This window comes from Gymnoscopelus microlampas (assembly GCF_963454915.1).
Source record: "Gymnoscopelus microlampas genome assembly, contig: SCAFFOLD_70, whole genome shotgun sequence".
In the NCBI taxonomy this organism is placed as follows: Eukaryota; Metazoa; Chordata; class Actinopteri; order Myctophiformes; family Myctophidae; genus Gymnoscopelus; species Gymnoscopelus microlampas.
The window spans coordinates 6,499-67,446 of NW_028155780.1; the positions used below are offsets into that span (position 1 = coordinate 6,499).

General features: G+C 40.7%; 4 protein-coding genes across 10 annotated transcripts; all 4 read left to right on the forward strand.

Annotated features, from left to right (window-relative positions):
- The first annotated feature begins 3,857 nt into the window (after nucleotides 1-3,857).
- LOC311041269 (uncharacterized protein) lies at nucleotides 3,858-15,963 on the forward strand. 7 transcript variants are annotated; one of them, XM_084086175.1, is made up of 19 exons: nucleotides 3,858-3,949; nucleotides 4,966-5,013; nucleotides 5,754-6,531; nucleotides 6,849-6,964; nucleotides 7,302-7,431; nucleotides 7,587-7,634; nucleotides 8,247-8,347; nucleotides 9,248-9,416; nucleotides 9,532-9,722; nucleotides 10,171-10,261; nucleotides 10,718-10,883; nucleotides 11,027-11,197; nucleotides 12,393-12,501; nucleotides 13,437-13,583; nucleotides 13,681-13,820; nucleotides 13,961-14,326; nucleotides 14,469-14,615; nucleotides 14,713-14,852; nucleotides 14,987-15,963. In XM_084086175.1, the coding sequence occupies exons 12-16, from the start codon at nucleotides 11,124-11,126 to the stop codon at nucleotides 14,172-14,174; spliced, it is 684 nt and encodes a 227-aa protein (XP_083942301.1). In that variant the 5' UTR covers nucleotides 3,858-3,949; nucleotides 4,966-5,013; nucleotides 5,754-6,531; nucleotides 6,849-6,964; nucleotides 7,302-7,431; nucleotides 7,587-7,634; nucleotides 8,247-8,347; nucleotides 9,248-9,416; nucleotides 9,532-9,722; nucleotides 10,171-10,261; nucleotides 10,718-10,883; nucleotides 11,027-11,123; the 3' UTR covers nucleotides 14,175-14,326; nucleotides 14,469-14,615; nucleotides 14,713-14,852; nucleotides 14,987-15,963. The 7 variants fall into 7 exon arrangements, with proteins under 7 accessions (XP_083942301.1, XP_083942298.1, XP_083942299.1 ...); XM_084086172.1 differs by lacking the exon at nucleotides 7,587-7,634 and having other exon boundaries at nucleotides 5,754-5,964; nucleotides 6,404-6,531; XM_084086173.1 differs by lacking the exon at nucleotides 7,587-7,634 and having other exon boundaries at nucleotides 5,754-5,923; nucleotides 6,404-6,531.
- A 2,611-nt stretch (nucleotides 15,964-18,574) lies between these two features.
- LOC311041271 (uncharacterized protein) lies at nucleotides 18,575-24,294 on the forward strand. Its single transcript, XM_084086177.1, has 5 exons — nucleotides 18,575-18,736; nucleotides 19,694-19,897; nucleotides 20,242-20,470; nucleotides 20,737-20,827; nucleotides 21,758-24,294. Exons 2-5 carry the CDS (start codon nucleotides 19,705-19,707, stop codon nucleotides 22,076-22,078), a joined length of 834 nt encoding a protein of 277 aa, XP_083942303.1. The 5' UTR covers nucleotides 18,575-18,736; nucleotides 19,694-19,704; the 3' UTR covers nucleotides 22,079-24,294.
- A 5,784-nt stretch (nucleotides 24,295-30,078) lies between these two features.
- On the forward strand, nucleotides 30,079-36,124 carry LOC311041265 (uncharacterized protein; the record flags this gene model as incomplete). The annotated part of the gene is made up of 4 exons (XM_084086166.1): nucleotides 30,079-30,174; nucleotides 30,976-31,074; nucleotides 35,167-35,265; nucleotides 35,838-36,124. Exons 1-4 carry the CDS (start codon nucleotides 30,111-30,113, stop codon nucleotides 36,122-36,124), a joined length of 549 nt encoding a protein of 182 aa, XP_083942292.1. The 5' UTR covers nucleotides 30,079-30,110.
- A 4,487-nt stretch (nucleotides 36,125-40,611) lies between these two features.
- On the forward strand, nucleotides 40,612-44,560 carry LOC311041268 (uncharacterized protein). The gene is made up of 2 exons (XM_084086169.1): nucleotides 40,612-40,726; nucleotides 41,480-44,560. The coding sequence occupies exon 2, from the start codon at nucleotides 41,485-41,487 to the stop codon at nucleotides 43,753-43,755; it is 2,271 nt and encodes a 756-aa protein (XP_083942295.1). The 5' UTR covers nucleotides 40,612-40,726; nucleotides 41,480-41,484; the 3' UTR covers nucleotides 43,756-44,560.
- The last annotated feature ends 16,388 nt before the right edge of the window (nucleotides 44,561-60,948 follow it).

The window sequence follows — 60,948 nt, forward strand, 5'->3', positions numbered from 1 at the left end:
AGGCCAACCATTTTTCATAGCTTCAGGGTCCTATTTTGCCGTCAGTCTTATGTGATATCTTATAAGGCATTTTTCTCATTTGAAAAACATTTTAAAATAGTGAAAATAGCCGATCTACAAGCTCACATTGCTGAATTGATCTCCGTCTTTATGGGACAAGCAGGAAGACTAGCTAAGAGACGTCAAATGATGTGACAGTGCTTCAGGTGTGGTGAAGAATAACTCAGCCTATCTGCATCTGTAGAGGGCTGCCATAGCTCTGGCTTCTAAGCTTGAGCTCAATGCCCCCCCCGCCTTCCGCACACACACACACACACACACACACACACACACACACACACACACACACACACACACACACACACACACACACACACACACACACACACACACACACACACACACAATGCATGCATGCTCCATGAGCATTGTAGACTTCATGTTATGTCTTACCTTGTCTTTTGTATGTTTTACAGGACTGTACAGGTATGTGAGGTGGTGAATGGCGGACTGCAGATTGTGACTTCTGCACAGATAAGATTCTTTGAGGCCGAAGCAGAAGTGGCAATACTTTGCGAGAAAGTGAAGTCGGCCATAGGAGGCCTCAACAATTTCATCCTCACCGACTCGCAGGGGATTGAAATAAGGGACTCTGAAGGGTCAAAAGGTATTTTTTTCCCCTCTAATAGATGTATTTAAAATGCCATTTGTGCTCATATATGCATTACTGAATGTTGTAAATAAAATGATCTGAAATTTGTGTCATTAGTAAATGAGCACCTTCTTAAATGTGGTATCTTGACTCTGCATTACTCTCAATGTAGGGTCCAGCTACTGGATGCAAAATGCCAGAAAAGTGCAGGCAGTGGAGGAAACGGCCTTCAGGGAGTGGCGTGACAGACAGAGAGCCAGGTATTGTAAAAAAATATATCTTAAATTTGGGAATTAACAGTTCCTTTATCGAGAGTGAGAGCTACTGTGATAGTTTTTAGCTGTTGAATTAGAGTCACTCAATCAATAAGATAAATTAATCCTCTATGTCTAATATCAGGGCTATTTATTTTCCTTGCTTACAAACTGATGGCTGTGCAATTAGGGCTACAATGCAACTTAAACCATAATAAGGCATGCAGTAGGCCTAAGCTTGTATTTTCATTTTTTCACAGCAGCATTAAGTCTGTCAAGTGCTTAAGTATGCACTATAATCCTGCTTCACCTGTTCTCCACTCCAGAATGCTTGTTCTCAAAGCTTAAACTTGATCTGATAATGATTTGTGAAATGTTTCAGTTCCACAACTGAGCCGTCTGAACTACAGTCCCTGAGGCAGCATGTGGGAGACCTTGTTGATGGAGCTGAAGGTCTGCAGCAGCTCACTCTAAAAATAGCAGATGTAGTGTCTGCTACACAGGAGCTGGTGGAACCACAGGCACCACTGGTTGTCAAACAGGCATTTTCCTGTCTGCTCTGCACAGGTATTGTTTCCATTTTGCATCTGTAACACAGTAATAATCCAATATAGTATTTGAATTAGTGTTGTGACAATTGTCTTGAACGGTTACAATATATTGACTGTATATAACATTTTTACCTAAAAGAAGGAATGATGGATTGAGAAAGACAAGTAAAAACAATGTTAAAACTTTGCTTTTCAAGAAATAACACAAAGAGAATCAAAAATCATTCAAAAAATATGAATGGAGTCAGCTATCCATACTAGCATAGATAAATCTCTGATTTTCAAACCCAACTTTTTATCAAACAAAAATGTTATCTATTGATGACATCATGTCACAAGACGGACATTTGTCCACCTACACTAGTCCACACCAGTTATGGTGTGGACACTGAAAATGTGTGTATAATATCAATGATAAATCATAAAATGTGTGTTTTTCTTGGGTGTATTTTTTCTTTCTTTTTCTAAACAGAAACAATGACACAGCCCATGCTGTCCTCCTGCTGCAGACGCCTGGTCGGTTGCAGTGACTGCATTGCAGAAAATATGGCTTGCCCCCAGTGTGACGCTGCAGGTCCACAGTACACTGAGGTCCGTGGCCTGTCTCTGGCCCTGGACTTTTTCCGGTCTATTGAGTAGATCAGTGGTTCTCAAGGTGGGGTCCGGGGACCCGCAGTGGTCCTTGAGGGGGATCCAGAAAAGAAAAGAATGTGACTGATTTTGAATATTTTTGAAAGTATTGTATGTATGGGCTGTGGCCTATGGAGGGTCTCTCCCTGGCAATACATATTGTCAGATTGTGTGTGTGTGTGTGTGTGTGTGTGTGTGTGTGTGTGTGTGTGTGTGTGTGTGTGTGTGTGTGTGTGCGTGCGTGCGTGCGTGCGTGCGTGCGTGCGTGCGTGCGTGCGTGCGCATGCATGTGTGTGAGCCGCTGGTTCCAGGGGTGGGGGTGCTGGGCTACAGTGGGGGGGCCAGAGCATGACATCATAGCTGATCTAATTCACTGGCCGGAGCCTAGCCTGTCCCTCCCAGATGGCTGGCAGTCCCGCTTCAGAGGACTGATGAAGTCTTTAATGGAACGCTGCACAGAGAGTGAGAGAGAGAGAGAGAGAGAGAGAGAGAGTGAGTGAGTGTGTGAGAGAGAGAGATTGCCATTGTGTGCTCAACATAGTTTATATTTATTGGCTTGAACATCAAACCTCAGTCAAATATTGTTGGCCAAAATAGTGAAGATTTGTTTTAACCCATGTGGAGTACCACATTGGTGGGGTTTACCACCATAAGGCGTTTAGATTGTGTCAAATAAGTTCTACCAAACTAAACATTGCTCTACTCATTGTCTTTTCCTACTTTCCAACTTTATTGATTATTTGTAAACCATTTGACCTTAGTCTTACTGACATACTGAAAGTGAATCTACTACTTTTGCATATAGTATAGTAATTGTTGCAGAAGATTGTAAGAGGTGGATCTTTATACCTGTGCTTGTGTGTGATTCTTAGGCGAGGTGCCATGGGACAGACATTAACTCATTGCCAAAATGTTTCATCATGCCTGTGAAAGAGACCCCTCCCTTCGTTGTAGCACTCTAGTTATTTCAAATCTCTGCCAATATGGCTTCACTCTCTGTACTGCCTCATAATGGAGTCCAGCCGCTGGCTGTTTTTCTATTGTTATTTTGCCCATATTTATTTTATGTTCCAAATGATGCAAGTTGTTGCAGTCAACATTTCCACTGAAGAAGATGGTGTCTTTGCATCTAGTATTAGGAAGAATTGTCTTCCGTTCTTCTGTCATATTTGAAGGAAATGTCTTGCTGTCTGTTTGCTCACATTCAAAGTTTTCTCACATGGAGTTTTCTCACATTGAGCAGTATGCATAATAAAAGTACTGTTTGGATATTGTTTGTTTCAGTTGTGTATTTTAATGTGCATAATTGGTCAACTTGGATTAACAATTATGGTATGGGGAGGGTGGGGGGGGGGGGGGGGTGTCATTGCTTTTTCCTTATGCACAGTAGGTTTATGTGCATTTTCTTGTATCCATTATATGCAATAATTTGATTCTAACTTTGTACACAAAGGGTATAACATAAGACTTTTAAAGAATATATAAATGTGTGTGTATATTTTGCACAATTCTATTTATTCCCCAGACAGGAAAAGACAATAACTTTCCTTCTAAGGCCATGTGATGTCTAGAAATTAACCTGTTAACGTGGTGCAGTCATGCCACCTTTCTCAATTTGCATAAATTATATAGACATTTATACAGTCTGAGTTATCTGAACACATTTCAAACTTTAAGTGAGCAATCCTTTACTTATTTAATGAATATTAGTATATTATTTGTGCTCCAATAATTTGACAGCAGCGTCACGTACGTACTCACGTCACGTACGTCATCTGATCCCTGGCTCTCAGAATGAGTCGCCATTGTTTTTCTATCACCAGATCCACGTCGGAGGGGAGCGAAATGTCGTACCGAAACCGGTGTGTTATTATTTCATTTACAACCATATTTTGTCATTGTGTCAACTTTACTCATTAAATGCGTGTAGTGGTTCGGTTGTTGTTTCAGTGTTGGTTTATGCATTGCATTTGCCAAAGCGACGCTGCTGTTAGCTAGGTAGTTAGCTTAGCAATTGGCACGCTAGAGAAATGTTGCTAATGCTATCTTCAATCTGCAGACTGTATGTATTAAACAACTGGGCTGATGCGAACGTTCGTCTGTGGTAGCGAATTAGTTGCCAATTTTACATTTCGATGGAATATTCCCATGATCGTCATCATACCCCAGTTTCAGTAATCGTAATGGTAACATTATTGAACGTCGCGCCACCGGTGTTTTTGCGAGAGAAATAAGCAAACATCAGTGAAAACAAGCCCAAAAGAAGCAACTATAGGCCACTTCTAGCTGTAGTTTACAACCCTCGTAGACGTATTTACGATTCTGACGTCTTCAATCTACGAGGAGATTCCTACACAAGCTGGATTAAAATACTTCTTTATTGAAAGATATACCTCTACGGGGATAAGTACTATGCCGTAGGAGTCGTTAACGTTTGGGGCTTTGCTGTAAGCACCTATATTTTCAATTTGTACACGTTTGAAGTACTTTGCAGGGCATAGTGCAGAAAGTACAGCTGGCCATTGGGGGGTGAACCCTACAACTCTTGTAGATTGAAGACGTCAGAATCGTAAATACGTTTACGAGGGTTGTAAACTACAGCTAGGCCACTTCAAACGTCGGCTATTTAAAATTAGCTGATCTGCAAGCTCACAGCAGAATTTTCCGTAACTACCATTATTTTCAAGTAACTTCAATGGAAAAACAAGGCTAACGTGGCTTGTAATACGCAGACTGGCAACACTGCGCGCCACCAGACTACGATGGAAAGCCCTTCTATTTATGCCTTTATACTTAGAGCCCGACGTCCCTGAATCTTCTCTGATACTGTGTTGTAAAAAGATTGCAGCCTGTAGCTTTTATTCTCATCTCTCTTCAGTTTGGAACCAGACGAAACGAGCTGTAAAAGAAGACAACGGTCAATGTGGTATGTGTATAATATTGTCTTAGTCAGTCAATGGCTTAGAAGTTATTTGTATCATAGCAATATCTCCTCAGTCAGTCCATTGCACTGTCTCTACTATGACTGTGTGTGCACATTTCAGTCAATAAATGAAAAGTCATTTATCCTGGTTACATACCCAGAAAGTTGTTCAAAGTTACAATCAGCTATAAAGTGTCATTTGTCTGTGCAGTGTGTAAATTCACCCAACCTTTTAATGACACAACTCTCATTTAAGGACACATTGAGATGGTGGATTGTCCATTCCAAATTTGTAACTACCCTAGTAATGTGTATTCCTCCAATGCCCACAAAAGTATAGTGTGTATATATAAGTATATACATCGAAATTGTGAAGTCTCTGTGGGATCCACATAGAAACGACGTGGCTCCAATGTGGATCTGGATCTCTGATGTATGACTCAGGATTTGGGCAAGGTTTCAGCATAATCGCAGCCCTTAGACTTTAAATCCTTTTTCCCCCCCAAAGTAGAAAACGTATGGAAAATAGGTACTGGCAGTGTGCACACAAGGTTTGGCACTGATTGGTCCAGTGGTTAGCAACATTAGCTGAAATGCTGAATACCTTTTACTTACACTTCGAGTTCATTAATATGACTATTAAAAGTGCCACCTGTTCCCTGGGGAATAACAACAATGTACCAAATTTCAGTCCAAGATGTATACTCAATCTTTGTGTGCGTGCATGTGCGTTTGTTTGTCAGGCCTCTGGTCCAGTGCAGTGTGGAGGTGTATAAGACGATTGGGTCTCTGTACCCTGAGATGAGCGTTCATGGACGCTCCCTGGACTTCCTCATTGACCTGCTGCACAAAGACCAGCTGGATGAGACCGTTAACCTGAAGCCACAAACCAAGGCCATCAAATATTATGAGGGTACTCACTGTATATGTAGTCATACGCAAAGCACAGTTACTGTAAGTGTGTTTAACCCGTTAAGACCGGGAATGCATCTGTGTCATTTTACGGGTGTCTTTGGCTATTCAAAAATAGCAGATATACAAGCTCATAGTGCGACACCGAGTGCTGCGCTACGAGCTTGTACATCTGCTTCACACACACACACTTTTCTTTTTTACTCTAATCTTTGCTTCTGGGGGGGGGCTGCCCTGGAACAAAATATTTTGAGATGGGGACAAATACATATCATTTTGGGGCTCCTTGACATGAAAGAAGTTTGAGAAGCACTGCTATTATAGCAGCATAAGTTTCAAAGAAAAATAAGGTTAGGATTTAGAAGACATTTGTAGAATCCCCAGAAGCAAAGATTTAAGTTAAAAAAAGGTTTCTTTAAAAATAACCAAAAGTATAAAATAATGGTTATAGCAAAAACATCTAAAATGACACCATATGCAGATCTGGCTGTCCTGCTGAAGGACCTGGAGACTTCCCGTAGTGACATCAGACAGTTCTGTAAGAAGATCCGCCGTTAACAGACGTGCCCGGCATCACAGCAGAGGGAGAGTATGACTACTTAGAACCAAGTAATTTGAACAACATTTATGTATATTCACTATATATTCAACAGGGTACTATTGAGGTAGAAGCTGTTTAAAGTGGTAGTATTGAAAATGGAAGCCAGACATGGACAATGTTTTTTCTTTTACAGTATGTGTTAGGCATTTGTTAAGTCACTAATCCATGGTTACTACCTAATGTACACTTGTACTTGTTCTAACACACGCTGTGTTCAACATGGCTTCCCCTTCAGTTTTGCATCATGTAATTACTCTAACTGAAGCAGGGCCTGCCTTGTTTTTCAACACAGTTTTAGTTTGATGATGTTTTTTTCATTTCCCAGAACCCTACACCAGCGGAGCTGATCGCAGCAGCTCTGAGAGCAGAGATCAGTGATGCAGAGGGTCTTGGTATGAAGCTGGAGGACAGAGGAGCTTTAAGAAGTCACTTAAGATGAAGGTAGGGACAGTCTGTGGTTAAAAATTGTGTTTCAATGTGAATTTGTGTTTTAATTAGTTTAATCACCTGACCATTAGCTTAAGTTGTCAAGTGGGACTTGTATGGCACTCACTACACAATATATACAAGTGTTTTGTATGAGTGGACCCTCAGTCCACAGGAATTTGTAATCGGATAAGTGAAGTAACGTCCTGAAGTGTTCAGTCTGTCATAAAAGATAAAGTGTCATTGTGATCCCAACTATAGTGTCTGGATCCAATCCATACTAATACAGAACTTTAGAAGAGTGGTTTAAAAAGGAAGTGTAAATAAATAGAGGTGATATTGTGATTTCCAGTGAGAGGTGCCGAGCGAGGCCAGCGTGCACTTGAGAAGAAGCTGGACAGCTCATCGAAAGACGCAGATGAACGTGTGGAGAGATACAGACGTGACTAGATAAGACCCAGACACTGCTCAAAAAGAAAGAAGTAGGATTTTTTCTCAAAACATGCACTTGCATGTGAGCTGCAGTAATTGTAACACAATCACATATAGGCTCAAGGCCTATTGTCTCAATATACACACCACTCATAATTGACTGAAGGTAAATGTACGTAATTCTCAAATATTCATCCATATACAGTACAAGCCATGACTATAAGTAAATGCAACACTGGAATACACACTTAAAGTAAGTAATAGGTGCTCTGCTGCTGTAAAACCTTTTGAATAGAATAAACTTTCACAAATTGTGACATCTTTATTGCCACTGATGGAAGTGATTTTTAAGCATTTTGGAGATATCTTCTTCTCTGATGTTTAGTATCAGTCTGCTCCATAACATTTTTTTTGTTTGCCACATACAGTACAAAATTATACTTTAAAATACTTTAAACTTAGTTATGTGGTGAAAGATGAAGTCAGACCCAGGTGCTGATTAAACCCCTACGTGACCCTAACACCCGCTGATTCCATCTCTGTCGCCTCTTTGTGTGTGTCTATGTATCTTGTTTCCTTTCCGTCTCTGCACCTCCTTATAACTTACAGAAAAACAAAAAGATACCTGCACACTGAAATCATACTGGCTTCTGTCACTTCATGCTGTAGTTGTTGTCTATTCTTGTCTGTTTTGCTCTTGCATGCCAAAGATTATCAATACTTAATTCCTAGATGTACACTGGATTTCGTTGAACGAACTCATGTCAACACAATGTTTTTGCATAACCCAAAAAGCATTACTTCTATTTTTCAGTCTTTTTCCAGGTATTGTGCTGATATTAAATAATATCTCTTATCCCCACAGCAGGCATGGTGTCGGGTGCAGGTGTTGGACTCTCCACTGCTGACACTCTCTCTCAGAGACTCTGCGTCAAACAACTGAAGAATGAGAACTACAGGCTCAAGGTGGGTCAGTGTCTTTAACGTGTCTTCTTCATTAAACCAGGGTATAATTATATGTTAAATTTGTTCTTAATAAGCAGAAATGAGTGTTCCATAGACTTTGGCCGGTGGGGGGCATGACATTGGATTGAAATGATTATGGCTGTTAGTATAGAGTGAAATACTCACACTATAGAGCCTATGGTCTCCATATTCCCTCTTCCCATCGAATCAGGAGAAGCTCTCCCATAGCAACATGCCGGAGAAGGGTCAAAGATTTGATTGTCTAGTGGGAATTATGTTTTCATCACTGCCGATCGGCGCGAATAAATACTGTACCTACTAGTCATTATGTCCCAGGAGCTGATTGTAACCTTTACCAGTAAAGAGAAAAGCTAGATGTTAGTGGAGCTTTTGTACAGTTGGAAAGGGGTTTAAGTGTATTGAGGACAGAATGCTAGTTAACCAGAAACCACGGTATTTGTAAGCTGTATCTACTACAAGCTTTGATATGTCCTTTGTGGTACTCTGAGGGGAGCAGATTTCTTCCTGCAAAACCACATGACCTTCTTTTTGTAGGCGTTTAATACAAGGTTTAGTATTCTGAAGGCTTGTGACTTTAAAACAAAATGATTGTTGGGCCAACTGAGCACAGGACTGTGTCATTAGCATGGTTAAGAATTGCCTCGGAAGCACTAGCACTGGCTTTAGTTTCAACTTGCAGGTGTATATAACATGAATATTGCTAAATAGCCATTCCAATTTCATTTGTTTACGCATTAGGGCCTGGACATTTTTCCCAATTACTAATGGCTGTGGAAACATAATATGACACAGAATAAATTTGAAGTGTTGTAATGCAGATGCATATTCATGTAACAATAACATGATTTTTTTTGTTCTGTAATATTCTCTTCCCTGAAGGCTGAGAAAATGCGTGCCCAAATCAAATGGCCTTTCTGCCCCCCCTCCATGTGCCCAAGCTGACCTCCAAAGATGGAGGCCGACCGGAGGTGGTCTGACCAGCTGCTGGAGACGCTGCTGCACATGAGCGCTAATGTCAAAGTGGGGGACATCACCGGAAAAACTCCAGGTAGTGTACATGTGGTGGAATATGTTGGTGTTTTAGGAAGTACCGTACAGGAAAGTGTTGTATGGGAGAAATCAGAGGTGCATTCAGGTTGCTTTAGGTTCTGTTTGTTTTACAGTTCAATCCTTATCTCTGAAATTCAAAATGACAAGCTGAAACCCAACACCGTGGTCATGTTGAGACTAACCGAGGAGGAGACAGTTGTTCCTATTATCACCCAAAAGGTGAAGATTGCCCAAGGCAATCTTGATGACTATGTCATCACGGACGCACAGGGCAACCAGTTCGTCGACTGTGAGGGAACAACAGGTAAAAGTCTTTTTAAATTACAATTTAATTTGCGATAAATAAAATCTATGTTTACAGTTTAGGCATTTAGCAGACACTCTAAATCCAGAGCGACTTACAGTAATCAAGGACACAAGATAATACATCAAATACATATAAATAGTAATCTAATAATAAAGTAACACATAAGTAAACCAATAATATCATAATAACTATTACATACGTAAACCCAGAACCTATCATAGGCCTGCATTGAAACTATACACACTATACTAGGATGCCAGGTCAACAATGGCCTGGCACCTGTCTATATAACATGCTATGTAAGTAAGATTTTAGCCTTTGCAGAATCCTGCAAGGTCGTCATGTTGTAATGCAAATGGCTGAAAGTTGTGGCAGTATAACTATGAGCACCTTATTTTTTTAATTCATTTTTGTCTTGACTTGACTCTCCAATTCTCTCATGAAGGGTCCCTGTTCTGGAAGACAACCAGCCTGAAATTTCATGCTGTGGAGAGTACCAGCTTCAGGCAGTGGCACCAGAGGAGGGGCAGAACAAGGTATTGGATGACAAAACGTATCTTAAAATGTAGGCATTTAGCAGATGCTCTTATTCCGAGTGAGAGCAAATATGACAGTTTAGCTGGTGAATGATGTAATGTAATGATGATGTAAATATGACATTTCTGTTAGTTTTAGCCAACTATTTTTATACAGATGAATAGACACTATTCTAATGATTTATGCAAAATAATTGCAACTAGCTAAAATAGTTTCTATCAGGTGATTATACAATAATTGTGACAGGCCTAATACAGTACATAGCCCTGGGTAGGCCACCCAGCCTGCCGCATATATGTGCTCTGTGGTGCACCCCGTTCTAGATTATCCATGTGTAACTCAAAGAGTGTGCATATTTAACCATTCGGTCACCGTTATATTTAACTGATATTTGTTCCGTATTTCACTGTCCAGAGAAGAGCTTCAAGTTGAACATGTTAATACTCTCCTGTCAGATTTCCATTGGAATCCCTCTGTACCGTATCAAAGACATTAGGATGTTATATGGGGTCGGTCCAGCCCTGGGGTGATTGTCCCATTGACTTTGAAGGTCTGGTCACGGCCCCCTCCCCTCGCGGCCACGTCATTGCATCCCGTATCGCCAGCAAAAACCCTGATGAGGTATGTGCCACTGTCTCTCTCTCGACAACGGACGTAGAATTTATACACAGTAAAATCCTCAGTGCTACTGTAATTGTTTTAACTTAAAAAAAGTCCAAATTGAAGGGGCTCTGATTAAGTATTTGTTTGATGTGTTGTTGTAGGGTTTCTAGGCAAGCTCGGCAACGGTCCAAGTGCTGAACCTCCGCTGCAATAAGAACGTTTGGGGTTACTTCAGCGTGGCTGCGGCTGGAGGCCTGCATGAGTTTGGGCACTGCTTCTCCTGACACTGCTTATCCTGGGGAGAGAATCGCAAGCAAATCAGAGGACATTTCGTGAGTACACGCACCCTCACTGGATAATACAGTGTCAGTCAGTGAAAAATGATGGAAATGTCAATTCTGCCCTCTGTTCATGGGAGCGTCCTGTATTTGGGGCACTTGCACAATTTTTCCTACTTAAAGATGCTATCGATTACTACTTTTGAGAGGAGCTGCTACATGTTTCCTTAGCCATTCATGAGTTGAACTCAACTAGGTAATAAGCTCACCATTCAACATAGCTTCAAACTGCATGCAGTGACATTAATAAGTTGTTAATGAGTTTGTTTGACTCTTTAGTCTGGGTAAGTCAGAGAGTATAGTGCAATTCCCCAAAATCCAAACTATCCCTTAAACTCTGTAACCACTTAAACCCTATATGTTTTGTTGACCGGGGTCCTCCAGCGGTCTAATACTTGATCGCTTCTTTTTTTTCTTCCCTCTACACTACAAATATCTTCATCTGTAATAGTGACATACCCCACATAAGGACGCTAGGGTTGATGGGTTTCTGTTTTGTATGATGTGAACGGCACCCAGTGAGATTTTAACAGTTGTCTTTGTCTCTACATCCTGTAGTAACATGGTGGTGGCTGTGAATGAACTGTCTTATCAGGGGGGGACTTCAGGACCACTGTAGAGTACCACATAAAGCTCCTGGAGACTGAGAGCTTCCAGCATAACCGCATTGAGACTGGCTGGCTCGACCGGCTCTTCTCAGAGAAGACGCAGGTACAGCCATATTTCACATTTGGGGGCAAGCTATGAGGAACATGTAGCATGTAGGACCACATTTCTTATGGCAGCGGTGCTCAAACGTTTTATTTATAGACCCCCATATCTCTGAGTTACAGACCTGTTAAGGGTCCATTTGGAACCCCCCAAAGAACCCTTAGGGTCCCTGGACTTCACTTTGAGAACCACTGTCTTATGGCATTGAGAAATCACTGTAACCTCAAGTAATTGTTGTGTTATGTGATGATGATTGTACGACATGGATCTAAAAATGTTATTTTGCCATTATGTCCCCATGCTGTGTTCTAGTCAAACCGAGTGTACACAGTCAAGTGCGTGATTAGACTATGGTAGATGGAAGCTTGATCTGACTGGCATTGTTCTCATTGTTCTCAACACATTGAAATGGCCACTTTGTTTTAGTTTTATGATAAAAACGAAGACCGTTAGGATGAGTATAGTGCTGTGTGTGCAGGGCAGGCAGAGTGTCCGGACACCATGCTGGAGATCGTGTGCGGTGCTCTCCACGTAGCCGATGTCAACCTGAGGAACAGTGTGTCCAACTTCCTGCACTCACTGGAAAGGTACAAACGAAATAAACAAAATACTGTCTTAACCCATTTTGGGCGGGAAGCCCTTTTTGTAACTAGACCTTTCAGGACGGGGAACCCTTTTGGGGTTGTTGTTGCTATGTACAGTACATAGCAACATCAATTTTTTTTGTAATTATTGAAGAAATGTGTTTTTCTGAAACTTAGGTCAGGATTTAGAAGGCGTTTTTAGAAATGGCCTCAGGTCTAAATGGGTTAAAGCCACGCTGTTGACTAGAATATGAACCTGCCCCCAGTTCCACAAGCCTCAAAGCTAGAAGGTCCTCGGTTCGGGGACGCTGTGGGCATCAGTGCCCATACCCTAGGTGGGGTTGTTGAAAGGGCCTTTCTGTGTGGAGTTTGCATGTTCTCCCTGTGTCCCTTAGGGTAGGTAGGTACCCTCACAAAAACATGCAGTAATCCTGGTCTCTATACTGCCTCCCCCTGGTGATGGAGGGGAAAGGAACTGTTCGGAATAACGTGTTCCTTCCACACACTACGTCCAAACGGAAACGGGGAATATCCCCCCTGTCGGGTGATAACAAGCGGCTTGCTAGCTCCTCATGCATTGAAGGAGGCATGAGCTCAGTTCGGGGCTCTCCCTAGGCTGGGAGAGTAGCGGCCAGGATTACATAGGCAATTGGCACTGGTAGAAAAAATGGGTTACAAAATTGTGGGATTAAAAAAACGATAGAAAACACATCCACTGATCATCAGGGTGGCACAGCGGTGAAGTTCCTGCCCACCACTGCAGAGACTAGGGGTTTGAATCCAGCAGGTGCAGCAGGTATATTATATGGACTACGCCTGTTCTTGGGTCATTGCTGATCTACAAGCCTGTGAGGTTGTATGTTCACCTATTTTGGCATCCCCAGAATAGGGACGCTAGGGTTCATATGCTCCTCTAACTATGTGTTTTTGTCCCTAAGGCGGAGCTGCACACAGGGGCCCTGCCCACTATCCAGGCTGTAGCATTTAGAGGGGGGAAGCTACACAGAGTGTTCCACAGTACACTGGACCACCTGATCCACATCATGAATGGCTACTGCCTGCCCGAACCGTTCTTCTGCATCACGGTCCGAGTTCACACGTGCACAAGAAACAAACACCTACCTAGCTAATATCAACACAGTACAGTGGTTGATAAACATGCTGTTCTTTCTATCTCCCCAGCTTAGGGAGAGGGTGGAGAGGCTGATGAAGACCATGCGAGATCCCTCCTTGCCAGTGTTGGAGCTGCAGGACATCATGATCAGTGTGTCTGGTCGCATTCTCCCTGCTGTTGAGAAGGCTGTCAAGAAAGACATGACACAGTATGTCAGCCACACACACACACACACACACACACACACACACACACACACACACACACACACACACACAATGCATGCATGCTCCATGAGCATTGTAGACTTCATGTTATGTCTTACCTTGTCTTTTGTATGTTTTACAGGACTGTACAGGTATGTGAAGTGGTGAATGGCGGACTGCAGATTGTGACTTCTGTGCCGATACGCTTCTTTGAGGCCGAAGCAGTAGTGCCAATACTGTGTGAGAAAGTGAAGTCGGCCATAGGAGGCCTCAACAACTTCGTCCTCACCGACACACAAGGGATTGAAATAAGGGACTCTGAAGGGTCAACAGATATTAAGCCAATACTGTGTTAGAAAGTGAAGTCGGCCATAGGAGGCCTCAACAACTTCGTCCTCACCGACACACAAGGGATTGAAATAAGGGACTCTGAAGGGTCAGCAGAATTAAGCCAATACTGTGTGAGAAAGTGAAGTCGGCCATAGGAGGCCTCAACAACTTTCAGCAGGTATATTATATGGACTACGCCTGTTCTTGGGTCATTGCTGATCTACAAGCCTGTGAGCTTGTATGTTCACCTATTTTGGCATCCCCAGAATAGGGACGCTAGGGTTCATATGCTCCTCTAACTATGTGTTTTTGTCCCTAAGGCGGAGCTGCACACAGGGGCCCTGCCCACTATCCAGGCTGTAGCATTTAGAGGGGGGAAGCTACACAGAGTGTTCCACAGTACACTGGACCACCTGATCCACATCATGAATGGCTACTGCCTGCCCGAACCGTTCTTCTGCATCACGGTCCGAGTTCACACGTGCACAAGAAACAAACACCTACCTAGCTAATATCAACACAGTACAGTGGTTGATAAACATGCTGTTCTTTCTATCTCCCCAGCTTAGGGAGAGGGTGGAGAGGCTGATGAAGACCATGCGAGATCCCTCCTTGCCAGTGTTGGAGCTGCAGGACATCATGATCAGTGTGTCTGGTCGCATTCTCCCTGCTGTTGAGAAGGCTGTCAAGAAAGACATGACACAGTATGTCAGCCACACACACACACACACACACACACACACACACACACACACACACACACACACACACAATGCATGCTCCATGAGCATTGTAGACTTCATGTTATGTCTTACCTTGTCTTTTGTATGTTTTACAGGACTGTACAGGTATGTGAAGTGGTGAATGGCGGACTGCAGATTGTGACTTCTGTGCCGATACGCTTCTTTGAGGCCGAAGCAGTAGTGCCAATACTGTGTGAGAAAGTGAAGTCGGCCATAGGAGGCCTCAACAACTTCGTCCTCACCGACACACAAGGGATTGAAATAAGGGACTCTGAAGGGTCAACAGATATTAAGCCAATACTGTGTGAGAAAGTGAAGTCGGCCATAGGAGGCCTCAACAACTTCGTCCTCAACAACTTCGTCCCCACCGACACACAAGGGATTGAAATAAGGGACTCTGAAGGGTCAACAGAATTAAGCCAATACTGTGTGAGAAAGTGAAGTCGGCCATAGGAGGCCTCAACAACTTCGTCCTCACCGACACACAAGGGATTGAAATAAGGGACTCTGAAGGGTCAACAGATATTAAAATTAAGTTGATATTTAATTTTCAGAGAGACAAATTAGGAGAAAATCACCTTTTCATGATCTACTTTGTCTTTGTCCCAGTAACACTCTCGGGGGATCTGTAGGATTTGTGTACGATTTCGCCTATAGTGGCTACAATTGGGATGATGTATTTTCATAAATTAACCATCTTCGGTTTCCTGTCTAGCAGTGTTGCCATGTCTGCTTATAACCGAGTTTGGGCTTGCTGTTATGTAAAGTTGCTTGTAAATAAATAGTTGCTTATTTGGGTAATCTTGTGGTGTTTTTTTTTTTGGTTAAAAGGGTTAATGTTGCAATGCACGTGGATTGTAATGTCTTAACTATCAAAGTGAACAGCTGAACTAGCTAGAACTAGAACCCTGATTGAACTAGATGTTCTAGTTCAATCTAGTTCTAGATGAACTAGAACTAGATTTTCGATATTGGTTACTTTGTACTTTGTGTTTTGGTAGTTCATGGGAGTCTGGCGAAAGGACGCAATTGTAACTTTAATTAGAAATGTTAATAAAGATTCTTTATGTAACTGCTGTCCCTTCAGACTCAGTGATTACATTTCCCATAGAGTGTGAGGACGTAGTCTTCTTCGTTTTCCACCTTCTCGACGATGACAGGGAGTACTGCTTCAGTGCTTCTGCTTCGACAAAAGGACCCGCAGATTAACATGTATTTGTCCACAGACCCCCATCTGATAAGATTTGGTTTTGAATATACTTATTTTCAGGTTTGTGTTTGCTAACAATGTGTGTTAACATAATTTATACTCTAGTCTTGACTTTCTGTTCTGATTCAGATTACACAAACTAGGTATACCACCTGTTTGATGAATGTAACCGATATAGGGTGATGAGTTGAACAAAGGGGCTTTGAGGAATGTTCAGGATGACCTTATACAAGACCATAGATGTATATAGATGGATGATTACATGATATGATTAGATGGCGGACAAGTTTCAAATAACGATCATTGAGAGAGAAATCCTTTAAGGTGTGCATCTTTTTTGGAAGCATATATTCATTCTGTAGATTTATTATTCATTGTAACACCTAATACAAGGGCACAGAAATGTGGGAGTCATAGGGGTCTTAAACGTTTTCAGGCCAGGGACCCCCGTTGGGGGGTGGTACAGCATATATTGTATAATGCAGGGGTCTCCAACGTTTTCAGGCCAAGGACCCCCTAGCTGAGAGAGAGATGAAGCAGGGACCCTCTATATTGTATAGAATGGTGTTTCGGATAGACTTTTGCTGCTCTTTTCTCCCTCTACACCTATAACTCTTTGCCAAAAATAGCCGATCTACAAGCTCACAACGCCAGGCGTTGTGAGCTTGTAGATCGGCTATTTTTGGCTAAAGTTCTCCTCAGAAAAGGGATGCTAGGGTTCAAGTGGTTAATATAAAAAAAGAAAAATCATATCACACAAAGATTTGGCAGACCCCCTGTAGTAACTCTGAGGACCCCCTGTTGAAGATCCCTGGTATAATGTATAACATTGTGTTTCATATGTATAGACATACCATGTTGTGCATTCCAGCTATTCAAATAATAGATTGATATTCATTCATATCCACTGCCATTAGTAAACATACTTTACTAACTGAGAAGAATGTAATACTATCAACAATCTGTCAATTTCACAACAATCATGTATACAAGCTATTAATGGCCAGAATCGTGATATATTTTCAACATAAATATGGAAAATATTTAAAGACAAATGGATTTTTTTGGGAAAAAAAATATATAAAAGCCTATATATATATATAGGCTTTTAAAATATATAGCCTACATAGGCCTATATATACATAAATAAATAAATGTATTCATTGTCCGCGGACCCACTGTTTAAGACTACTTAGGGTCGTAGGCTATTAAATGATATCCCTGAAACGCTTGTGCCTGTGCAAATACCGTTTTTATACATATATTTTTTACATTTTTACAACTATTGTTTTTGGAAAGCAAAACATACGGGAAGTGGGGAACTGTAATTTTGAAGGACACACGGAGGGGGGAGATTGACAGGGCAGTAACCAATCAGGAGCAAGCCCGCCCACAGTTGAACTAACCAATGGAGTCCGTTTCTTCCTTTTTTCGTTTCCAGTTTGTTTGTTTCGCCAGAGAATGGAGAATATGCCGTTTTCTTGATTTTTATTGATTCTGACACACTCTATGTTCGTTTCCTCCCTAGAACGAGAATAGGAGAATTCAATTTGGGTTTCCCGTTTTTTTGATCCTGTGCCTCATGCAGTAAACGGGCCGTTTTAGGTCCATTCTGACACACTCTATGTTGGTTTTCTCCCTAGAACGAGAATAGGAGAATTCAAGTGGTTATTCCGTTTTTCAATCCGTGCGCCCATGCAATAAACGGAAATTGAAGTGTTTTTTTCGTTTTCCGTTTCTGTTCTGACGCTGGACACCAATTATACTTTAGTACCCGGACCCGTGTTCTGCGGAAAACCTTCGCCGAAAATAGCCGATCTACAAGCTCACAACATTGTGAGCTTGCAGATCGGCTGTTTTCAGCTAAGATATTTAGTGTAAAGTGAAAACAGAAATTACACTAGTATGGAGCCCTGCGGGACTCCACTCAACCAAGTAGGGTTTAAGTGGTTAAGTTTACCACTCTTGGTACAGTAGTAGGTCTTGGTATGTCTCACAGGATCTTGTTGAAATTAACTTTATAACCTCTACCCTTACTTTTAAACTGACCAATGGGGCCAATGCTGACGTTCACTCTTAAGTCAATTCAAGATTATTAAAATAATAATAATAATAATATGGATGCCACAATGAGACTTGTACTCCAGTGTGATATATAACCTTGGTTATGCTACATTGTCTGATTTGGGCTGACTTTGTAATTGTGTGCCCAGTCTTCCACCCCAAAAATCCACCTCAGGTGCCAGTCTTCTCCCCAAAAAGGTGCCCAGTCTGCAAAGGAAGAAAGAAAGAAAGAAAGAAGTGAGTGAATGTGCCCGCCACTCCTCTGGTTACCTTGTAGATACACAATGGGCACTACCCAAGATCAACAGTGGGGGGCAGCAATACGTCAGCCTGGCGTCCAGTCTGCCAGAAAAAGAAGAGGAACATACCCACAATGCAGTGTGTTGTGTTTGTTGTTGTGAACTTAATGTAGGAGAGAAACACTGAAACACACTGTTGTGTTTTAAACATAAATAGTCCCTAAACTGAGTATTTGACTGACTGCTGCTGGTAAAACAAACATGATGTTTCAAAACAGTGTCGTCTTTAAGTATTAGGAGGACGTTTGATATCAACCACTGAAACACAGCAGGTAAGTTAAGATGAACAAATAAATGTTCCATTTCTCTTTGACCCTTAATTTCAAATGGAACACAATTGCTCCTAGCTCTTAACTCACTAATTGTTGTTGGCCGCAACAGAAGAACCACATTAGTGGATATTATTTAAGCAAGAACAACTGTCTTTACCTTGCCTTTGTCATGGAGCACTGTTCATTTCAGATTATTGTTTGGGTTTTTTCTCACTTGAAAAGTGGATTGCATGTGAGCGTTGGTGGTATAGTGGTGAGCATAGCTGCCTTCCAAGCAGTTGACCCGGGTTCGATTCCCGGCCAACGCAGAGACTTTATGGGGACTGTTAAGTAGTTTCGTACTTTGCAGATAATGATGGGTCAATAAATACAGAGTAGTAAATGTTTTATATTGCAGCGGCACTTTATTGGTATGGGAAAACATACGTTTACATTTCCAAAGAAAGTGTCAAAAATAATAAAATAAAAATAATTAAAGACTAATGCCATATACTGCTTGTGGAAGTACAATTGCATCCGACTGAACTTAAACTAGAATAAATCACTGTATTTCAGTTCAGATGATGGCTGGCATTTTATTTTCCATCTGTAGCTGGCAATGTGTGCACTAAAAACAACATGCATAATCTGCAAGCGAGAGATGCTTTTTTCCTATGTGTAATTTCACAGCCCTCAGTCCTTTGCATTAGTTATAGTTGGATAACAGACAGATAAGCATTTATTGGACAACATAGAAGCATGACACCAGAAAGCAGAAATGTTCATGCATGCACAGTTCTACATTACTTAGTTGTCCATACTGTCTAGTTCACTTGGCAAATAACAAGCACACTGTAATGTCTAAATGTATATGAATAAATACATCATTTTACAATGCATGTTATAATTGTTATTTTGATATGATGTAGCTGCTGCTTTACTCAGGTCACATGACATGTATTTTGTGTTTTTCCCCAGTGGCAGAGTGCATGAGAAGGTGGAAGACCTTGAAAGAGGGCTACAAGAAGCACCTGCAATTGGTGAAGGACTGCAGCATAAGTGGCTCGGCCAATGTGCCCATTAAGACCTGGACATTTGCCACGGTCATGTCCTTCATGAAGGACCATCTTGAGAAAAGGGACACGACTGGCAACATGGAGATGAGCGCTGCTACCCCCCAGGGTAATCTGCACCATAATCTTCATGTACATGCACTGAAACTGTTCTTGCACTAATGTCTAGGAACAGATACCAGCTGCTATGCTCATGCACCTTATTTCGAAATCTCATGTACATATATGTTTTGGATGGATATGCTATGCGTATATGTAGATACGTCGTTGTCTCTTCTATCTTTTTATTCCTTATTTTTCCTTCCCTTGCCCCCCCCCCCTCTCTCTCTCGCCTTTCTCTTTTCTTGAAACATTCAAAAATGGAGCTTGCACTAAAACGAATTTCACCCACTGTTTTACACCTGTAAACTTTGGATGTGACAATAAAGATGATTCTGTTTCTGATCCTACTAGGACCACAGCACAGCAGCACATTTACCTCCCAGGGCACCAGCGGCGTCGTGCGGCCTCCAGGACCACTTAAAAAGCCTGGTGCCACTGCCTCCCGCAAGAGGGCCCATGCTGCAGCTACCCACCCCCACACCTTCCAACCACTTCCAGTACCCGATGAGTTCACCCTGAACCTAGGTCCCATATTGGACTGCCCAGCAGCTCAGGGCACCAGCAGCAGCCTACCTTCTAGGTTTGTTTTATTGTTACATCCTGTGTACAGGTACATAAGAGTAAAAGTTATTGTTCCAAACCTACAAGCTCACAACGCCTCGTGCTATTTTCAGCAAAGAGGTTTGGTGTAGAGGGGAAAAAAGAGCACAGAGTGAAAGGTTAAGATTACTAAGTATCAAGGTTTTAATTGGTTAAATGTCTATTGCTTTATAATGTACTTTTGTGACTGAATGGTTAGTGTTTCCTTCTGTCCTGATTTATTTTTGTTCTTTTATGTACATGTAGATCTCCATCTCCCGAGGGCACTACAACCCTACCTCCTTCTGCTGCCCAGGACCCCAGCACCCTTTCGGAAGAGGACATCCCAGAAACCCAGGTAAGGGCTGGGAAATATGTCATTATTGCATTGATATTGGAGAGACTAGGTATTGTCTGGGATGTATTCACATGGATTAAAGTTCTCAGTTGCTACGACTGATTGCAGTCATTTTGATTCCATAGAAGGCAGCATTGTCTTCTATGGAAGCATGTCGCACACAGGTCGCGACACGTAGTGAGCTTGTAGATAAGCTATTTTCTGATGTTTGTTATTTTAAAATTAAAGTGTTTGAATTGATCACAAAGCAATCGAATACATGTTCAGAAGAATCTTCAATTAAACCCTAATAATTTCAGTTCATTTAGACACTTCAGCTCAGAAATAACCAGACCATTAATTATCCATTTACCATTTATTAACCATTACCATATTAACCATTTACCATATATGCAATGATATTGCATTCAAGTTTGGCGGTGTGACTCTGCTCTTGTGATATTAAAGATTCCCTGTGCAAACATGTCACAGATAGTCAATCACACAACCCCCAGAGCAGAGCATAAATACAGTTTTACATAAACATTGAACCTTCAATGCCTAATTAAACTACCACATATCATAGTACAATCCATAGAACCACAGTACAATACACAGAATCATAGTATAATCCATAGAACCACAGTACAATACACAGAATCATAGTATAATCCATAGAACCACAGTACAATACACAGAATCAACCTATAACAATATGAACTAAATGCCACAGGGAGGAGGCCGGGGAGGTGGAGGTAATTTGAAAACCTACAGCTGTACAACCTGCAATGACAGGTACCACATACCACATTCACGCTATTTCACAAATCAACCAATCACAGATTAAGCCTAAGAAAACTTTTGCCATGAGCTTTTATGTTATTTTCAAATCTTATATGACTGACCAAAAGTAACGTGATATTTCATTTTGTCCGTATCGCCCGGTTCTAGACCCAGGACAATCCAGATTTGGGGCTATCTGGATTTCAGATGTCTGAGGATGAGGAGGACATCCCAGTGCCCCGAAAGGTGCGTGGGCATCAGGCCAACTCCCAGCACCAGAACATGACGGCCTTCCAGGAGAGTCTGGTGTTGGCAATGGCGGAGACCGCTGGACCCTCTGTCCCTCACACTGTTCCGCAGGCTCTGGATGGGGACGACTACTTCTTTCTGGGCATTGCCCACACAGTGAAGACGTTGTCGGCCAGGGGGAAGGCTGTGGTAAAGATGAACATACTGCAGGCAGTCAACAATCACATGGGAGAGCTGTAGTGTGCTTTTTTTTTTTGTAAAAAAAAACAAAACACACACTACAGCTCCCCTCCAAAACACACTACACCTAGCCTGGCATTGGCCAGACTGATAGCGTGGATTCACTCTCACGTTCCTCCCTGGTATCAGTCTGGACTTCGGCCCATAGGGAGCGAGTATGAGAAATCAGAAAATGATTTGGATGCTTTTCACTGTTGTACGGACAGCAGTTGAAACGCATTGATGATTTCTCATACTTGCTCCCTTTCGCCGAAGTCCAGACTGATACCGGGGAGGAATGTGAGAGTGAATCCACGCTATCAGTCTGGCCAATGCCAGGCTACACTACACCTCCCCTCCCAGTACACACTACACCGACATTTTTCATATTCTATCCTGATTGGCTTCCAATCAGGATAGAATAGAAAAAGCAATGGTGTCTACATCATCAACCTGATGAGCGGTTTGCATGAAATGTTGCACACAGATTCCCACTAGGCTATGGAAGAAATGCCACTTGAAATTGTTCAAATCTGCTATGCTTCATGGGTCATGGTGGTGCTATTACAGGCCGATTTGCATTTTTATCTATATATCTAAACCTATCTGCGTAAAACTTTGTAAACACACTCCCTAGAGGCCAAGAAAAAAAACAATTGCTGTGCATTTTTCACGTCCACCTTTTATAGCGCCACCAGATTTTATCCAAATTTCATGCAAATTAGTACACATAATCTCTATAGTCATGTGATCAAGACGGATCTGTTTGATTTTTTTCGTCGGAGAATCAGGATTGTTCTCTGTGGAATCAAGACTTTTTCTCTGCTTTATCCTGGGGGGACTCATTTCTCCCATTTGTCTGCAGGCAGGAATCAGAATCACATGTATATTCACATCACACCATTACAAATGTAAAAGAGTAGTTGAGATTCTCAATGTTTGCAGTTACAGGAAGAGTTGGAAAAATAGAGAATAGAGAAGAAAGATGAAAGAAACACAGAACAAGTAAAAAAGAGGAAGGCACAGGCTATACGTTTGAGTTTATTTAGGATCAGGATTAGCTGTTACACCTGGCAACAGCTATTCTTCATGGGGTTGACAGATAAACAGCAGTGTCTGCAGCCAGGACTGAGAAAATAGGATTGTGAGTAACTTTCTTGCGGCCCTACCTCTAGGCACACAATTATATGAAATCTCATGATCAGTTAAACCATTTTAGGTCAGTCTGACCCAGTGCAATTCATCCTTTACAATCAATCTATCTTACAGAACTGTTTTCCTGTTTCCCAGAACATTCTGGTTCTATAGAGACACACGGGCGGAAACGGAAGGCCTACAAATTCACGCCCACTTTTGAGATAGCGCCGCTACTCGAGGTCCGTTAGAACGACGAACTGCAGCTCTCAATGCATTCCCTATGAGAGGATATGAGAATTAGCCTACTTTTAAAATTATCCTGCATTAACTGGAGACGATATTGATTTAAATAAAAACATGTTTCCAAATGTATGGAGTGTCTTTGTAAACATATCTTCTTGTTTTCTTAATAGTTGATGTGTTTCACATTTAATTCGCCACTTTAACGAGTTACCCATAATGTTAACACAGCAGAGGGTAGACGGCAGACAGACAAGTTGTCGCATTTCAGTGACATCACTGTCTTTACGAGCTCCGAGCGCCGACCAGTGGTGTACCCACACTGTAGAGGCAGGACAGACCGTCGCCTGCCCAACTAAGATCTCGCCTCCCCTAAAAAAAAACAAATAACCCGAAAATGTGTCATTGCGTGCTTAATGTCCTCAAAGTCACGCACCCAACAAGCTTTGAACTGAGCAGATTGGACCTTCTGTTCCAGAGATAATGACCAAAACATATTGAAAACGTCCACTTTCACCAGTTTTCTGGGTATTGAAAACCTCAAGGGATGCGTCCGTGACGTATATACCATGCGACCACTTAAAGTCTAGATCTCCGATGCTAGCGGTTTTGACATACTGATGGAGTATATTATAGTATATTGTGGGTAGTATATCGAGATGACAGATATGGGACATTAAAAAGGACACATCAAACAAATGGGACACTTTATTAGAACACCAAAAAAGTCGCTACAGCCTCAGTAGTTAACCACTGAAATGACGGTATTTTACAATGCCTCTCATAAAGATTGCATTGAGAGCTGCAGTTCATCTTTCTAACGGACCCCGAGTAGCAGCGCTGTCTCAAAAGTGGGCGTGAATTTGTAGGCCTTCGTTTCCGCCCGTGTGTCTCTATAACCAACCTCTGAACTGTCTGGAACATGCATTATTCTCTTCTCATGCAATGATTCATATAAAAAAATCTGCTTCAAAATAACTTGTGATGTTCTTACTGTGTCACAGTCTGAATATACCCACAGTTTGAATGTATCCTATAGTGCTATATTTACATGTTTATGTTTACAGTTTTGTATCATGTATCATGGTATGTTGTATTATGTTGTAGGCCTATCCTGCATTTCTATGAGACGTGATCAGACCTGTGCAGCATCAATGTGCACTGATGAAAGCTGTGATGGATGTAGGGCTGCAACTATCCATGATTTTCTTCACGATTATTCTATACATTTACTTTCCTGATTAATCCAAAAGTCAAGAATATATTTATTTTCTTTTTTAAAAACTATATAACGAATCAATATGACTTTAGCCCTATTTAATACTTTGACGCACACAAGTCGTGCAAGACTAGTTAAAGTAGCTGATCTACAAGCTCAAAATACATCACATCGTGACACGTTGTGAGTTTGTAGATCAGCTGTCTTCACTATTCTTTAAGGTTTGGATTTTTTTTGTGCAAATAATGATTGATTATCAATTATTTTTATAATCAATTAAAATAAATGTTTTTTATTGAACAATACGGAAGAGACGGGTACTTAGACCCGAGCGTTTCAACTTGTTACATCCGTGGCCATGGGGTATGCACTTTATATTTGAAGTGTGAACGGGGGGTTGTAAATGGAGAGATTTACAAAACCAGGAACAAGTTGCGCCATGATAGACGCTTGTGACAGACGAGCGTCATGTGAACCATGGTTAGTGCTCCATCTATTTGTATTTATTGACCCATTATGTAATATGTGGAACATAAATAGAATTGCTCTTATAGCTTACTATAAATGTTCTAAATAACCAGCAGCAGCAAAACATTTATATAAATTGTTTTGTTGCATGTTGTTGTTGATTATGATGTCACAATGTAACCCTATTAGTTACATCAGTGTTATATAGCATTGTATAATGGTGAGCATAGCTGTCTTCTAAACAGTTGACCCGGGTTCAATTCCTGGCCAACGCAGGGATTTTATTTGGTCTGTTCAATTGTGTCGTACTCTTCAGATAATGATGGGTCAATACATACAGATAGGGATGGGTCAAATGTTTTGCAGCAGCAATTTACTGGCATGAGAAAACATACGTTTGGTTTACATTTCCAAATGAAGTGTCAAAATAAAGAAATAATCGAAAACTAAGAAATGTATGTAAAATTGAAGGGAATCCAGTAATGTGTAAACAGAGCTATGTCACATTTCAACTTAGAACAACTGGCTTACAAGACCACAAATACCCCAAAAAAACAGTGATGTTCTATTCCAATTATAGTATCTAGTGCTTTTGAAACACACACACACACACACACACACACACACACACACACACACACACAATACATTCATCTCTTGCTTTTTGTTTGTTTATTCATCCAGGCCTTTTGCACAAAAATGACACGCCCAACGTGGGGCTCGAACCCACGACCCTGAGATTAAGAGTCTCATGCTCTACCGACTGAGCTAGCCGAATAGAATATGTTATAGTGAACAGCTCCCTCTAGTGGTTTAGCTTGGCCCTACCGCAATAGGGATATTTGAAACAAACAGTCCCTGCAACCACTGAAAACAACTATTATTATTTTAATTCCGGCGAAAACAGGGACAATTTTGTAGTAAATGTCGTCTGGTGGTCACTAACTGTTATATACAGTAAACAACCAGCTCCTAGCAGCAGCATCATGCCATTTATATTATACAATGTTTTTGCATGTTATGTTGATGTCAGTGAGTGTAGTCAAGTTAGTCTAGTTACATCAGTTTTATAACAGTGGATAATCTTCTCCATAATAAGCAATGAGGTGTATCTTAAGTGCAGCTTGTAAATTAGCAGGATTAGTTCTGTCCACTGTCATGTTAATTGGATTTTTGTGTTTGTTACTTAGCTTATTTCTATCTGTAAATAAAAAGGAAAAAAAATCTAAACAATTGCAAGGATATGTAAATATTGTAAACTGAAATGAACACTGAATGCATTGCAATACAATTGATAAATAGGAACGTAAGCATTTGGAAAGAATGTCTGGGGTGCACACAGCACAAAAGGCTGAGTAGATGTGAAAATTCCCCCAGAAGTGAAATAGGCCTACCCCTTAAACCACTTAAGCTCCAGCATCCGTGTTCTGCGGAAAACCTTCGCCGAAAATAGCCGATCTACAAGCTCACAACATTGTGAGCTTGCAGATCGGCTGTTTTCAGCTAAGATATTTAGTGTAAAGTGAAAACAGAAATTTCACTAGTTTGGAGCCCTGCGGGACTCCACTCAACCAAGTAGGGTTTAAGTGGTTAAGTTTACCACTCTTGGTACAGTAGTAGGTCTTGGTATGTCTCACAGGATCTTGTTGAAATTAACTTTATAGGAAAACCAACAACAAAACTGATTTAAAACCTCTATCCTTACTTTTAAACTGACCAATGGGGCCAATGCTGACGTTCACTCTTAAGTCAATTCAAGATTAATAAAAAAAATAATAATAATATGGATGCCATAATGAGACTTGTACTCCAGTGTGATATATAACCTTGGTTATGCTACATTGTCTGATTTGGGCTGACTTTGTAATTGTGTGCCCAGTCTTCCACCCCAAAATCCACCTCAGGTGCCAGTCTTCTCCCCAAAAAGGTGCCCAGTCTGCAAAGGAAGAAAGAAAGAAAGAAAGAAGTGAGTGAATGTGCCCGCCACTCCTCTGGTTACCTTGTAGATACACAATGGGCACTACCCAAGATCAACAGTGGGGGGCAGCAATACGTCAGCCAGGCGTCTAGTCTACCAGAAAAAGAAGAGGAACATACCCACAATGCAGTGTGTTGTGTTTGTTGTTGTGAACTTAATGTAGGAGAGAAACACTGAAACACACTGTTGTGTTTTAAACATAAATAGTCCCTAAACTGTGTATTTGACTGACTGCTGCTGGTAAAACAAACACGATGTTTCAAAACAGTGTCGTCTTTAAGTATTAGGAGGACGTTTGATATCAACCACTGAAACACAGCAGGTAAGTTAAGATGAACAAATAAATGTTTCATTTCTATTTGACCCTTAATTTCAAATGGAACACAATTGCTCCTAGCTCTTAACTTACTAATTGTTCTTTACCGCAACAGAAGAACCACACTAGTGGATATTATTGAATCAAGAACAACTGTCTTTACCGTGCCTTTGTCATGGAGCACTATTCATTTCAGATTATTGTTTGGTTTTTTTCTCACTGGAAAAGTGAATTGCACGTGAGCGTTGGTGGTATAGTGGTGAGCATAGCTGCCTTCCAAGCAGTTGACCCGGGTTCGATTCCCGGCCAACGCAGAGACTTTATGGGGACTGTTAAATAGTTTCGTACTTTGCAGATAATGATGGGTCAATAAATACAGAGGAGCAAATGTTTTATATTGCAGCGGCACTTTATTGGTATGGGAAAACATACGTTTACATTTCCAAAGAAAGTGTAAAAAAAGAAAAAAAAAAAAATTAAAGACTAAGAATTGTATGCACACTTGAAGAGAATACAGTAATGTATCACATCTTAGAAACTGGCTTACAAGACCACAAATACCCCAATAATAATGATATTGTATTCCAATTAAGAGTAGACAGTTCTTTAGAAATACGTACATGCACATCCGTCTCTTACTTTTCGCTTATTTATTCATCCAGGCCTTTTAAGCATAAATGTTGCGCCCAACGTGGGGCTCGAACCCACGACCCTGAGATTAAGAGTCTCATGCTCTACCGACTGAGCTAGCCGGGCCTGAACTGACACGGCAAACAGCCCCATCTAGTGGGTTACCGCTCTATTAGTGTTTTAGGGATACTTTTCGGGACTCGGGGCACACAGTTTGAAATCTTAATCTATAGTGCCAAACCTAGTCGTCTGGTGGTCACTATGTTATATACAGTAAACAACCATTTCCTAGCAGCAGCCAGCAGTATCATCTAGTTAAATCAGTTTTATAACGGTGGCTAAGTAATCTCCATAGTAAGCAATGAGGTGCAAGTGCAGCTTGTACATGAGACAACACCAGACTCGAGCGACGGCAAATCTCGCGCACGTCCTATGTTTACTGGTGCTAGATCCCACGAGAGTGTGTTGCTGGGACAGAGAAAGGTCAATAATAAAGATGATTTTCTCTTGATTTGTCTCTGAATAAAAAATAATTGTATGAAAATCTTGGGAATATTGTGTGGCTTTTAGGTCCAGTATTTAGTTCAGTGACCAATGACCATATGGAGCTAAAGACTGGTTCAGAAGTGTTCACATTCACTCTAATATTGAAATAATAGACTAATAATAATAATAATAATAATAATAATAATAAAGCTGTGTTCCTGCTTGCGGTCTCCTAAAAACCGTCCGCCCGCTGCTAGCGTTGCCATGTCCTTTTATTATAAGTGACTTGTGAGTGGGGGGGGGGGGGGCTTGATTCTAAAGTGTTGTTGCTTATTTGGGCTTGTTTCCTAATGTTGTTTAAACCAGTGGTTCTCCAACATTTTCACGTCAAGGACCCCCCAAGTAATATGTTTTTTCTGCGGACTGAAAATATTTTGTTCCAGGGACCATGTACCAGATTTTTGTTGTTAAAATATAAAAAAAAAAAAAAAATCCCCCCCCCCCCCAGATTATTTTGAAAACAGCATCTACAAGCTCACTGTGATGCGTTGTGAGCTTGTAGTTTGGCTATTTCCAAATAGCCAATGTAGGTTTAAAATGTAAAGTGCTCATGTTGCTTCTTTTGGGCTTGTTTTCATAGACCTGGTTGCTTATTTCTCTCGCAAAATCTGGCAACGCTGCCACCTACTTCCCTAGCGCCGCCTTCACGCACAATGCAGGAAGTAAACCTGAGGAATCTTATCATTAAAAGTACGTGGCGTTTTACGTGACTGTTGACAAAAGCTAAGAAACACAAATCTGTCGTTTAAAAACGTAGTTTTTTTTAAGCAGCAGGAGGACTTTTGTTAGCAACTCAACCACTGAAACACAGCAGGTAAATATCAACTCATTCATGTTGCGTTTCATCCAATTATCATTTTAAAATGAACAAATCAATGTTGTGTTGGTACAGGTGGGCACCCAAGAACATCTGGGCATTAGGGATAATGGGCACCAACACCATCTGGGCACTATAGGGATAACTGGGCACCAAAACCATCTGGGCACTAGGGACATGTGGGCACCTAAACGAGTGGGCACTAAAGGGTATAGACATCTGGGCACCAGGGACATGCGGGCACTTGGGACAACTGTTGGCTTCTTTTGTCATTAGGTGTGAAGACTCTTTTTGCACTCTCTTTTCTTTAGATCTTTTTACGTTTTTCTATCATTATTCTAGTGTTGTTATTACCTATGCTGCTGCATTGTCTGAAGGAAGACAAACCAAATTAAGTTTTACTCTCATGTACCCGTACACAAGATTAGCCCCATTTAGAACCTCTCCCTCTGCTATATACAGCGGAGGGAGAGGTTCCGATTGGAGCTATACACAAGATGTAACAATAAAGTACAACCTTGAACCATGAACCTTGAACCACCTGCAGTCCTGCAATAGACCACTAGGTCTCCAGTTGTTAAAGTCCCTTTTCAATTCCTTCATTTCAGACCAGTTTCCTTAGAGCACCACGGGGAGATATCTACGCTATCAAGAGAGATGGCCTCCAAAAGATCATTAACATGGTCAGAGGAACAGCGAGAGATGGACCAGAGACATGGACTGTTTGATGCAATGCTGCAACCTGTAGTAAAGTTGTACAGGATAGGTGTGTACTGTTTAATTTACAACCTGTAGTAAAGTTGTACAGTCGGCCTTTTTCCTACCTGGATCTAACCACTAACCATCCTCTAACATCCTACTGTGTGGAGAGACTTTTCAAACAAATAGAAATAATAGGCCTACAGAAAGCGCTTGAGAATGAGATCACCTTGGACGCTTTATTGAACTTGATTTAAAAAGAACTCGACTTAAAAATAACTACTATTTGGATTACGATGACATTATCAGGGGTTAAAACGTTTTGTATTACCCTGTTATTGTGTTTGTGTTTTCTTTGTTTTTTGTCTTGCATTGCCCTGTATAATTTGTACTATTGCCTGTTATGTTGATTGATCTCGTAACTTAAGTCATATAAGTAGGGTGACGCCGATGACCTATGACCATTTTCACCGCAAAGCCTATTGTAATATTTAAGCTAAACGGTGTAAAAAGATAAATAAATATGTAGACCGCCTATTATTATTTCAGGTTATTTCAAGAGATTATTGAGCTATTTCAATCGCACGTCATTTGCGGCATGCGCGACTGACAGTTTGCACAACCTGCCTACCTGCCCCCCCTCCTTGGGGGGCCTACCATGACGTTTCCAGGCCTCCCCCACGAAGACATTCTGCGTCCGCCACTGCTTTTCCTCTGTTATTATTTTAGAACGAAGAAAGTGAAGTTACAGCTAAATAATGAAGAGTTGTATTGATTTATTGATTACTTTATTAACAAGATTGTTACTACAGTGCATGTAGTACAGTCAGAAGTTATGATAAGTCGTTATTCAATTGCTTCATTTCAGACCAGTGTGTGGAGTCCAGACTGCAGGTGAAGATGAACTCTCCAGACTCAGCCAGGGACATTTCTATTAAACAGGAGGAACCTGAAGACCACCCACTCAGTAAGTTTCATGTGCTCGTTATTTTTTTTTTCATATTTTCTCTCCTGTAAGGCTGTCACAATATCGAATTTACGCTATACAATAACAATGGTAAAAAATAATACCAGCACAAATGTCTAGACATACAGAGCCACAGCATACAAATCTGTTTACTGACCTGTCCCTGTGGCTTCATACTGTAGGTGTATAAGGGTCAAGAGTATAAGTGGTGGAAGGGTAGGGGTATAATTGGTGGTGGGGTGAACAGATAACGATGCTTGGTTGCAGAAACATTGAAAACAGATGGGCTACTTTCACCTTATTCACTTTAGACCATGGGTTTTCAACTTGTGGTCCGTGGACCACTGGTGGTCCGTGAAGGTATTGCATGTGGTCCCTGACCATGCATTTAGTAATGTAGGAAAGTGAAGATTTGTATTATATTTTATTTTTTCGACCACTAGTTGAGAAACAGTATGATGTATGATGACGCATCAATGTTGTCAGTTACTTGGAAGTCGGATGTCAAGAACTTCCACAGAAATGGGAGTTCGAATTTTCAAGGGAAACTGTACCCATACCGGTTTACGTTTTTAAAGTATTTTATCATTTTTTAAATACATAATTCAAGGCATGGCAATACATATTGTTTAAATTCATGGCAAGGTAATAACATGGTAATCTCAATCTCATTCATAAACATTCCATGACTATATAAAAAAAAATACATTTTTAAATACATAAGTCATGAGTCGAGGCTTGACAATACATATTATTTAAGTGCATGGCAAGGTAATAACAAGGTTATCTCAATCTCATTTCATAAACATTACATGACTATATCAAAAAAGAAAAACATACGTTTCATCGACCCTTCAAAGCATTACATGGAAGTCACATCTCTACACATTACATAAGGCTTTAAGTGGTATCACACTGGTCACCCGATAAGGTCCACAAAACATACCGTAGGCCTATTTCACAGACCCCATCAAGTGCCCAGTGCGATTGCGGGCCAATAAAAATGTGGCGTTTTTTTTTTATCTACAGCTCTCCTCCTTTTTAAGTCTGTTTTCACCTGCCTAAAAACAGTGTCTGCATTTATAACTGTATTATGGTCTGTTGCCATTTTGGACCGGGTCTTCCATATTTTAAAAACAGTGACACAAATACACAAAAAAATACACAAACCAAAATAAATCATAATTGTCTTTGGCACAGGTACAATTGGCATACAAAATATCTCTGTGACATGGTACCTTGACCCCCATGTCAAACATTTTACTCCATATCTGTTTAGACCTGTTGCAGTCTATTAGTAGATGGTCTATGGTCTCTGTGTGTGTACAACCTGGCATAGGGCATTCTGTGGTTCTCACAAAACAACTCCACTTGACTACCCCTCTTACAGGGAGTCTCCTGTGTACTGTTAGCCACATAACATCCTGTATGGTCCCTGTAACGAGGTCGCTGTTAAAACACTTTACTAGGCGTTTACTTTGCTCCAGTGAGCAATCTTTAAAAGTAACCAATCCTCCATATAAGGCCTCACTTATTAAATTGTAAATGATTTTGTTTGATTGGGTGCCCCAATTTATATTTAAGTTTAAGTGCTATGTTTAGTTGTAAAATCTCCATATGTCACTTTGTAGTATGGCAGTGACGATCTGCCCCTGCCCCTATGTTTCTCCCTCTTTTGGGGGTCTCCCACCCAGGTTGCTCCACACAGAAGTCCCCTAGCCACATTCTTACAAAGGGCAATTAACAGTTTGTTCCCAACATCCATTGCACCAAGTCCTCCCTCTAAAGTGCTTTTGTACATTAGGGCTCGTTTTGTTACCTCATGGTTGTTGCCCCATATTAACTGTACACACATTCTATTTATTGTTTTTATACATCTCTCAGGTGGCGGGTCAATTGTAGCCAAAAATAACAATTTAGATTAGAAGTTTTCACTATCCCTATTATTGACTTATGGGTTGTGTCCCTAACTTTCCATTTCTCTATTTCTACTTTAATCTCTGCTTCTTTCCTGTCCCAGTTTTTCTGTACACAGTCTATATTGCTAAAAAAGATTCCGAGGATTTTCATTTCCTCTTTCACCTCCATGAGCAAGTCTGGCTTTTCGTTCTCCTCGCCTATCCATATAGCCTCCGTTTTTGCCTCATTCAATTTAGCCCCCGCGGCTTGCTCATAGAGGCGAAAGTGTTCTCTAACAAAATCAAGTTCGTTTTGGGTCTTTATGAAGGCTGTGACGTCGTCCGCGTACGCGGACACCTTGGCCACTGTTCCACCAACTTGGACACCTTCTATTCTGTTATCATTCCTTATTCTGTTTAGTAAAGGGCTGATGGCTAAAATATAGAGTGCCGCACTCAGTGGGCAGCCCTGTTTTACCCCTTTCTGGATATTGATAAATTTAGACGTCCTTCCATTTGCCTTAACCGCCACCTGAGACTTGGCATATAACACTTTTATTATTTTTATAAAATCCTGTGGAAACCCATACTTTTCTAAAACGCACCATAAGTACTCTCGGTCTACAAAATCAAAAGCTCTTTTTTGGTCAAAACCAACAATAAAAAAACCTGGCCTGTGGCTCTCAGTTATCATCTCTCTGATCCTGTTAAGGTTGTCCCACATCATACGCCCTTTAATAGCACATGTTTGTTCTTTTTCTATTATTTCATTTAAAACTGAATTTATTTCATTTAAAACTGAATTTAGTCTTATCATTATTATTTTGGCGAGTATCTTATATTCTATGTTTGATAATGTGATCTGTCTCCAATTATTTAAGTCATTTTCATCACCTTTTTTAAAAATCAGAGAGATGGTACCCTGGTAAAGCCGCCATGCATACATTTATTTAGTCCATCATTAAAAGCAGAGGCCAATATATCATCTAGTTCATTGGCAAACACTTGGTAAAATTCAGAGGGATGCCCGTCTGGACCGGGTGATTTCCCTCTGTTTAAGAGTGAAATAGCTTTTCTTACTTCTTCCCTGGTGATATCACCAAGTAGGGTTGCAAAATGCACTTCATCTATTTTTTTAACCTCTGATAAAAAGGCCTCTGCTTCCAAAGAGCCACCAACATCAGAATACATTTCTTCAAAATGCTCAACAATTAAATCCATCATTTCATTATCTTTTTCCACAATGTAGCCATTTTTATTTCTCAAATAATTAATACAATTAAAATCCTGTCTCTCTTTATATTTCTGTATGACCTTTTGTATATTAGCTGGTTCGTCCGTATCGAAACCTGCCTGGACTTTAACTGCATTGATGTATTTGTTATTAAACACCATTAAAGTGCTATTAATTTCTTCCAATTTCTTCTCATCTTGTTCTGTTATTGGGCCATGTTTACATTTAATATCTACAAAATATTGCATTAATTTGTCATATTCTTTATTTTGTTCTTTGTTAAGAAAATTGCATTTTAAAATTAGGTGTCTTTTTAAGCACCTGTTCATTTCTTCCCACAGCTCAACATTTGACTCAGTGAACCGGTTTACCTGGTTGAGTCATCATTAGTAGGAAATGTGCCCATATCAATTGCATGTGCTTGCTCATACATATGTTGCAATGAATCAGTTAACATGAGTTTAATATGGACGGTTAAGAGAACAGAATAGGGGCAACCATGGGAAAGGAATGGATCAGTGGTTCTCAATCTTTTCTGAGCTCTGGACCACTAGCATATCTCAGTTAAATAATGACTTTTAAGGGATTGATTTAATTCACCTCGAATTAACAAATTAAATTAAGGCCTTAACAGTCATTATTTAATTTCAAGCTTTTTCCCCCACACCACGCCCATATCCCCCCTCCCAACACAACAGTGGTCCCCAGGTTGATTTTTAGTCAGGGTGGTAGTCCCTGGTTCATAATCAGTTGAAAAGACCATCATTTGTATTAAAAGAGTCCATCTTTTGACGCATTTTCCTTGTGTAATCTTGGATTAAGCGTATTTTCTTCCCCAATACATCCCATAATCTTTGCACCCAGTTGGGTTTAGGTCAATTTGTTTGTTTGTATTGTTGTTATTCTTGACACCACTAGGTCTCCAGTTATTAAAGTCCTTTTTCAATTCCTTCATTTCAGACCAGTGTGTGGAGTCCAGACTGCAGGTGAAGATGAACTCTCCAGACTCAGCCAGGGACATTTCTATTAAGAAGGAGGAACCTGAAGACCATCCACTCAGTAAGTTTTATGTGCTCATTCTTTCTTTCATATATTTTTTCTTCTCCATATTTTCTGTCCTGTAGGGCTATCACAATATCAAATTTAGACTATACAATAACAATGGTTAAAAGAAAATACCAGCACACACGCCTAGACATACAGAGCCACTTCATAAACATCTGTTTACATATATTTTAAACAAGACTAACACCAACTACTTTGGAGGTGACATACTGTTCATACATACAGACAAATCCTGTTCTGTACGGCTTGGCCTACAGCCTTATTTACTCCCAAAAGTATTATGTTTTATTTGCTATTCTCTAACACCATTATTCACTTGAGTAAGGTAACTAAATATATCAATTCAGGTTACCTTTCAAAATATGTATTTAGATAAACTAAAACTTTAAAACCTGGTTACTTTCAGCACTTCAGTTTCCAGAAACACCTGTAATAATAACCCGTATTTAGTAACTCTCTGGACAATCTAAGTTGGTTGATAGTTTATTTTTTACATGGAAAATTTAAAAATGTATTTACATTGTAGGAATCCAGTATTCACTATCATGTTTTCTTTCTGCTCCTAGCCATCCTGCACATGGTTGTGTGTAAAGAGGAGGTTTCTCCTGAACAGGAGAGGAGCCCCAGTCTGCTCCAGGAGGAACCAGAGCCTCCACACATTAAAGAGGAACAGGAGGAGATACTTCAAAGACCAGAGGAGCCTGTTGGGTCAATGTTGACATTACTAGCAGTGAAACATGAAGAGGAAGACGATGATAAAGACGTCTCTTCAAACTGCTCTGAAGTTGAACTTGACTCTGACACTGAAGTCACTGAAGACAGTGATGATTGGGAGGAGACCAGTGGAGGTTAGTCAGCTTTAAACACAAGGACAGGGATAATGTGTGGGGAAAACTGGGAGTTGGCATGATGACTAAATGGGGAGAAAAAAAAGGAAATAAAATAAAAAACATAAATATTAACAAGGAAGTCGTAGTGCTGTCACAGGGAAATTGGCTTTCCAGGGAAATTGAAAGAGGAGCGCTCGTTTTTAGGCACAGGGCTTCGGCGCGAGGCGGGGCTTTGATGCGAGGCCGACCTGGCTTTTGTTATTGTTGTTATTTGCATCAAAAGAGTCCATCTTTTGACGCATTTTCCTTGTGTAATCTTGGATTACGACTCTTATACATCCCATAATCTTTTCACCCAGTTGGGCTTAGGTCAATTTCCTTTACCTCCTTCATATAATATTGTTATTCTTGAGACCACTAGGTCTCCAATTATTAAAATCCCTTTTCAACTCCTTCATTTCAGACCAGTGTGTGGAGTCCAGACTGCAGGTGAAGATGAACTCTCCAGACTCAGCCAGGGACATTTCTATTAAGAAGGAGGAACCTGAAGACCACCCACTCAGTAAGTTTTATGTGCTCATTCTTTCTTTCATGTTTTCTCTCCTGTATGACTGTCACAATATCAAATTTACACTATGCAATAACAATGGTAAAACAAATACCAGCACATATGTCTAGACATACAGAGCCACATCATACAAATCTGTTGACATAGATTTGAAACTACGACCAACTACTTTGGAGGTGACACATTGTTCATACATACAGACAAATCCTGTTTGCTCCAGTCACGCACGTGGAAAAGAAGGGTTGGCCGCGTGCATTTCCATTGAAATGCATTGGACCAAACTTCCCGCTATGGCCAGATGTGGCGAGAACAGTCGCGTCTTGCGCCCACAATAAAACACAAACACACACACACACACACACACACACACACACACACACACAGATAGACAGAGAGAAAGAGACAGATAGGGAGAGAGAGTAGATGGAAAAGTTATTATATCTTGTTTATTATGATTATTATTAGGGGGCCAAGCACACAGTGCTAAGGCATCCTTTTGTTTCTGCTGCTTTTATTATTAGTATTATTCCGCCACAGACAGAGAGAGACACAGAGAGAGAGAGAGAGACAGAGAGAGAGAGACAGAGAGACAGAGAGAGAGAGAGACACAGAGAGACAGAGAGAGAGAGTTCTATTTGGCAATATTGTAACTGTTTACATTCATACCAATACATCTATTTGAAATGAAGAGAGAGAGAGAGAGAGAGAGAGAGAGAGAGAGAGAGAGAGAGAAATAGAGTTCTAATGTGTTTTTTATGTGCAAACTTGTGACCAACTACTTTGCAAGCTAAATATATGTTTTAGGGGCTGATAGGTCCGGTTTTAGATTTCTGAGGTGTAAGGGTGCAATTATGTTTTCCCCTATTCAGTGACAGGTATAGTAGGGGTCAAGAGCTTTCCAAATCAGCTCCTCTAGCACGTTGTGTTACTGACCTGTCCCTGTGGCTTCATAGGTGTATCAGGGTCAAGGGTATAAATGGTGGAAGGGTGGGGGTATAATTGGTGGTGGGGTGAACAGATATTGATGCTTGGTTGCAGAAACATTGAAAACAGATGGGCTACTTTCACCTTATTCACTTTAGATCATTATTTGCATCAAAAGAGTCCATCTTTTGACGCATTTTCCTTGTGTAATCTTGGATTAAGCGTGTTTTTTGTTCTCTTATACATTCCATAATCTTTTCACCCAGTTCGGCTTAGGTCAATTTCCTTTACCTCCTTCTTATAATATTGTTATTCTTGAGACCACTAGGTCTCCAATTATTAAAATCCCTTTTCAACTCCTTCATTTCAGACCAGTGTGTGGAGTCCAGACTGCAGGTGAAGATGAACTCTCCAGACTCAGCCAGGGACATTTCTATTAAGAAGGAGGAACCTGAAGACCATCCACTCAGTAAGTTTTATGTGCTCATTCTTTCTTTCATATTTTCTCTCCTGTATGACTGTCACAATATCAAATTTACACTATACAATAACGGTAAAATAAATACCAGCACAAATGTCTAGACATACAGAGCCACATCATACAAATCTGTTGACATAGATTTGAAACTACGACCAACTACTTTGGAGGTGACACACTGTTCATACATACAGAAATGGAAAAGAAGGGTTGGCCGTGTGCATTTCCATTGAAATGCATTGGACCAAACGTCCCGCTATGGCCAGATTTGGCGAGAAGAACAGTCGCGTCTTGCGCACACAATAAAACACACACACACACACACACACACACACACACACACACACACACACACACACACACACACACACACACACACACACACACAGAAAGACAGTGAGAGAGAGCTAGCCAGAGAGAGAGAAATAGACAGAGAGAAGGAGACAGAGAGAGAGAGAGTAGATGGAAAAGTTATTATATCTTGTTTATTATAATTATTATTAGGGGGCCAAGCACACAGTGCTAAGGCGGTTTACCTGGTTGAGTCATCATTAGTAGGAAATGTGCCCATATCAATTGCATGTGCTTGCTCATACATATGTTGCAATGAATCAGTTAACATGAGTTTAATATGGACGGTTAAGAGAACAGAATAGGGGCAACCATGGGAAAGGAATGGATCAGTGGTTCTCAATCTTTTCTGAGCTCTGGACCACTAGCATATCTCAGTTAAATAATGACTGTTAAGGGCTTGATTTAATTCACCTCAAATTAACAAATTAAATTAAGGCCTTAACAGTCATTATTTAATGTCAAGTTTTTTCCCCCACACCACGCCCATATCCCCCCTCCCAACACAACAGTGGTCCCCAGGTTGATTCTTAGTCAGGGTGGTGGTCCCTGGTTCATAATCAGTTGAAAACCCATGCTTTAGAAGACCATTATTTGTATCAAAAGAGTCCATCTTTTGAGACATTTTTCCTTGTGTAATCTTGGATTAAGCGTGTTTTCTTCCCTACTACATCCCATAATCCTTTCACCAAGTTGGGCTTAGGTCAATTTCCTTTACCTTCTTCAAATAATGTTATTCTTGAGACCCCTAGGTCTCCAGTCATTAAAGTCCCTTTTCAATTCCTTCATTTCAGACCAGTGTGTGGAGTCCAGACTGCAGGTGAAGATGAACTCTCCAGACTCAACCAGGGACATTTCTATTAAGAAGGAGGAACCTGAAGACCATCCACTCAGTAAGTTTTATGTGCTCATTCTTTCTTTCATGTTTTCTCTCCTGTATGACTGTCACAATATCAAATTTACACTATACAATAACAATGGTAGAACAAATACCAGCACAAATGTCTAGACATACAGAGCCACATCATACAAATCTGTTGACATAGATTTGAAACTACGACCAACTACTTTGGAGGTGACACACTGTTCATACATACAGACAAATCTGTCAAAACTGTTTGCTCCAGTCACGCACGTGAAAAAGAAGGGTTGGCCGCGTGCATTTCCATTAAAATGCATTGGACCAAACGTCCCGCTATGGCCAGATTTGGCGAGAACAGTCGCGTCTTGCGCCCACAATAAAAACCCAGTTGTGCTTAGGTCAATTTCCTTTACCTTCTTCAAATATTGTTATTCTTGAGACCACTAGGTCTCCAGTTATTAAAATCTCTTTTCAATTCCTTCATTTCAGACCAGTGTGTGGAGTCCAGACTGCAGGTGAAGATGAACTCTCCAGACTCAGCCAGAGACATTTCTATTAAGAAGGAGGAACCTGAAGACCATCCACTCAGTAAGTTTTATGTGCTCATTCTTTCTTTCATATATTTTTTCTTCTCCATATTTTCTGTCCTGTAGGGCTATCACAATATCAAATTTAGACTATACAATAACAATGGTTAAAAGAAAATACCAGCACACACGCCTAGACATACAGAGCCACTTCATAAACATCTGTTTACATATACTTTAAACAAGACCAAGACCAACTACTTTGGAGGTGACACACTGTTCATACATACAGACAAATCCTGTTCTGTACGGCTTGGCCTACAGCCTTATTTACTCCCAAAAGTATTATGTTTTATTTGCTATTCTCTAACACCATTATTCACTTGAGTAAGGTAACTAAATATATCAATTCAGGTTACCTTTCAAAACATGTATTTAGATAAACTAAAACTTTAAAACCTGATTACTTTCAGCACTTCAGTTTCCAGAAACACCTGTAATAATAACCCGTATTTAGTAACTCTCTGGTCAATCTAAGTTGGTTGATAGTTTATTTTTTACATGGAAAATTTAAAAATGTATTTACATTTTAGGAATCCAGTATTCACTATCATGTTTTCTTTCTGCTCCTAGCCATCCTGCACATGGTTGTGTGTAAAGAGGAGGTTTCTCCTGAACAGGAGAGGAGCCCCAGTCTGCTCCAGGAGGAACCAGAGCCTCCACACATTAAAGAGGAACAGGAGGAGATACTTCAGAGACCAGAGGAGCCTGTTGGGTCAATGTTGACATTACTAGCAGTGAAACATGAAGAGGAAGACGATGATAAAGACGTCTCTTCAAACTGCTCTGAAGTTGAACTTGACTCTGACACTGAAGTCACTGAAGACAGTGACGATTGGGAGGAGACCAGTGGAGGTTAGTCAGCTTTAAACACAAGGACATGGATAATGTGTGGGGAAAACTGGGAGTTGGCATGATGACTAAATGGGGAGAAAAAAGAGGAAATAAAATAAAAAACATAAATATTAACAAGGAAGTCGTAGTGCTGTCACAGGGAAATTGGCATTCCAGGGAAATTGAAAGAGGAGCGCTCGTTTTTAGGCACAGGGCTTCGGCGCGAGGCGGGGCTTTGATGCGAGGCCGACCTGGCTTTTGTTGTTCCCCCCACATAGCAACCAGGAAGCTACGCTAGGGGAACGCTGAACACGCGTTCACACGTGATAATAGTTATTGTCCATGACGGAGGCGCGCCGACTCAGCAGAGCTTGAGGCCGAGGAGGCGCGCCCTCGCCGACCGGCCGAAGGTCTGCTAGTCGAATCAGCGCCGTCCGAGTTGTGAACCGATAGGGACAGAATAGATCTTTTCATGGGTTACAGTCTATGGTTACCATCCAGTGTCCACGATGACACACATGTGTGTGTGTGCATGTGTGCGCATGGCTTGCATTCATTGCCCTCTAGTGTTGGTTATACAGAATTGCCTGGGTGGGTGGTAAAAACAAGCACTCCTTTTTCAATTTCCCTGGAATGCCAATTTCCCTGTAACAGTGCTACCAACAAGCGACTAGTTTGACGATGGAAGCTTTACATGTTGTATTTTTGCTAACCATTTTGAATCTCTCTCTCTCTCTCTCTCTCTCTCTCTCTCTCTCTCTCTCTCTCTCTCAGGGGTGATGTCCCACTCTTCCCAGACTCAGGCCTTCTCTTGTTCTAAGTGTCCATCCACCTTCACGTCTCAGGTCCTCCTCCATAAACACATCAAGAGGAGCCACAATGACCTCTTGCAACGAAGAGAAAAAACGTTCCATTGTAAACTCTGTAACAAGAGTTTCAATTACTCGGGTAACCTCAAGAGACACCAGCGTATCCACACTGGAGGAAAAAGGTTCCACTGTAAACATTGTAAAATGAGTTTCAATGAGTCAGGTCACCTGAAGTCTCACCAGCTTACTCACACTGAAGAAAAACGTTTTCATTGTAAAACTTGTGACAAGAGTTTCAGTTACTCCAGTAACCTGAGCAAACACCAGCGTAGCCACACTGGAGAAAAACCTTTCCACTGTAAACACTGTGACAAAAGTTTCTCTCATTCATGTTACCTGAAGACACACCAGCGTGTCCACACCAGAGAAAAACCTTTCCACTGTAAACACTGTGACAAAAGTTTCTCTCATTTATGTCACCTGAAGACACACCTTAATGTCCACACCGGAGAAAAACCTTTCCACTGTAAATATTGTAGCAAGAGTTTCAATAACTCAGGTACCCTAGATAGACACCAGCGTATCCACACTGCAGAAAAACCTTTCCATTGTAAATATTGTAATAAGAGTTTCAGTACCTCAGGTAGCCTAAAGAGACATCAGCCTATCCATACTGCAAAAAAAACGCTCCACTGTAAACATTGTGACAAGAGTTTTGTTGCGTCAGGTAGCCTTAAGAGACATCAGCTTACCCACACTGAAGGAAAACGTTTTCATTGTAAATATTGTGACAAGAGTTTTAGTAGCTCCAGTAACTTGAGGAAACACCAGCGTATCCACACTGGAGAAAAACCTTTCAACTGTAAACACTGTGACAAAAGTTTCTCTCTTTCATGTGACCTGACGACACACCTGCGTGTCCACACTGGAGAAAGACCTTTCCGCTGTGAATACTGTGACAAAGATTTCTTGTGTTCAAATAATTTGAAGGGACACCTGCGTGTCCACATTGGAGAAAGACCTTTCCACTGTGATTATTGTGGGAAAGGTTTCTCGCATTCAAGTAATCTGAGTAGACACCTGTGTGTCCACACCAGAGAAAAACCTGTCCAGACCAAAAAAAAACCTTACGAATGTAAACATTGCGACAAGAGTTACGGCTATGCATGTGACCTAAAGAAACACCAGCATGTCCACACTGGAGAAAAACCTTTCCATTGTAAACATTGTGACAAGAGTTTCAGTCGGTCAGGTGACCTAAAGAAACACCAGCGTAGCCACACTGGAGAAAAACCTTTCCATTGTAAACATTGTGACAAGAGTTTCAGTCAGTCAGGTGACCTGAAGACACACCAGCGTGTCCACACTGGAGAAAAACCTTTCCATTGTAAACATTGTGACAAGAGTTTCAATCGGTCAGGTGACCTAAAGAGACACCAGCGTATCCACACTGGAGAAAAACCTTTCCATTGTAAACATTGTGAAAAAAGTTTCAGTCAGTCATATGACTTGAAGACACACCTGCGTGTCCACACTGGAGAAAACCCTTTCCATTGTAAACATTGTGACAAGAGTTTCACACGGTCAGGTGACCTAAATAATCACCAGCGTATCCACACTGGAGAAAAACCTTTCCACTGTAAACATTGTGACAAGAGTTACTTTCAGTCAAGTCATCTGAAGACACACCAGCGTATCCACACTGGAGAAAAACCTTTCTACTGTAAACATTGTGACAAGAGTTTCAGTCGGTCAGGTGACCTTAAAAAACACCAGCGTATCCACACTGGAGAAAAACCTTTCCACTGTAAACATTGTGACAAGAGTTTCTTTCAGTCAAGTTATCTGAAGACACACCAGGGTGTCCACACTGGAGAAAAACCTTTCCATTGTAAACATTGTGACAAGAGTTTCAGTCGGTCAGATGACTTAAAGAAACACCAGCGTATCCACACTGGAGAAAAACCTTTCCGCTGTAAACATTGTGACAAGAGTTTCTTTCAGTCAAGTCATCTGAAGACACACGAGCGTATCCACACTGGAGAAAAACCTTTCTGCTGTAAACATTGTGACAAGAGTTTCTTTCAGTCAAGTCATCTGAAGACACACCAGCGTATCCACACTGGAGAAAAACCTTTCCATTGTAAACATTGTGACAAGAGTTTCCGTGAATCACGCCAACTGAAGACACACCAGTGTGTCCACGCTGGAGAAAACTCTTGTCAACTGTTAACAGTGTGAGAAGAGTTTCAGTCAGGTAAGTGCTCTGAAAAGATATCAGTGCATTCACACCAAGGGAGAGAAAAAAAGCTTTCCACTATAAATCAGCTCACTGGGAGGATCAAATTAAACGGCTGCATGTTGTCAGGGAGTTGAATAGACAAGCAAAACTATCATGGAGATTTATAATGCTCCTGTCAGTAGAAGTTTCCATTAGGACTCATCTTGTGGAGTCATTCTCCATCTCTTTTGTTTTTCCTTTTTTAAAACATTACTACAATCTACAAAAGTTTAGTGTTCACGGTAACTTTTTTCTTTCTTCTTTTACTTAAAGTTATTCTAAATGATCGTGGTGTTATTTATTTATAATATAAATGATCATGTAAACCATATTGATCTTATAATCTAGGACTGTTTTTCCAGAATTTTAGTTTTTATATCATGATTTGATGTCATTGTTCTGTATGCATGTGCAATGAATGGGGCACCATTTCAATTACCTTTCTACATGTATGTTTTATGAATTATGACAGTAATTGTTACAATTAATGAAATAGCTATGATCATTATTAAAATGCATTACATTATTAAATTGTGATGTGAATCTGAATCAGAATCAGCTTTATTGTCACATAACAGGTTTACACTACAGAAATAAAAAAAGTGGGTGAAATTCGTTTTAGTGCAAGTTCTGTCGTTTTTATTTCCATAGAAAAAATGAAAGGAAGAAGAAGAAGGGGGGCGGCAGGGGGAGAGAGATCAATCAAAGACAATCAAATGATCTACATATTTACACATAGTACCTGGGGTAAGATATAAAGGTGTGTGAGCATAGCAGCAGATGTGACCCTGGACGATCAACTGTCGTTCTCGGCTAACATCGCATCAGTGACACGGTCCTGCAGATTCCTCCTCTACAACATCAGGAGGATTCGCCCCTTCCTCACGGAGAAAACAGCCCAGGTGCTGATCCAGGCTCTTGTCATCTCCCGCCTGGACTACTGCAACTCCCTCCTTGCTGGTGCTCCGGCATCAGCCATCAGACCTCTGGAGCTTGTTCAGAAAGCTGCGGCTCGTCTGGTGTTCAACCGCCCCAAGTTCTCCCACACAACTATCCTTCTCCGTTCTCTGCACTGGCTCCCCGTAGCAGCTCGCATTCAGTTTAAAACCCTGGTGCTAGCCTATAGAGCAGTGAAAGGAACAGCTCCTTCTTACCTCCGGGTTTTGGTCAATGCCCACACCCCTGCCCGACCACTCCGGTCTGCCACCTCGGGGCGACTGACTCCCTCGCCACTCAACGGTCCTTCTGGTCGATCGACACGGTCACGACTTTTTTCTGTTCTGGCCCCACAGTGGTGGAATGAACTTCCCACTGATGTCAGGACAGCAGAGTCACTGCCCATCTTTCGCCGCAGGCTGAAAACCCACCTCTTCAGGAAACACTATCCTTCCTCTTTGCCTGGCCTACTTGTTGTTAACTAGTTGTACGAACTCTTGCTTTATTTTTGTATTGTTTTATTGGATCTTGTTTAGTCGATACACTTATTTGTTTTAGCTCGTGCTCATTTGATTTTGCCATTTTTGTCTCATCTGTTTAAGAAAGTAGGTAGCTGATATATTGCACTTTTACCTTAGCGCTAGGTATACTCTTGGTTGCTTGTTTTTGCAGGAAATGTACTTAAAACTTCTGGTGATTAGTAGTTTTCGTTCCCTACCTATGTTGAATACACTTATTGGAAGTCGCTTTGGATAAAAGCGTCTGCTAAATGACTGTAATGTAATGTAATGTAATGTATACTGTACATGATATACTATGGAGTGGACGTTTAGGTCTGTCAAGTATGTCAATCAATCAATCAAACCATTTCAATTATTTTATTTATATGCCGGTAAACTGAGGGATGTATTTTTTATGATTTATGACTAATAATTACACCTAACGTAATGACTATGATCACTATTAAGTCATATTACATGATTCAAAGTGTGATGTGATAGCAAATTAAAGCTTTTGCAAAGCCCTATAGCATGCACACACACACACACACACACACACACACACACACACACACACACACACACACACACACACACACACACACACACACACACACGTGCAATATGTTTATTACTACGGTATAAGCCTAATGGATTATTATCAGGAAAGTGAAATATAAGCTATGATCTCTTAACATTACTATTTGGGATGTGTGGAAGAATTTAGTCTGCAGGCACAATTCAGAATCAACTTTAGTGTCACATCACATGATTACAGATGGAAAAGAGTGTGTGAGATTATTTTTGTACAAGCTCTGAACATCTAAAGTTACAGGAAGAGTTAAAATAGAGAAGAAATATAGAAGAAAGAAACAAGTTAAAAAAAAAGACTAAACGGGAAGGAACAACTGTATACGTCTCTAGAAGTATACTGTTGACCAGTGACTACAGGAAACAACACTGATGATCTGTCCAAGTTTGCGCATCATCAGTAGATGTTTTGTTAACTGAAATACTCTGGAGAGAGAGAGAAGATGGCGCCGTGGAGAAGTGGAGGGCTGGCCGTCGCGCTACCTTTGCAATTGTTTGCAGTCTTAGTAGTCACCTTAGGTACACATAGTGTAAGATGTACACACACATATGACAGGCAAACACTACTGAACATCAGAACGACGATCGGTTACCGTTCTCCGGAGTTGTCGGCGGTTCCGCCGTTGGAGACGCGTCTTCCACTGTCCTGCAGCTGATGTCAACACCAGCGAGGCGCCAATCACGCCAATCATGGTGCAGGAATGTGATGCCTCTGAAAAAGTATTTAACACTACTACTACGACCAATATATCTGCCTAGGGAATTCAGTGTAATTATACTGTCAGTTGTCTACATCCACCCCCGTGCAAATGAAGAGGCTGCACTAAAGGAACTGTATGGGACAATTAATGATTTGGAGTCTGCTTATCCTGATGGCTGCTTTATTCTGGTGGGATATTTTAACTCCTCCAACCTGAAGAAAGTCCTCCCAAAATACTACCAACATGTCACGTGTAATACACGAGGGGAGAGGGTTCTCGATCAATGCTGGACGCCTTTTCGGGAGAGTTATAGAGCCCTACCACGTCCACCTTTTGGTAGGTCGAGACAGACGGCACCAACACCGGTCCACCGGAGCCTGCACCACCACAGGAGGTCAGCCCACTATCCATCTCGGAGTCTGATGTGCGTAAGGCCTTCATGCGGTTGAACACCCGTAAAGCGGCAGGCCCCGACGGCATACCAGGTCGGGTGCTCAAAGTCTGTGCACACCAGTTGGCTGGTGTGTTTACAGACATCTTCAACCTCTCCCTCTCTCAAGTTGAGGTTCCTGAAGGCTTCAAAAGGTCCACCATACTCCCAGTCCCCAAGCGTGCTAAAACATCATGTCACAATAACTGGAGACCTGTTGCACTGACACCAATCGTCAGCAAGTGCTTTGAGAGGCTGGTAAGAGATTACATCTGCTCGGTACTGCCTGCTACGGTGCATCCATGGCAGTTTGCATACCGGAAAAATAGATCAACCGATGATGCAGTGGCCATGGCTCTCCACACTGCCCTCAATCACTTGGATGCGAGAGGGAGTAACAACAGGTACGTGCGGATGCTGTTCGTGGACTTCAGCTCAGCCTTCAATACAATTGTCCCTGCAAGACTAGACATGAAGCTCAGAGACCTAGGCCTGCACCCGACCATGTGCAGGTGGGTACTGAACTTTCTGTCGAACCGTGGTCAGGTGGTGCGGATGGGCAACATAACATCAGACCCAATGACCCTCAACACCGGTGCACCCCAGGGCTGTGTGCTCAGCCCCCTCCTTTACTCCTTGTACACCCATGACTGTATTTCCACGCACGGCTCCAATACCATCATTAAGTACGCCGACGACACTGCAGTCATGGGGCTGATCACCGACGCCAGCGAGACGGCCTATAGAGACGGCCTATAGAAACGAGGTCAATACACTGGCGCTATGGTGTCGGGAGAACAACCTAGCTCTCAACGCGGGAAAGACCAAGGAGCTAATTGTTGACTTCAGGAGGCCAAGGAGGGAACACACGCCAATCCACATCGATGTAGTTGCAGTGGAGAGAGTCAGTGGGTTTAAATTCCTGGGAATACACATAGACGACGACCTTAAGTGGAACACTCACACCACTCATGTGGTGAAAAAGGCACAACAACGCCTGTACTGCTTACGGCGCCTGAAGAAGTTCAGGGTTAGCCCCCGTATCCTGAGGTCTTTTTACAACTGCACCATCGAGAGCATCCTGACGGGTGGATTCACCGTATGGTACGGGAGCGGCACTGTCCTTCAACAGAAGGCACTACAGAGAGTAGTGCGGTCAGCCCAGCGTATAGTCGGAGGTGAGCTTCCCTCCCTCCAGGGAATATACGAGAGGCGATGCGTGGCCAAGGCTGAACGGATTGTAGGGGATGTCCACCATCCCAGCCACAGCTGTTCAGGCCGGCACTGTGGCCATGGCCAGGCAAGCAGTATCTCAGCCTTGCTAGCCACACACAAAGACTATGGAGTACTTTCTTCTTGGCCACCATAAGACTTCTGAATACACACTGAACACTACATGGCCCGGACTATATGGCCATATGTCTGTGGCTAATGTATTAGATCTATGACAATGCAGTTTGCACATGAGCTTTTTGCACTTAGTTTAGTAGTTTAGATCTTTACATGTTTTTATTAAGCAGCATAGTTTCTAACATAACACTTGACATTGAGTCTGATGGGGAATTACTGAGACTGTTGCTGCTGTGTTGGTTTTTAGCGCACAATGAATTTCACGTGCCTTTTCTTGTAAATGGTATTGTTGACAATAAAGTTGAACCTTGAACCTTGACGGCCGGAGAGACGGAAACCCGGGATGGAGAGGGTTGGCAGCCCTAACCTTCTTCTGAGGTGAAGAACCCAAAGCAAGCTACATACTGAGGTAAAACCTGCAACATTCAAGAGGGTTTAAAAATCCATCAAGGCAGAATGAGATGTTTGAAAGCGGCAACGACGACACAACGCACGGAAGTCACTTCTGGTCAGCAGGGTCACGCAGGAGGAGCCAGGCCTGGAGGCAACCCACAGTGCCCAGAGCCTCCTACTGTCGCCAACACCTGCTGCCAACAGCTCACCTGCTACCCTAAGCCCCCAAGAGACAGTGTCCAAGTTTGTGCATCAGTAGATGTGTTGTGAACCTATATAACATTTGTTAATATAACAGAGCCATACCTGCAGACAGGACTGATGAAATAGGATTGTGGGTGTGTTTTTATACCTTTGTGTGGCCCTAGATCTTTGCACACAATAATATGAAACCTCATGATTAGTTACACCATTTTAGGTCAGCCTGACACAGTCCAATTCATCCATTACAATCAATCTATCTTCCCAGAACATTATGGTACAATAACCATAATGGGAAACTCATAACTATTTGGAACATACATTGCTTTGAAATAACTTCTGATAATCTTACTGTGTCACAGTCTGAATATACCATACAGTCTGAATTTATCATAGACATATTGATATAGTTACATAGTTTGAAAATTATATGGGTAATATGTTTAATACAAGGTATATGCTGCATCCTGTAACATGGTATATGTTAGTTTATGTTGTATCTTGCATTTCTATGAGACGTGATCAGACCTGTGCAGCATCAATGTGCACTGATGAAAGCTGTGATGGATGTAGGGCTGCAACTATCCATGACTTTCTAAGCAATTCATCTATAGATTACTTTTGTGATTAATCAAATAATCGAGAAGCTGCTTTTTTCTTAATATGTTTTTACTTCTCAACAAATTGATTGACAACATCAGCCCTATGTTATACTATGTTGCACAACAGTGTCTGTAAGACATGTGAAAATAGCTGATCTACAAGCACAAAACGCATCGCACTGTGACGTGTTGTGAACTTGTAGATCTCCTATTTTCAATATTTTTGGATTTTAAATTTGTGGGAAAATGTTGCCTATAATGAAATATCCAAAATAGGGATTGATTATTAATCGGTTAATTTATCGAATTAATGATTAACAATTATTTTTCAATAATCATTTAATTTGATTAGTTGGATGAAGTGCTTTACTCCTAGATGGATGTTCTCTTGTCTACAGGTCAGGAAGGTCACATAGTTCTGTTAGTGTATATAAACAATGGACAGTACCCGAGACCAACAGTAGGGGGCATCAATACACCAACTGGCCTCTAGACAAAGTGGTCGTCAGAAGAAGAACATACCCACAATGCAGTAGTGAAAACAACATGGTGTGTTGACTGACTGTTGTTGACACTTTAAAATACCATAGATTTATATAAAAGTAAAATACAAAGAAAAGTAAACGTGTCGTTTCTAAACAGTGTCGTCGTTAAGCAGCAGGAGGACGTTTGTTAGCAGCTCAACCACTGAAACACAGCAGGTAAAGATCAACTCATTATGTTGGCTTTACTTTGTATTTATTGACTCAATATGGAATATAAATGTAATTGCTGTTACTTGCCAGATTATAATTCATAAACACAACAAGTACTCAAAGCAGCTATACATACATGTTTTGCTACATGTTGTTGATTGAATAGATTATAATTCATGTGATTTAACTATTATCAATGTAATGGTTAATCTCCATATAAACAATGAGCAAACGTTGCTTGTACATGAGTAGCCTTGGATCAAGACGGTCATCGGTCATAATGAACGTCTTGGAGTTATTTCTAAATAGTCTTTGCACTTTCACACTTTGGGTCCGTACATCTACTTAAACGTTCAGGTTTCAAATATAAAGTGTTTACCTCATGGCCACGGATGTTACAATTATGTTCGGGCCCTCAGAAGTACCTTTATCTTCCGTATTGTTCAATTTTAATCATTTTAATCCGATCTGTGTCAGATCTCCGTTGCTTTCAACTGCGTGACCCTATCGGTTGAGAGGTGTATTGCACTTTGATACATTATAACTCTTTGAGGAAAATGGCCACCGAGCAGGATTAAAATGTTTTTTATTGAACAATACGAAGATACTTCTGAGGGCCCGTACATAATTGTAACATCCGTGGCCATGGGGTAAGCACTTTATATTTGAAATTTGAACGTTTATGTAGATGTACGGACCCAAAGTGTGAAAGAGCAAAGACTATTTTGAACCTACTCCAAGACAGTCAGATAATGTTAATGTGATTGTCAAGTGAAGTTAAACATTAATTGTATTTTGTCTAAACATTTGTCATGCTGTACAGTGTTGCCAGATTTTGTGAGAGAAATAAGCAACTAGGTCTATGACAATATGTACAAGCTCACAATGCGACAAGTTGTGAGCTTGTAGATTTGCTAAAATAATCTTGAAACTTTAAAAAAAAACACAAATCTGGTAAGGGGGCCCTGGCACAAAATGTTTAGGGGGGGAGGGGTCATATACATTCATATTGATTTGGGGGGTCCTTGCTTGACATGACAATGTTTGAGAACCACTGGTTTAAACAACATTAGGGAAGCAAGCCCTAATAAGCAACTGGACTTTAGAAACAAGCCCAAAAAACCACAACCCGCAACTACCAATATTTACAAGCGACTTCACAGAAAAACAAGCCCAAAGTCGCTTATAATATTAGCAGACATGGCAACACTGATGTTGTCATGTCTATGACTCATCCAGGTAATGCATGGCATTGAACATAGTTTCCCTGTCTCGTTCATGGGCTGCTTTATTGCTCTTTGTTTTTTCCCCCTCATCAGATTCCTTGAAAAAGGCTCTCCATCATAATCTTTCCATCATCTTCACTAGATCTGTGAGATCTAAACATCTCACAGTCAAACTGAGACTGAGTTTGAGCTTTTAGGGAGGGGCCAAAGTTGCACTGGATTTATGACTAAAAACAAAACAAAACGATCATTGTGCGAAATGGATTGTGATCATTGTTTTATCTTGTTTTCATAATTGTTGGAAGCCAAAATTGTAATTGACAATAGAATGTGAATAATTCAGCAGCCCAACTTTGATCACTGCCTTCATCTAGGTCAAATAAAGGCTGCTTATGTTGTTGCTTGGGGATGTATTTTGGGTCTCATTCCAGTGTTTGAACTGCACTTATTGGCTACTTTCACCTTATTCACTTTACACCATTATTTGCTTCGTTGGAATCACTCTTTTGATTGATTGATTGATTGATTGATGTACTTTATTTAGTAAGACATGAGAACAACAGTACATGGAAGTACGAATTCACAATACAAGGTCTACTAAACTGGAAGACTCATAAAGCACTGAGCTTGTTTTTGATACATTTCCCTTATGTAATCTTAAGTTAATTGTGATATCTTCTACAATACTGTATATAAACTGTATTAACCATTATCCTTGCACCCAACGTTCATATGTTGTTTGACTTAAATAACTGGACATTAATAACCAGTCATTATAAATAACCAGTCATTAATGTCCTTTTTCAATTCCTTCATTTCAGACCAGTGTGTGGAGTCCAGACTGCAGGTGAAGATGAACTCTCCAGACTCAGCCAGGGCTATCTCTATTAAACAGGAACCTGAAGACCATCCACACCTCAGTAAGTTTCATGTGCTCTCTCTTTCTGTCATATTGACTGTTCTGTTGTAGAGCTGTTACAATAATAACACAGATCTTCAATGGGCTTTTCCCTCAGCTTTGAGCTAACCACTTGAACCCTAGCATCCCTATTCTGGGGGTAACGTTCACTGAAATTAACTGATCGACAAGATCTCTAGCTTGTAGATCTATTTTAGGTAAAGAGATTTGGTGTAGAGGGCACATAGCAAACTATACCCCATTCAACTAAGTATTAGTTCACTATATATAGAGGGTTTTTGTGATTTAGACATTCCAACAAGTATATCTTCAACTATTTTCAGATGTGCCAAGGCTAAATGTGTCTGGCTGACTACCTGCATACAGACAAACCTTATTGTAGACGGCTTTACTCCCAAATCAAAGCCCACATGTGTGTTGTGTTTTAACATTGTTTCATGACTCAAAATAAATAAGTAACTAAACATAGACATTTTCAGAACTTCAGTTTCCAGAAACACCTGTAATAACCTGTAGTTAGTAACTGTTTTGGCGATCTAAGTAGGTGATAGCTCATTTTCTACATGGAACATGGACAAAGGAAGAATAGATTTACATTTTGGAAATCCAGTGTTCACTATCATGTTATTGTTCTGCTCCTAGACATCCTGCACATGGTTGTGTGTAAAGAGGAGGATTATCCTGAACAGGTGAGGAACCCCAGTCTGCTCCAGGAGGAACCAGAGCCTCTACAGATTAAAGAGGAACAGGAGGAGCTACTTCAAAGACAAGAAGAGCCTGATGGGTCAATGTTAACATTACTAGCAGTGAAAAGTGAAGATGATGATGATGATGATGAAGACATCTCTTCACACTATTTTGAAGTTGAAGTTGAACTTGAATCTGACACTGAAGTCACTGAAGACAGTGATGATTGGGAGGAGACCACTGAAGACAGTGATGAGAAACGGTGTGACAAGAATTTCAGTGATTCAGGTCCCCTGAAGACACTCCAGCGTGTCGACAATAAAGACAAACCTTTCCACTGTAAAGATTGTGACAAGAGTTTCTTTCAGTCAAGTCATCTGAAGAAACACCAGCATATCCACACTGGAGAAAGACCATTCCATTGTAAACATTGTGACAAGAGTTTTAGTGAGTCAGGTAACCTGAAGAAACACCAGCGTATCCACACTGGAGAAAAACCTTTCCACTGTAAACAATGCGACAAGAGTTTCTTTCAGTCAAGTCATCTGAAGAAACACCAGCATATCCACACTGGAGAAAAACCTTTCCATTGTGAACATTGTGACAAGAGTTACCATGAGTCATATTTCCTGAATAGACACCAGCGAGTCCACACTGGAGAAAAACCTTTCCACTGTAAACATTGTGACAAGAGTTTCAGTCGGTCAGATGACTTAAAAAAACACGAGCGTATCCACACTGGAGAAAAACCTTTCCGCTGTAAACATTGTGACAAGAGTTTCTTTCAGTCAAGTCATCTGAAGACACACCAGCGTGTCCACACTGGAGAAAAACCTTTCCACTGTAAACATTGTAACAAGAGTTTCAGTCGGTCATTTCACCTGAAGACACACCAGCTTATCCACACTGGAGAAAAACCTTTCTACTGTAAACATTGTGACAAGAGTTTCAGTCGGTCAGGTGACCTAAAGACACACCAGCTTATCCACACTGGAGAAAAACCTTTCCACTGTAAAGATTGTGACAAGAATTTCAGGCGGTCAGATGCGCTGAAGAGGCACCAGCGGCTTATCCACACTGGAGAAAAACCTTTCCACTGTAAACATTGTGATAAGAGTTTCAGTCACTCACAAAACCTCAAGACACACCAGCGTATCCACACTGGAGAAAAATCTTTCCACTGTAAATTCTGTGACAAGAGTTTCTGTCGGTCAGATAACCTTAGGTCACACCTGCGTGTTCACACTGGAAAAAATCTTCCACTGTAAACAGTGTGACAAGAGTTTCAGTCACTCAGGTCACCTGAAGAAGCACCAGCTTGTCCACGCTAAATTCTTGCTCTGGAAAGCACTTTGAGCTGCATTGCATGTCATGAAAGGTGCTATACAAATAAAGTGTATTATTATTATTATTATTATTATTATTATTATTATTATTATTATTACTGAAAACATTGTGAACAGAGTTACAGTCAGTCAGGAGACCTGAAGAGACACCAGAGTATCCACACTGGATAAACTCCTGTCACAATGTGACAAAGGAGTTTCAGTCAGTTAAGTTAAGTGCATTCACACCAAGGATGATTTGTTTTTACGGTCCTCTATAAATCAGCTCACTGATCAAATTAAACAGCTGTATGTTGGCAGGGAGTTGGACAGACAAACAAACATATAGTGATTTATACTGCTCTTGTCAACAGAGGCCTCCATTAGTACTCGTCTTTCTTACTGTAAATCGCTCTGGATTAAGAGTGTCTGCTAAATGCCTGAATTGCCTTTTGGAGACATTTCCGAGCTCTTTCTTTTCTTCTTAGAAAAATTGCTGAAAACCTCCCAAGATGGCACCACCTGTCCATTGAACTCCATTGAATGGTTCCTCAGGCTATATAAAGCTATATAAATTACTATTTTAACCATATCAATTGTAGACGGTAGAACTGTTTTTTCTAGAATCTTAGTTTTAATCATTTGATTTAATGTATTTTGCTGTATTCTATTACATGCCCAATTAATGTGGTATTATTTGAATTATTTTAGGTATTAAATCAGTTAACTGAGGGAAAACTACTTTGCATGCATTTTTGATTAATTTTGCCAGTAATTATTACACTATTGGTGAATCATGACCATAACATATTTGATTGATTCAGTGTCAAAACATATCTAATTATATTACATACTATATTGAATAAATACCCCCTTTTTGCGGTTTTCAAAAAATAATTGACACAGAAACAAATATTTTATGGTCATTATTCACCAGGAGCGTGGAGGGCATGGTTCCAGGCTTAAAATAATTAATATAAATATTTTCGGAAATATCTATGAAAAATTAATGGGCTTTTGATTTGTGGCACCACAAAATGGCCGTCACTAGTACTGCTATGCCCTATAACCAAACTCAGAACTGTCTAGAAACTGTTCTGTTGAAAACAATGTGTCCTGTTTATTATGTAAACCAGCATTTGTGGGGTACCCTAAAGAAACACCTTCAGGAGGCTGCAATTATGCAGTTTATTAATTATGACTAGTAATTGTTACAATTAATGAAATAGCTATGATCATTATTTAGTTGTATTACATTATTAAATTGTGATGTGAATCTGAATCAGAATCAGCTTTATTGTCACATAACAGTTTTACACTACAGAAATAAAAAAGTGGGTGAAATTAGATTTTGTGCAAGTTATGTTGTTTTTATTTCCATAGAAAATATGAAAGGGAAGAAGGGGGGGCAAGGGGGTAGAGAGATCAATCAAAGACAAACAAATGATGTACATATTTACACATAGTACCTGGGGTAAGATATAAAGGTGTGTGAGAATAGCAGCAGATGTATACTGTACATCAGGGGTGGGCAACTTTGTAGATGGTGAGGGCCACAAAATTTCCACACTCACTCTGGGGGGCCGCATTGTTTATCCACACACACACACACACACACACACACACACACACACACACACACACACACACACACACACATTTGTGCAAGATGTTTTATTACTACGCTATAAGCCTAATGGATTATTATCAGGAAAGTGAAATATAAGCTATGATCTCTTAACATTACTATTTGGGATGTGTGGAAGAATTTAGTCTGCAGGCACACTTCAGAATCAACTTTAGTGTCACATCATTACAGATGGAAAAGAGTGTTTTTGTACAAGCTCTCAACATCTACAGTTACAGGAGGAGTTAAAATAGAGAAGAAATATAGAAGAAAGAAACAAGTTAAAAAAAAAAGAAAAATACTAAACGGGAAGGAACAACTGTATGCGTCTCTAGAAGTATACTGTTGACCAGTGACTCCAGGAAACAACACTGATGATGTGTCCAAGTTTGCGCATCAGTAGATGTTTTGTTAACTGAAATACTCTGGAGAGACAGAGGACGGCCGGAGAGACGGAAACCCGGGATGGAGAGGGTTGGCAGCCCTAACCTCTTCTTCTGAGGGGAAGAACCCAAAGCAAGCTACATACTGAGGTAAAACCTACAACATTCAAGAGGGTTTAAAAACCCATCAAGGCAGAATGAGATGTTTGAAAGCGACAACGACGACACAACGCACAGAAGTCACTTCTGGTCAGACGCAGGAGGAGCCAGGCCCGGAGGCAACCCACAGTGACCAGAGCCTCCTAGTGTCGCCAACACCTGCTGCCAACATCTCACCTGCTACCCTAAGCCCCCAAGAGACAGTGTCCAAGTTTGTGCATCAGTAGATGTGTTGTGAACCTATATAACATTTGTTAATGAGCGGCAGTAGCGAGAGCGAGCAGCAGCGAGAGCGAGCGGCAGTAGCGAGAGCGAGCAGCAGCGAGAGCGAGCGGCAGCAGCTAGCCCACTGGGGCACGCTGGCTTGGCTAAGCTATCCGGCACGACACAAACAAACAAAAAGTTTGATACCAACTAACACCGTGTCGGCTAAGGCGGAGGACCCTACCAACGCTAACACAAACGCGGGGGAACCCGCGTAAGTGGGCGCCGAGGCGGGCGAACCCGCCGAACGCCGACAAACGGGGAGAGGAAAAACAAAAGAAAAAAGAACTGGAGAGGAGACCACTTGTTGCGCCGCTGGCAACGAAGAGGGGGTGCGTGGAGTGCCACCGGCCCACCGACGACAGACGACCAGAGTAGGGGACGCTCAGATCGTCGGGATCAAGACGGACCCGCGGCACCGGAGTAGGGGACGCCTAGAGTGCCGGCGAGGACAACATGGCAGCCACCAGGCAGAAGGAGATCGACGACATCAAGAAATCTCTTGACTTTCAATCAGGGGAACTTGCTGACATCAACAAGGAGTTGAAAGTCCTCACTGGCCTGATGAAGGAAATACAACAACTGAAACAAATGAACCTGGAGAAGGACAAGAAGATCATCGACCTGGAGAAGAGACTGGATGACTGTGAACAATACTCAAGAATGAACGACCTGATAGTGAGTGGCTTAAAGACCAAGCCACCATCCTATGCCAGGGCTGCAGCAGGTGGAGAGCCCACGGAGGGTGACATCGCCTCCATCGAGGAGCAGGTCATATCCTTCCTTGACCAGCAAGGCATACAGATCGAAGAGAGTGACATAGAGGCATGCCATCCCTTAGGCAAAAGAACCGACAACAACAGTCCGGCCATCATAATCCGCCTTGTCAGCAGGGAGAAAAAGACCGAGATCCTCAAACAGGGGAGAAAGTTAAAGGGGACAAAAGTCTACTTGAACGAACACCTGACGAAAAGGAACGGATCGATCGCGTGGCAAGCCCGCTCATTAAGGAAACAGGAGAAGATCCAAGCAACGTGGACAGCCAATTGCAAGATCTACATTAAACTGAACGGATCATCTCCCGAAGAGGCCAAAACGTTGATCATCAGGGATCGCTCAGAACTGGACAAGTTTGAATAATGACTCAACTTCACTCAAGGTATGAGATGACATGAACTCAAGGACCCATATCCAATCATTATGACATATTCTCGACAACAAAACTATCTATATGATTATATATACAGATATTATTTGATATCCGTATTATATCATACATTACATACAATCATCATGAACCATCATACCATTGCAGCATCTTATATCTACATTATATGCTATATTAGTCATTATCACCTTGACCTTAACAGTGTATTGTATTACTTTATATATCTATTTACCATCATTATTATCATTATTAATATTATTATTTTCATATTTTTGGTTACCATTATTATTTATTATTACTACTATATTGTTGTTGATATTATTATTAGTATTACTATTATTATTATTATTATTATTATTATTATTATTATTATTATTATTATTATTATTACCCTTATTATTACTATTATTATACTACATTATTGCTGTTACTACTGCCACTACTATGGTCATTATTGCTATTATTTTCATTACTACTACTTCCATGTACATTATAATTATTACTGTATAGGCAATAGGCCTGCCATTACCATACTTTATTATTATATAACTTATTATCCATTAGTAATCATATGTATTACTTTAATCATTCCTTACTACAATGACAGACTTAGATAAGGACTATACATTCCCATTTGATGGCATTGAGGAGGAGGATTTTGTAAAAAGGGACATGTATTGTCAGGACTCAAATGTGCATAGTTTATATCGCAGGTATGAAAATCTGAATTACAAAACTTTTGACCTCACTGAACATAAATTATATGGTATTGAAAATGATGTGGACCCTGATAGCCATCTGTACAATAATCTAAATATCAACTGCGAGTACTACACCGATGAGCAATTTACAAGTAATATTAAGATGGAAGGAGCCCTTTCAATAATACATTTTAATGGCAGAAGCCTCTACAGTAGCTTTAGCAAAATTAAAGAATACCTTAGTAAATTTAATAAATTCAGTGTGATTGCAATATCAGAGACCTGGCTTAATAGTAAGAAAGGATATGAGATGGACATGGAAGGATATGAGATGTTTACATCAAACAGGACTAATAAAACAGGAGGAGGAGTCGCTATTTATGTTAATACAGCTCTGCAAGGTAATATTGTTAAAAGTAAGACACAAAGTATAGAAAATATGTTAGAATGTTTAACAATTGAAATTAAGGCTGAGAAGATGAAAAATATAATAATTAGTTGTGTTTATAGGTGCCCAGGTACCTGTCTGGACACATTTAATAACAAACTAGTGGCAATGCTCGGAAATTGTAACAACAACAACAAGATTCAAGTAACTTGTGGAGATTTTAATATTGACCTTCTAAAATCACAAGGAAATAAAAAAATGACAGATTTTATAAATCAAATGTATAGCAATAGTCTATTTCCTTTGATTATAAAGCCCAGTAGGATCACGATAGACACAGCTACTTTGATAGATAATATTTTTACAAATTACATAGACACCAATATAATAAGTGGACTGCTCATAAACGATATTACTGACCATCTTCCTGTTTTTGCAATCCTCCAACACTGTATCAATAACAAGAGCCAATTCAGCGATGAGCAATGCATAATGAATAGACTTAAAACACCGACAGCCGTTGCAGCCCTCAAAGTGGACCTCAGCAAACAGAACTGGGAGGCGGTTTATGCAGAAGAAAATCCAAATAAAGCATATGATGCCTTTTTGACCACAGTAACTACACTATATGACAAAAACTGTCCAGTCAGAAAACAGAATAACAAACACAAGAAAGTGAGCAAACCATGGATCACCAGGGGACTAGAAAATGCATGCAAAAAGAAAAATGTATTATATAAAACCTTTTTAAAGCATAGAACTAAGGAAACAGAAACTAGATATAAAACATATAAAAATAAACTAATACATATTATAAGATCTAATAAGAAAGAGTATTATCATAAATTATTGGATCAGCATAAAACAAACATACAAGGGACATGGAGGGTATTAAATAGCATAATAAGAAAGAGCACATCTAAAGCAGAATACCCAAACCACTACGTAAATAATAATAATATAACTATAAATAATCCAAGGGAAATAGCAAATGAATTTAATCAGTATTTCGCAAATGTTGGAAAAAATCTAGCAGATGAGATTGTGCAACCAAGAGATATGGATGGGTTGGAAGGTATTGTGCCCCGGAATCCTAACTCTATTTTTATTATAGGGGTTGAGGAAACAGAAATACTCGAAATAGTTAAAAAATTCAAGGAGAAAAAATCTACCGACTCAAACGAGATAGATATGTCACTAGTTAAAAATATAATAGAAAGTATAGCAAAACCGTTAACATATATCTGTAACCAATCATTTTTAACAGGTATTTTCCCAACTAATATGAAGACTGCAAAAGTAATTCCGATTTTCAAAAGTGGTAATAGACACCAATTCTCCAACTACAGACCAATATCTCTACTTTCACAATTCTCAAAAATAATAGAAAAACTATTTGTCGAAAGACTAGATAAATTCATTGAAAAAAACAATCTTCTTAGCAACCACCAGTATGGTTTTAGAGCAAACAGGTCCACCTCGATGGCTGTGACGGAAATGGTGGAAGGCATTACAACAGCAATAGAGGAGGGAAAATATACTGTAGGGGTGTTTATTGATCTTAAAAAAGCATTTGACACATTAGACCATAGCTTGTTATTAGATAAAATGGAGAGATATGGTATTAGAGGGATAGCCCATTTATGGTTGAAGAGTTACCTTTCAGATCGTAATCAATATGTCCAGTTAAATAATACAAAATCTGACTTAGCAAGGGTAACATACGGGGTCCCGCAGGGCTCTGTACTTGGCCCAAAGTTGTTTATTTTATACATAAATGACATCTGTAAAGTGTCTACCATATTAAAATATGTTATTTTTGCAGACGACACTAACCTGTATTGTTCTGGGAAGAGCTTGGAGCAGCTCCTGAATTCAGTAGAGCAAGAGTTGATAACACTAAAGAA

Coding starts and splice junctions, on each gene's coding strand:
- LOC311041269 (XM_084086171.1), top strand. CDS start 11,124: ATGAGTTTGGGCACTGCTTCTCCTGACACTGCTTATCCTGGGGAGAGA. Junction 12,502..13,436: donor TTCCTGCACTCACTGGAAAG/GTACAAACGAAA, acceptor TTTGTCCCTAAG/GCGGAGCTGCACACAGGGGC. Junction 13,821..13,960: donor GTCAAGAAAGACATGACACA/GTATGTCAGCCA, acceptor TATGTTTTACAG/GACTGTACAGGTATGTGAAG.
- LOC311041268 (XM_084086169.1), top strand. CDS start 41,485: ATGTCCCACTCTTCCCAGACTCAGGCCTTCTCTTGTTCTAAGTGTCCA.
- LOC311041271 (XM_084086177.1), top strand. CDS start 19,705: ATGAGAAGGTGGAAGACCTTGAAAGAGGGCTACAAGAAGCACCTGCAA. Junction 19,898..20,241: donor GAGCGCTGCTACCCCCCAGG/GTAATCTGCACC, acceptor TGATCCTACTAG/GACCACAGCACAGCAGCACA. Junction 20,828..21,757: donor AGGACATCCCAGAAACCCAG/GTAAGGGCTGGG, acceptor GCCCGGTTCTAG/ACCCAGGACAATCCAGATTT.